This window comes from Schistocerca cancellata, chromosome 9, assembly GCF_023864275.1.
Source record: "Schistocerca cancellata isolate TAMUIC-IGC-003103 chromosome 9, iqSchCanc2.1, whole genome shotgun sequence".
NCBI lineage: Eukaryota > Metazoa > Arthropoda > Insecta > Orthoptera > Acrididae > Schistocerca > Schistocerca cancellata.
In genome coordinates, this window is record NC_064634.1 from 138,791,100 (window position 1) to 138,863,188 (window position 72,089).

Here is a 72,089-nt window from a genome sequence, read left to right on the forward strand (position 1 = left end):
CACACATCCATGCCCGCGGAAGGATTCGAACTGGCGGCGCAAGGAGCAGCACGGTCCGCGATATGACGCCGCTGAGCGCACGGCTAACCCGCGCTGGCAAGCTATCATGTGGTGTTGCTAAACAGTTTTTCGCTTCTGGTGAATGATTTTCTGCGCAATTCATATTTGATGTTACGGATGAGGAAGGACGCCTTATTCATTTCCCCTTGTCTTTATTCATGATTTTAGATTCTCAATCTGAGCATACGTACTAAACATAACCAGGCCCGCCCGATTGGCCGTGCGGTCTAACGCACGGCTTTCCGGGCGGGAAGGAGCGCCTGGTCCCCGGCACGAATCCGCCCGGCGGATTTATGTCAAGGTCCGGCGAACCGGTCAGTCTGTGGATGGTTTTTAGGCGGTTTTCCATCTGCCTCGGCGAATGCGGGCTGGTTCTCCTTATTCCGCCTCAGTTACACTATGTCGGCGATTGCTGCGCAAACAAGTTCTCCACGTACGCGTACACCACCATTACTCTACCACGCGAACATAGGGGTTACACTCGTCTGGTGTGAGACGTTCCCTTGGGGGATCCACACGGGGCCGAATCGCACAATAACCGTGGGTTCAGTGTGGGGCGGCGGAGGGGTGAAGTGGACTGCGGTAGTCGTCGTGGGGTTGTGGACCACTGCGGCTGCGGCGGGGATGGAGCCTCTCCGTCGTTTCTAGGTCCCCGGTTAACATACAACACAATACAATAAAATCCATAACCACACTTTAGATCCAAGTCATAGTCACAGATGATGATGATGATGATGAGTCCCATACTCCTTTACAGAGCGTAGGGGAGCTACGCGGGAGACCCGCGCTGCCTTACTAGCCAAGGTCCTAGTGGAGGTGGTTTGCCATTGCCTTCCTCCGACCGTAATGGGGATGAATGATGATGATGAAGACGACACAACAACACCCAGTCATCTCGAGGCAGGAAAAATCCATGACCCCGCCGGGAATCGAACCCGGGACCCCGTGCTCGGGAAGCGAGAACGCTGCCGCGAGACCACGAGTAGTTACAGATATGCGAATAAAACACATTGGCTTATACTCGAGGTATTTCGTTTCCCACGAAGTCGTGGCAGACGATGCTGTGGCGTCTTCGAAGCGCGAGTTTCTCCAGTGCTTACTATCTCAACACATGAGCTGAGGGAACTTGCATAGTATGTTGGTAGCACTTCGTCGCCTTGCCTGTTATGCTGTGTAGCAGATTTTAAAGCGGTGCGGATTAGCATAACGGAAAGGCGAGAGGTCTCGCTCGTTTTGTCCACGACTGTACATTGCCATTCTGTCATGTAGTGAAACATCTTGTAGTAGTACCGGTAGAACATTATTTAGGAAATCAGCATACATTGCACCATTTAGATTTCCATCGAAAAAAGGGGGCCAGTTATCCTTCCACCCATAATGCCGCACCATTCATTAACCCGCCAAGGTCGCTGATGTTCCACTTGTCGCAGCCATCGTGAATTTTCCGTTGCCCAATAGTGCATTTTATGCCGGTTTGCGTTACCGCTGTTGGTGAATGACGCTTCGTCGCTAAATAGAACGCGCGCAAAAAATCTGTCATCGTCCAGTAATTTCTCTTGTGCCCAGTGGCAGAACTGTACACGGCGTTCAAAGTCGTCGCCATGCAATTCCTGGTGCATAGAATTATGGTACGGGTGCAATCGATGTTGATGTAGCATTCTCAACACAGACGTTTTTGAGATTCCCGATTCTCGCGCAATTTGTCTGCTACTGAAGTGCGGATTAGCCGCGACAGCAGCTAAAACACTTACTTGGGCATCATTATTTGTTGCAGGTCGTGGTTGACGTTTCACATGTGGCTGAACACTTCCTGTTTCCTTAAATAACGTAACTATCCGGCGAACGGTTCGGACACTTGGTTGACGTCGTCCATGATACCGAGCAGCATACACAGCACACGCCTGTTGGGCATTTTGATCACAATCGCCATACATCAACACGATATCGACCTTTTCCGCAATTGGTAAACGGTCCATTTTAACACGGGTAATGTATCCGTCCGCACTGGCGGAATGTTACGTGATACCACGTACTTAAACGTTTGTGCCTATTACAGCGCCACCTATCACAAAGCGAAGAAAGTGGTCCAACTAAAACATTCATATTTCTTTACGTACTATACGAATATGTAATAAAAATGGGGGTTCCTATTACAAAAAAAAAAAAAACGCAGTTGATATCCGTTTGACCTATGGCAGCGCCATCTAGCGGGCCAACCATAGCGCCATCTGGTTTCCCCCTTCAAGCTAGACGAGTTTTGTTCTTTGTAGTTTTTTCGTTCGATGCTTATTTTGTGAGATATTTGGCCAGGTCACTATCAGTGGACCAGCCATACTGTTACTTCTTGTTAACAATATTAGCTTATTCCCAAGAATTAGCAGCTTTCACTCAATTAATACTCGGCAGAAATCAAATCTGCATGTGGATCGGACTTCCTTAATACTTGTGCAGAAAAGTGTGCGGTATACTGCTATATCCACTTTCAATAAGCTATCACTCGAATTCAAAAATCTTAGCAGTAATCCACGAGCTTTCAAATCGAAACTCCTCATCGGTCACTCCTATTCTGCCGAGGATTTCCTTGAAAAATTAAGCTGATTCTTGTTGTATTGTTCACTGCGTTTACTTAAACTTATGGATTAACTTTTTTCGGGTTCATAAACATTTTATTTTTATCCGTTATTACTTTTATGTTGTAATTTCATGTAATGACACGTTCCATGACCTTGGAGTTTGCTCCTCAATTTGATCCTTCGGAAGCTGACGCGTAAATAAAATAAAATAAAAGATTTTGCAGTCAGGGTTGCGTGGGATAACCACGAGAGAACGCCTGATGTCACACGAAATCTCAACCCACACCGTTACTCCAGGTGTAGTTCTAGTGTGTCTAACACGCTGACACGTTGGTTGCAGGACGTCAACTGTCCTCCCTCTAACCAACACACGGCCATCACTGACACCGAGGCAGAACCAGCTGTCATCAGAAAACACAACAGACTTCCCTCTTGCCCTCCAATGAGCTCTCGCTTGACAACACTGAAGTCGCGCATGGTGGTGGTTTGAGGTCAGCGGAATGCACTGTACAGGGCGTCTGGCTCTCAGCTATCCTTGTGGCACTGTGGTGCCAACTGCTGCTCAGACTGCTGCTGCAGAGGAATTACAATGTGCCACAGCCATACGTCGAACACGATGTGACACATGGAGCTCCGGAGCCCGGCTTTCTTGCGAACGTACATTCTCATGACCACTGCTTCTAGCAATAATGTACAGTGGTTACATTACTGCCAAGTCTTTCTGCAGTATCGGAGAAGGAACATCCAGCTTCTCGTAACCCTATTACACGACCCCGTCCAAATTCAGTGAGTTGCTGATGATGGTGTCTTTGTAGGCTTAAATACATTCTTGACTAACATCGACTCACCATGCCCAATCTCCACCAGCTACTAGCGCCACTATCATGCGACTGGCACCAAATTTGACTAGACGTCATCTGTCAGTCATACAAACACGCCTACCAACTTTCGTTCAGGTCACACAACTCCTTCTAGGTGTTGCAATTTTTTCTGTTAGTGCATTTAGCAATGTGTTGCAGATGCACAGAACGCGTCAGAAAACGATTCATAATGATACACGAATTAAATGTTTACATACATGTTTGTGACATTCATACCCCTCTCAAAACATTTATTTCGTGGAAATTCCTGAAGTGATTACAAATATGTTGTTACGAAATATCCAATTCTTTTCTGCAACAATTCCGGCTGGGATTTATTTTTCGCTGCATCACTTTTTATCGTTTGTTCATAAAAACACTAAAAATCGCATTCAAATCGATACAACGTTGTTTAAATGAGATATTATGCAAAATGAAAACCAAAAAGTGATTTACTCTGAACGTCATTTTTGCAACCTACATACATTTTATGAATAAGTATTCACAACTTTGTTAACTCATACCAATGTTTTGGTTTAAAATGTAAAAGTGCAGACAAAGATCGGAACTGCAATTTTAATTATCTGACGACTGCAGACTGTCAGTTTACGTCAGAATCTCTGGAGAGCTTATAAATAGCAGTACCAACAGGTATCGAGGTTCAGCTGGGTTCAGTTCAGTAGTGTCATAATCTAATACTATACAGTCACGACACTCTCTGGTGTGAAAGTTTGACAACTGGAGCGACACTACTGCTCCAAGCGGTGAGAAAGCGCAGTCACATGGGTCGTAAGAATGATGTTTGTTATGCATCCTTGTCATAAGTGATTTACGAAATATTTATTTTATTTTATTGCCTCAAAGAGTTTGTGTAATATCAGAAGACATGAATGATTGTGAAAGAAATGTAAAAGCAGCCAAATCTCACTGCTTGAGTGATATTAGCTACAATTTACTCCTGAAAAAATACTTTCGCATTTGCGTGTAATTGCAGCTTATTCTGCTGGAAGCACATATTTCATGCATGAGAAGAATATATTTGTGTTGTAGCCTGTTCTTATTAAAATAGATACTTTCCTTGACATGTAACAGTATTGTATATTGTCTAATAACTATCACATTCTTACACTTCACCCGACTTTCTAATACACAAATATTTCTTTGAGTGTAATTACTGTTGCTTTAAAAGCGAATGTGTTGAAGATTCTTGCAATTTGTGGCTCTGTTGTAACAAAATTGTGGAATTAATTTCTTCTGTGTTGGGGAACTGTTTCATTGCTTTTGAAGTTTTGTTATCACCTCTGTGTGGTTTTTTCTATCAGCTACAGCTGTGAAGGCCTATTTGGTACGTTACACAGTGTTGGTATTGCGTTCCATACAAGTTTCCTACGTTCCACATTCGCTGATTTTAGTGCAAGTGTAGTGAAGAAAACGTTACTTTGTTGAGTAGATGTACGACATCGTCCTGCAAAATATCGGATGTTCTGCTGTTTATTAGCAGTTTTTTCTCTTAAAACAAAAAGACATTATTCAGTAAATATCTTTAGGCATCAAGAGAATCGTAAATAAACTGTCCTATAATGTACCGTTTCATACCTGTCAGGGTCTTTAGAAAACCTAAAAAAGACAAATGTGATGTCTTCTTCTTGTTATTGCTGCAATTAATTGCGCTATAGACGCTCCGGTTAGTAAAAAAAAACATTCTACAAACTAATATATAAACAATTACTATCTGCTATCGCTTTCACAAACTCCTGGTGAATTCAACAGTATAATTTCCTGGCCACTTGGGGCGCTACTATCGCAGTAGGCAACAAAAACAACACGGAGTGTAGTGTCTATTACGTTAGATTTAGACTGTGATACTGTCTACAAATTGTCACAGCTGGTATATGCTAATATGTGATGGGGATCTGTCAAAGAAGTGGAGACTTTGTAAAAATGTTGTTTGGTGTACGTGAAAAAGTACATAGACAAGAAGGCAGAATGGTGTTTGCTTGGAGATAAAAAAAAAAAGGAGGTGGCACTTCAGTCTTACGCTGTACGTTGTTTTGAAGCCACAGTGGGCACCATTTTAATTAGCCAAAAACATTACCAGACTACTATTTGCGATTGCTTCTTGTTCATTATTTCTGTCGGGTGCTCGCAATAACTGTTTTAAATACTAAAATTTAAAGAGGTTACATGAATAATATTGTGTCAGGGAGGCAATTTAGAACGCGTTTCTGTTCTTGAATGCGTATTTGCTCTAGTAATACGACACAGTCAGAGTTATGTCACATGGAAGGGTCACCGTGGTGAACTACAGGGGTGTGAATGCGGTGAACCCAATGTTTTGGGCTAGTTAAGATGGCAGACATCGGCTTCAAGTTTGTGCGATATTTTCGACGTGACTGAAGTGGAATAAACTGTTCATTTCCTCAAATTAGGATCTGTATTACTTCACACTTTATTAAAAATCTGTAGACCTCAGATCAACGAAACAACGAGAAGCCAACTAAAACTTGCAAAAAAAGCTAAGTAAAATGTTATTTAATACTATTTTAGCAGTCTTTGCTTCACTTGTGTAGACTGTATGGTACATTTCGTGGCCTCAAATTCCAAAGGAACACTGAAACACCTTTTTTCTTTTTCTTTTATTCTTTTTCTTTTTAATTTCCAGCTGAGCAGTCAGTTCTAGTTTTAAAAATATATTTTTGATGAAATATTCCCATAAAACCTTTCAGCCCCTATTTTACCTCCTTAGGGATTGAATTTCCAAAAACACTGAAAGGGTGTACTTTTTAATTTGTAACCGAGAAGTCACATACCAATTTCCATAGATGTAGCTTTAAAAATGTTTTAGTAGTTCTTTAAAATGATTTATGTTAAAAATGCTTCCACCCTGTATTTTATTCCTGTAGGGATTTCGAAAAATGTTGAAACACAAATTTATTTATTTCTGATTGAGAAACCAAATTACAATTTTCGTAGTTCAAGCTTCAAAACTGTCTTAATAGCGTCATATTTAAAAGAAAACCTTTCATGAACTATTTCACCCACTTAGAAGGGGAATTTCGAAACGATGATGAATCAGTGAGTCAGGACGTTTCTTTTTTAACATACAGGGTACTTTTTTTCTTTAAGACAGGCAACAGCACAATCCGTTGCTCTTTAGCCAAGTGATACATTTAATAAAAAGATGAAAATGGGGCATATAAAAGGTGATAAAAAGAGCATAAGAACATAGTAAGGGGAGGCAGTGGGGGTTAAAATATACACATACACAGAAACGTTCATGTGTGACAGTTAAAACAGAAAGTCCACATAAAGTTAAAAAACACAGTTGTTAATTGGTGTAGCACAAAAAAGCACTTAAGTTACATGCACAAGTTAAAGGTTGGCCACAGTATTTAAATACACCAGAATGACTACATTTAAAAAGCACTGCATGAGACTGAGCACACACTATGAAGAACAAAACCTGCTGAGAGGAACCTGCCAAGCGAGGGGGGGCCTCAAAGGAGGGAAAAGAGGGGGCAGAGGAGGAGGGGATCTGGAGAGGGTGGGAGCAAAAGCAAGAGAGTCGGGGGTCACACCAAGGGGCAGGTGATGGGAGATGCAGAGGGAAGGCAAGTCAGGAGGGAGCACAGGGATGCAGAAGGGGTGCACTGGAAAGCGAGGTAGTGGAGGACGAAGGAAAGAACTGCTCTGGGGAAGGGAAGAGGAGGGGAGAGGGAACCCTGAGGAGGAGGAGGAGGGAAAGTGGGGTTATACTTGGTAGGATGGGTAGATATCAGTGTGAAGTTCACCATCTGGGAGAGGTAGGCGCTGGAAGTTGCTTTGGGAAAGGAGGTGGAGGGTGTGGAGATGGAGAGAGGGCAGGACACCATGGTAAAGGGGCAGCAACAGACTGGGGTAGAGAGGACAGAGGACACAAGGGGATAGGGGGATCGAACCTGTAGACAACATACAGGTTCTGAATGTGATTGAGGAAAAGTAGAAGATGTGGGAAGGGGATGAGGTCGTAGAGTGTCCATGTGGGGGACGGGAGGTGGATACGGAAGTCGAGGCAGAGTGCATGGCATTCAAGGATTTGGAGGGCTTTGTAGAATCTGGGTGGGGTGGAAATCCATGTGACACTGGCATAACAAAGGATGGTATGGATCAAGGATTTGTAGGTGTGAAGGATGGTGGAAAGATGCAGTCCCCATGTCCAGCTGGACAGGAGTTTCAGGAGGCAGAATCTATTTTGGACTTTGTGTTGAATTATAAGGAGATGGGAGTCTAGGTAGGGTGATGGTCAAGGGTGAGGCCAAGGTATTTCACGGTAGGAGTGAGGCAGATAGGATGATCATAAATGATGAGGTAAAAATCGTGGAGCTGGAAGGAGCGGGTGATATGACCTATGATGATTGCCTGGGTCTTAGAAGGGTTAATGCGAAGGAGTGACTGGTTGCACCAGGCAGTGAACTGGTTGAGGTGGATTTTTTGGGTAGAGGGGAACATGGATGGGAGGTTTTGGGCAATTGCACTATAAGGAGATAGAGGAGAGGGAAAAGGATGGAACGTTGAGGCACACAAGTGGTGGGGTAGAAAGTACAGGAGTTGGTATTGTGGATAGTGATATAGGAGGGACAACGGGAGATGAAGGAAGCAACGAGATAGATGAAATTGATGGACAGAGCATAGGTCTGGAGTTCGAAGAGATGCCTGGGATGCCAGACACGATTATAGGCGTTCTGTAGGCTGAGGAAAACAAAAATAACTGAGAGATAGGACTCAAGGTGGAGGGAAAGAAGATTGATAAGGTTAAGGAGCTGTTCGTCAGCTGAGAAGGAAGGCCGGAAGCCACACTGGGTAATGGGAAGGAGGTGGTGCCAGTTAAGGAGCTGATGAATATGGTGGGAGAGGATGGACTTGAAGACTTTATTGAATATGGAGGTGATGCATATGAGACAATAGGAAAGCGTCAGAGGGGGGTTTGTTGGGTTTATGGAACAGCAGGACATGGGAAGTCTTCCACACATCAGGGTAAAAGCTGGTGGAGAGGAGAAATATTATACAGGGTAGCAAGGATAGCCAGGAAGGAGGGTGGGATTACTTGAGGTGGCAGCAGGTGACACCGCCGTGACCAGGAGCAGTGTTGGATTTGAAGCGGAGTATGAGCTTGATATCATGTGTAGTAATGGGATTGTTAATGTCTGAGTTGGGTAACTGATCCAAGTACTGGAAGGTGAGGCGAGTGGCAGGACAGATGTATTGGATGGTTCAAGGACCTTGGGGAAGAGGGAGTAATCAGAATAAGGATTGTTGGGAATGGGGAAGAACTTGGGGAGATGGGAAGAAAAATGGTTAGCCTTACTGAAGTTGCCAGGGAAGGGGCATTTGTCATGGAGAAGGGGATAATCCGGGGTGCGATGGCTACCAGTAAGGCAGTGGAAGGCAGACCAGTACCTGGAGGTTGACAGAGGTTGGTGGTGGAGGAGTGCATCCTGGTCATAGGTGCAGAGGAAGGAGTGGTAGAGCCAATGGAATTCATGGAGAAGAAGGGCAGCCTGTGGAGGAAGAGATGGGTGGTGTGATGGGGCTAAGTCTGGTAGGAACTTGGGTGTCCACAGCATCTGTGTTGGTCTTCTGGAGGAAGGAAAGGCATTGGTGATGTCAGCAGGATAGCGAAAAGTAAGCGGGTGGCTTTCAACCAATGAAGCAATCGATTCCTGGTAGGCATTCTAGTTGGTGCAGCAGTAGTCATGGACAGACTTTGGAGGGGCACCAGGGTGGGGGCAGGAGGGGGGCGATGGGCAGAGGAGATAGTGAGAAGGACTGGGAGGTGGTTGCTACCAATGGCTCAAGGACGACCATGGTGATATGACCTAGGAAGTTGGGGGAAGTGAGGATGACATTGGGGATGGAGTTATTTTGGGGACAGGTGTGCTATGGGAGGGGAACAAGGACACCAAGGAGGGTGGTGAGGAACTGATTCCACCACCAAAGGGTGGCTGTGGATGTTGAGGTCTGCAGCAATCACATAGGTGGAGAAGGTGTGGTCAACATGAGAGATGAAGTCATAGGGGAGATGAGCTGTGGGACGGACATAGATAGTGACACAGGTGATGGCGAGGGAGGAAAAAAAGACACTGAAGATGAGGTATTCAGTTGGGTCACTGAGCAGGGGTTGTGGCTAGACAGAGATATGTTTCAGGTGGCCAATAGTGACCCCCCCCCCTTGTGCATGGAGCAGGGGATTGTTGGTGTGGTGAACGAGGTAGGGAGAGGTGTGGGTAACATGGTGAGGTTAGGGGAAGGTTTCGTTAAGGATGAAGGAGTCAACAGTGCTGGGATAAGTTATCCATGAAGAGGTACTTGTTGGCAGGGAGGGAGGGAATGTTTAGGTATAGGAAATGATTCTGTTGGCTCACAAGGGGGTGCGGGGGAGAGGGCAAGGAGTGGAGAGAGGAGGAGAGTGGCTTAGACAAGGGTGCATAGGCGGGTGAAGGTTAAGTGGGCCTGGTTGTGGGAGTATGTGACGTAGGCATTCAAATGTAAGACAGCGGACAGCAAGGGAGATCTTTTGGAGGGTTTGGAGGCATTGTAAGGGGTTGATATTCTGGCAGGAACTGGTTGATGTCTTCAGCCATATGGAGAGGGCGGAGGGAATTGTTGGGATGGATGGGCTGATCAGTGGGGTGACTGGGAACAGTCAGCCTGGAATTGGTGGGAGGGGGTTTGGCCTTGCATTTGTAGGAGTAGATGGGGTGGGGTTCATTGAAGGTGTTGCAGGAAGGAGGAGAGGCGAGGTTAGGACACTGTTTGAGGAAGTGGGAGGCTTTACAGTGAGGGCAGGTGGTTTTTTTTTTTTACTGTTTTGGGTGAGGTGGTTGTTGTAGAGACAGCATTCGCAGCACCAGGACTGAGGAAGGGAATAGGTGGGTTCAATGGGTGGCGACAGTTGAAAATCAGGGCTCCCTGAGTGAGAAGTTGATCTATGGGGGAGGCAGTCTCTGTAAACACATGGATCAGGAAGATTGGGCCAGAGTTGTTATAGATATGTTGGGTCAAGTGGATTTCCAGGGCTGAGTTTTGTGATCATGGCAGTGAGGGTTAGGATTGGCAGAAAATGGGGGGGGGGGATGATGGGGAGAGGAGGAAGTAAGGAAAGGTGTGAGAGATACATGTGGGCCAAAGGTGATGCGGGGAACTGTTCAAAATAGATCAGTGTGCAAAGAGGGAGAGAGGAGACTGTGTGGGGGATAAGTTGAGCAGTGAGAATACTGGCTATAAACTTGCAGATTTCGAGGGTGTGGGTGTGGACATTGAGGAATTTTGGATCAGGGCTGGAAGGATGAATGTATGCAGGGCAGGGGCTGGGGATGTGGGATGGAGGTGGTGTCTATAGGGGGATCTGAAAGAAGAGGGGCTGGTGGTGGTTTCTTGGAGGAGGGGGTGGAGGTGATGTTGTCACTCAGGCATTTGGGTTTTTTTTGACGGGGGTGGCTTGGGAGGAGGGGTGAGAGACTGGTTGTATTGGGAGGTGGCCGAGACAAGCCCCTCGTGTGAGGTGAAGACACTTTGAAGGGAAGGTGGGTGGTCTATGGTGGCAACTGTGGTGTGGCAGGCAGTGACACGGGTGATGGAAGCAGTGGTGGTTGTACCTGAGCGAGTGGGGAGTGGGAGAAAATCATCCCTACAGATGGTAGCGGTTGGGGGGGGGGGGGAAGGAGCAGGAGCAGGGAGAAGAGGAGGAGGAACAGGTGCAGAATCAGTATACACTTGGGGTCACAGGTGTAGGGAGGAGATAGAGGAGAGGAGACTGTGAGAAGGACAGCTGGAGTAGACAGGGGAATCCTTGAGGAAGCGCTCCAGGAGGTAATGTTGGCTGCGGGGAACGGGAGGTGTATATGATTGTGGTGGTGGGGGAGTCCATGGTGGACTGTGTAGTCTACTAGCGGATGTCACCGAAGTGGGGAAAGAGGACAAAGATTGGGTGGTGGCAGCAAGCACCGGGTGGCGGGTGGTGGTGGCAAGCATCAGGCAGCAGACAGACAGATAGACTGATGGACAGAAGCAGCAGCAGATGGTGATGGGGCGGTCTTCCAAAACTTCGATTTCGCCCTGAGTGTAGCCCAGGCGGAAGAATCTTCCAATTTTGAAGGTGTGGGACTCCAACCCACAGGATGTACAGGATATTCGGAAATTCCCATAACAAACGACTAGGACTTGTAGAGGGAAGTGAGTACACCATGCTTTGAACAGGAACCTACGTACCGTTTCCGTGCTACAGCCATTTAAAAACACATTTGCTAGATAGGTGTGCAACAGGGTAGTCATGGTGGAGGGTGTTTATGTCAGATCGACTGATATCATTTGTCGACTATCCTACCTCTCTGACCAGGTTCGTGCCTCATTCACGTGTCTGTGAGTGTTAGAGCAACATGGTTGAGTATACGTTTGCAGAAGACATCGGCATGATCCTTCTGAATGGCGAAACATACGGTAATAGAAGAGCAGCTCATCACCTTTATCAAGATCGTTCTCCACAACGTCCGACTCCATCGCATACTCTTTTTGCCACAATTACCCAGATATGCTGCACACCAATTTGGAAGGGGCCATACTGCTTCAGGCCGCACTGTATCATATTGAACAGAATCCGTCAATGAGTACACGATCAATTTCATTGGCTATTAATGAGTGGAACTGTAAAACAAGTGATGTACTGTGTCATGCCTAATCAGCTACTTGTAATTGTGGTCACGGTACCAAACTGTTCTCAAATGCTTATAGCATGGAAACAGGATATTTCTGAACATGGGTTCCAAGTCAAAATATTACCTATTCACTCCCTTCTACAAGTCATAGAAATTTGTAATGGGACTTTCCAATATGCCATATAGGTTGAAATAGAGGTACGTCCACTTATTGCTGACATGTACTATGTGTCTGACAATGACATATGTAGAGTTTATATATCGTGGTTTTGAATATCAGTTAACCAAATACACCGATGAAGGGACCCTCTTCAACTGGTCAGCCTTAATGGAGTTTTTAGGTGGTTTCTGAAACTCGTTTAGGCAAATGCTGGGCAGGTCCCCATCTCTCACCTCAGAAAATACGATTCAAAAACAGTTGAAATATAATCACACATAGGACGAAGTTTGCTCAATTCACAGAGAGGTGGCGCACGCGACTTCTCTCCCAGGCAACTTCCCTTCCAGGTACTGGCGACTGCGTCATCAGGAAGAGCGACCGGCTGCAAAGGTAAAAGGAAGTAAATTACCCAGACGTGACTACAGCGGAGCCCATTCTAGATCGGATTAACGCTAACTAAAGAAGAACTGCCAAAACAGAGAGATAGATCTGCCTAGGAGAGGCGCTACAAAAGAAATTTGGGGAGGCTGCCCATAGGAATCTGAAAGTGGTTCTTGCATCTACGTCTACGTATTCATCTACATGGTTACTCTGTAAATCACACATAAGTTCGTGGCAGAGAGTTCATCGAACCACCTTCACAATAATTCTCTATTATTCCACTCTCGAATAGCGCGAGGAAGAAACGAACACCTATCACTTTCCGTGCGAGCTCTGATTTCTCTTATTTTATTATGATGATCGTTTCTCCTTATGTAGGTCGACGTGAATAAAATAGTTTTGCATTCAGAGGAGAAAGTTGGTGACTGAAAGTTCGTGGGAATATTCCGCTGCAACGAGACAAGCCTTTGTTTTAATGATGTCCACCCCAAGTCCTCCCTCACGTCCGTGACACTCTCTCCCCTATTTCTCGATAATACTGAACATTCTCGATGTACTCCATTAACCCTGTTTGGTAAGCATCCCACACCGTGCAGCAGTAATCCAAAAGAAGATGGACAAGTGTAGTGTGGGCAGTCTCTTTAGTAGATCTGTTGCATCTCCCAAGTGTTCTGTCAGTGAATCGCACAGTCTTTGTTTCGCCTTTCTCACATTTTCTATGTGTTCTTTCCAATTTCAGTTGTTCGTAATTGTAATTCCTCGATGTTTAGTTGAATTTGTGGCTTTTAGATTTGATTGATTTATCGTGGATTACTTTTAGCACTCATGAAGATGACCTCACACTTCCTTCTGCGATCTGTTCTGGAAATGGTATTAGGAAAGCGGCAGGACAACGAAGCGGTCATAGGAGTAGTGACGTATGCCGAAGACATGATGATTCTTGTGAAGCGAAGCTCCTGAAGTAATCTGGAAGAAGGATGTGAGACGATAATTCTTGAATTACACTAGTGGTGGCAAGGAGCTTTATTGTCTGTTGCACTTGAAAAGACCACGTTTTTGTTATTAAAAGGGAAACTTTTAAGAGACCCGATCATGAAACAGTGCAACAGGTTCATAGAGAAAAAGTCTATCACAAGATAAATGAGCATCTTTTTAGACGAGCAACAGACTTATAGGTCACAATTGGAAGAAACGAGCAAGAGAGGCAAGAACATAATGGACAAAATTATTACCCTAACCAGATCATAAACAACCACTGAAAACAATAAGAACGTACGATAACACTATCCAAGCTTCTATTATTGACTACTATGCGAGACACCAACAGGTGTTGTCAGCAGGGTGCAGTGCAGACGGTTTCGTCGGCTGACGAAAGATTTTGATACAGTGACAGTTGAACTGCTGCTCGTGATACTTGGGATGTGTCAAATTGATCTCCAAATACGAAAAAAAAACGGCTATGTATTGGCTGAGGAACGGAGAACTCCTCCAAGTGCACAATTTAACAGGAATATGGGCCATAAGCAAGCAGCAGATTCACAATCAGATCCTCCTCTTGTGGCAGAAACGATGATATGACATCCATATGTATCTAAAGTTTTCTCCCATACGTAAGACAGAGACTGGGAATGAGGCACCTGAATCGCTCAAGAGGCCTGACAGCTTCTTGAGAGGTCATGGGCCTTATGCCACCATTGACGTAGAACTGGCCGAAGATAAGCCTCTGATATACGTGTGCTGTAGAAGGCACGGCAGAATGTACTATCTGGGGATATCTTTTACAAAACCACCATTTGTGTGTGTGTGTGTGTGTGTGTGTGTGTGTGTGTGTGTGTGTGTGTGTGTATAAACTTGCAATGACATCCGACCATGTCTTCTGAGTGCTTTACTTTTTTTGCCATGCAGTGTATCTTTTCAGCACACAGCGGTCATGGATGCTGTCAAGATATGCTGATACTTCTTTTGCGTTATTATTTTAAACAGGTTTTTGGATGTGAGGCAAATCCACAAGTGTCGATAATAGATTCCGAACAGTTCTTGCGCATCTGCTGTGTGATGATGATGATGATATCAACGATGATAATCGTGATAATGATGATGATGATCGTGCTAAGGATGATTATAATGATGATGCTGTCGTGGTCTTCCCATAAGACAGGTCCATCACTGCATGTGGAGTGTTCTCCAGTCATTCCAGCTTTCCATCATCCTTTTGGTAGCTGTATATGATGCGTTTATCTTGATCTCGTTAGTTAGTTGGTCTCTTGTTCTTTCTCTAGTTCTCTTCTCAGTCACTATTCCTCCCAGTGCATCCTCTGTTATACTTCTAATCCAGCGTCTAGCCAATCTCTCTTTCTCCACTTAATTTTCTTTTACAATATTTCTCTTTTCTCGTTAATCATGTGCAGTACAACCGCATTCCTTAGTTTATCTGTACATTTCACAGTTTCCACACTTTTTGATATTCCAGCAAGTCTTGGTGAGGTGGTTCTACCGTCTGAGTTTCACAGGATCGTGGCAGGAACATTGGCCTGCATTATCCTTTGGAGGCTGATCTCTTATTTGTTGTTCCTTCAGATGCTTTGAATCGTCCATATTAGCAACTTTTCCGTTAATTTTCTTCTTTAGTCTTCTGTGATTGATCTGAAACACATGTAAAAATATTAAATAGTATGCTGGAAGAAAGTAGTTTAGTCTCTCATAGGTGTTGCGACCTGATTCTGTCACGCCAATGCATCCTGGTGCCCGCATTTTGAATACGCTCTAGTTTTCTTGTAGAAGTCACCAGTCAGTCACATGGAACAGAATTAAAGTATCCGGAATATGTGATGGAGATCTGCCATTTGAAATTCCTGAGGTAGGAGCAAAGCAAGTTCAAGAGCTTGTTTTTTCCCACTCTGTAGGATGTACATATATCAGCTACTTTACTTCAAACCACTGCTGCATACTCAAGGACGGGCTGCAGTGGTGCCTTATACAGGGTTCCATTGGGATTCTGTAGGAGTGTCCACGTCAGCTTCAGCAGCATTTAGAGCTCCTCAAGTTAGGTGCTTGTCTAGAATTATGCCCGAGCTTATCACTACACAGCACTACACAGATGACTATCTGCCACAGGGATCAGTTGTTCTGTCACAACGTGTACTTGGTTCTTCTCTGCATTGATGGCCGGCCTCTGTTAGTCTACCACATAGCCACTCTATTGCAGGCAGTCTGCAGTCCATGCTATATATGCTAATTACACAGGATATCCATGAATCATGACATCGTCCACGTGCAGAGCAAAATCCACGCATTGCTAGGTTGCCATATCTGCTTGTGCAAAAGGATGAAGGGACCAAGCATGGAACCTTATGGAACTCTCTCCAGTCTCCAGTGCTCTGGCCATCCTGTGACCTACCGTGAAAATTTGAATGAATGCTTGATTTAAAGAGATGCACGTACAGCCCTGGTATTCCCCACACAAAGAGTTTGTACAGTACATTTTTTAGTCACATGGCATAGAAAGTTTTGAGTCGTCGAGGAGCACTAAATATTCGAACCTCAGTCACTTCTATCTCTTCTTCAACAAGTCTCCAAAGCTGATGAGTTTGCCGCATCGTTTTCTGAAACCAAATTGCACTTCAAGGAGCAGACACTCCACTTCTACGTATCTCAGCTTGTGCCTGTGATGTAGCCAGTCACGATGACTACATATGGCTTGATTCATAACTGAATTAGATATATAGCAGGTTAACTTTTGATAGGAGACTCACTGACTGGTAACGATTCAGTGACCAAAGATAATGGGTATGGCTGGTACCTCAGAGTGCGTACACGCTGCTAGGAAGGTTTCAGTGATGATGATGATGATGATGATGCTGTTGGAGGTGTATATTGTAGGAACGGGATTATTACCAGATCAAGGCATGCCACGTTCCTGGTGTTTAGTTTCTGAAGATGCGACTTCACTTCTCGGTTGAAGAGGAATCGATTCATTCAGCGTCATCCTGAGCAGCCAGGAATATCAAAGTAAGTGACTGTGGGATTGAAAATCAACGAGAACTGTTCAACAGAATGAAGGCAACTGGACCTGATGGAATACGTATACAAAGGGAGTTGCTACTCTTTTGGCAGCAGTCTGCCTGAAGTCGCCAAAGGAACATATTGTTTCAGGTGACTAGAAAAATGCGCAGGTCAGTCCCATTTTCGAGAAGGGTCATTGAACAGATACATTGAGCCATAAACCCATAACGCTGTCGTCAGTCCGGTGTAGAATTTTGTAAGATCTTTTGAGTTGGCATATTACTTACTTCCTGGACACCAAAAACCTCATTTGTAGCAATCGTTATGGATTCCATAAAAAACAATCCTGTGAAATCCAGCTCGTTCTATTCATCTACAAGACCCAGAAGGCACTAGTAGTAGGTCCCCAATGGGAGTTTTTGCACAGTCAGCACTGTTCCCAGATTTCCTACCTGCCCCTTTCTCAGACACAATGACATAATGCAATATTGTCGTCTTTCAGGTGGAAGCAGTCAAATATGAAGGAAATGAGTCGTTTGTCCTATGTAATATTTCAGTATGGTCAGTACACAGAGTAGGAGCTGTGATTCAAGCAATCATCCATAGGGACTGACGAACAAGGAGAGGGAGGGAGTGGGGGAGGGGGGAGAGAGAGAGAGAGAGAGAGAGAGAGCAGCAGTTTTAGTACTTATAACTTTCGAAATATAGGTGGAACAAATATTGCCACATCCACCTCCTTCATACATTATGAAATTCATCTCACTGTGTTACTATGAAAGCTGCATTTCACACTTTGTTTATATGTATTAAATAACTGAACCTGTAAACTCTGGTTAGGGGCAATGTTTGCAAATAAGAACACAGAGAAAATGTAATAAATATTTTCATTTGCTGGGTTCAATATCAATAATAAGATACACTGATGACACTGGTATTGACAGTGGAAGTGAAGAAGATTAAAGGAGATGCTGAATGGAATATGGAATGAACAGTCTAATGAGTAGAAAGTAGGGGTTGAGAATAAAGTAAACTAATATGTAAGTAATGAGGAGTATCAGAAATGAGATTACTGATAAAATTTAACATCAAAATTGGAGACCATGAAGTAGATGACATGAAAGGAATTCTGTTTCTTTGGAAGTAAAAATAACACCTGATGGACAAAGCAAGGACAACATAATAAACAATTTAGAACAGGTAAAGTGGACATTCCAGGCCAAAAAGAAGTCTGTTAGTATCAAACATCAACCTTCATTTAAGAAAGAACTTTCTGAGAATTTATGTTTTGAGCATAGCACTGTATGAAAGTGAGTCATGGTTTGTAGAAAAACCATGAAAGAAGACAACCAAAACATTTTAGATCTGATACTATAGGAGAATGTTGAAAGTAAGGTGGACTTATAAGATAAGGATCATCTGCAGAATCAGTGACGAAAAGAACACATGGAAAACACTGCCAAGAAGAAGGAACAGGATGATAGGATACATGTTAATATATCAGGATGAGATATACGTAGGCCTTCTGGGAGCAGTAGAGGGTAAAAATTATAGGGGAAAACAGAGGTTGGAAAACAGCAAATAGATTACTGAGAGTGAAGGTTGCAAGAGCTATGAGAAAGAAAGAAAGAAAGAGATGAAGGATGTGCTGGGGCTGTGGTCATTGTTAGTCTGTTTGTATATTTATACACTCACATGTTGCAGACAGTTGATATTTTGTAGAAGGTACTCGTTTTCCGTCATGAGTGTTTAGGTTATACAATCACAAGAGCAGAAAAATGACATTTTAATCAATACATTGCATTTTAAACAACACATTCTTTCACCATCACCATCATTGCCATCATCATTATTTCTTCATAAAAGTGTGGCTATTCTTGTCAGTAATATTTTCCCCTCATATCCATAATTGTGAATATATACACCTAATTTAATAAATAAATAAATAAATAAACCATTGCAGATTCATCACTATTGTGTAACCAAACAGACAGAAACACTTATATGTTATACATACACACACATACAAAGTAAAAAATGAATCATGATCAGTTGCTGCAGCAGAGAAAGAATCTTAACATAAATACACTAAAAACAGATCCAGGTGGTGCCCCCTCTTTTTTTCTTTTTCTTTTTCTTTTTTTTTTTTTTTTTTTTATAGAGAGATGCTATATATGTTACTACAAGAGTGGTTTGAAAACTTCTCAGAATCCCTACGAGAGGTCAGCATTAGCGCAACAAGTTGTTCATGTGATTTTCATTGGACTCATGCCACGTTGGAGCTCTTGGAAGAGAGCTGTGTCAGAGATGTGGCTCTGTTGTTGTTCCCGCATAGCAATTTGCGAAGATGGAAAAAATCAAGATTCGAGCAGTGATTAAGAACTTCGTAAAGAAGGTATGAAAGCAAAGGACATTCATGCCAATTTCCTGAATACACTAGGGGACTCTGCTCCTTCATATTCAACTATTGTCAAGTGGAGAAATTAATTTAAATTTGATCAGGAGAGCTTAGATTAGGTTCTATGCGGTGGTCGGCCAAGATGTGTCACCACTCCAGAAATCATTGCAAAAGTGCACAAAATGGTCATGGAGGATCACCGATTGAAAGTGTGTGAAATTGATCATGCTTGCGAGATGTCATCTGAAAGGGTATATCGTATTGTAACTGAAGAATTAGAAATGAAAAAATTTTCTGCAAGATGGGGGCCTCGACTCTTGACACTGGATCAAAAAGGCATGCCGTCGCCATGGCAGAATTACATGAACTAAGGTAGGAATTGTTGCCGCACCCACCTTATTCCTCTGATATGGCTCTGTCAGACTTCCTGAATAAATGTTCTGTAAATCAGAAATGCTTATGAGAATTTGTAAATGGCCCTTCAGAACACCAGCTCCAAAATTATTAGCAGCTCCTAATTTTGTGGGAACAGAATTACCAGGCAATTACATGTCTGTTATCAAACAACCTTACTTGCTGCTTCTTCCAGGTCAACACACTTGACACCAAGCAACTGACACCAACACACAGCTAATATTCTGCTAGGCATATCTAATACTGATCACTCCATCATGTTTACCACTACAGCCTTACTCACACCACACAAAAATATACATCTCAAGATCATTAAATATATCTCTCTTCATATGTTAAATAGCCCTTTTAGTGGATTTAGCTGGTGCAGTGACCTTTATTATTATGTACATATCCTCAGAAATTAACAAAAGGGTAATTAGCAGGAAAAATATGTTCCATAAAACACATTCAGTTATAAATTCATCTCCACATAATAGGGCTGGAACCTTAAGGCTGGTAAGAAACAAGAATTCACTTTGTATCTAGTCAAGATACAACATAATCTTATTGCATCTAACATAGTCAACATTTACATTATGATCCTCTACCATCACAAAATACATTAATTGGTTAATATACCATAGCCTTTCATTATTTATTTAATATTATTTAGAGATTTATTCATCAAAAATTACTTAGTAGTGTAATTAAAGCTTATCTAACTACATCCTCTAGAACAACAAAAATAATAAATCAGAAACTGATTATCACTCATTTATGGCAATGATATTGTACCAATCAGTACAGCATCCAAAGCATTTATTGATCAATGTATTTAATAGATTAAAAAAAATTCATTTGGGTTGAGTGCACTCTTTTCTTTATATATACAAGTTATTCTTCTGGCCAGGAATCAGACAGTTTATGTCTACCTGCTTCACTGTTTCTAAAGTCATGTCCTTCTGTCTACAACTCATTCTATTATCCATACAAGATTTAGTACTGATTTCTACATTGACAATATTTTTCACATCATATGTCATTAATCAAACATAAAGCATCATTTAAGGTGGCTCAATGTCTAATTGATTTTGTGTGTGACAGCACATTATTTGCTTTTAACAAATGAACAGCAGTGAAGAACAATCAATAATTTTTAATTTTTTGTTACAGTAATTGTAATTATCAAATTTTTCATGTGGGCTTGATTCCCAAATTCATAAGCAGTGCAGGTAATCTGTAAAAGAGATTTCATATATGAGTCAGAAAACATTACTTAAAACTATAAATTCACTGTGTGGGAGTCACCAGAAGAACATCTGTGAATGCACAGTGAAGCGCAGCACAATTTTATGGTGACGAGCTCATGGAAAATCTTCTTTACTCTTTGTTTTTCATTACTATTCTTTGTATTGACTTAGATTTTTCTGTTCATTATGTTTGAGCTTCAAAATAAAAACCTATTGTCTAACTACTTCGCTGAATGTCTTTAGTGAATAGAAATAAGCTGTAGTTGGCTGAAACTCTTAATTCCTGAAAAGAAAAATTTCATCTTTGCACAGGTATGGCATGTATCTTCTTCACCACACTATTTATCTAGGTCATCTTTTATTTTATCCTTTTTGTGGTTTTCTGTTCCCGTGCTTCCAAATCATGTATCAAAAATCTCTGCTGAACCCATACCTAGAGCTGAAACAAACAACTATCAGTTTAAAAGTATTCAATAATTAAAAATATGATCAACTCTTTATCTGTTTTATTTCCAGTTAATTATACTGTCTATAGTAATTTATCATCATATAATTTCATTATCACATCTTCTCATTTTATTGTAATACCATTATTTCAGATTATCATTATATTTAAAAATCATATCACATCAGGCCAACATCATGTCATGTCACCATCCTTTTACATCAATTCTGTATCATTATCCAATTATTAGTTTCCCAAAGGGAAGTACTGTCTTGTGCTTGAACAGCTCTATATTGCCTGTGTGTTGAATCCCATGACTGTCTTTGCTTTTTAAGGTCTCAACTGCGAACACATTTTGGTGTTGTAGACACTTTACTCCATATGTACCAAGGTGCACTGGGAAAATTTTATTTATTAAAAAATGTTATTTACTGGATAACTTGTGGGACTACATTAATACCTTTTGTCCAACTGCAACTGCCTTCTCAGTCCACCTGTTTGCCATACTTCTTATGCCATTCTGTGGCATTCCCAATATTTGCCAAGTGCTAATTGCACCATTTCACTATGTTACATTTTATTAATTGGAGGAAATCGTATTGTTTTCCTAATCTTACCACCCAAAAGGTTGATTCTGGGATAGTAGTATTGATGGTAAGGGCGTTGAGTCATATCTCATTTCAAAGGGTTAGTTGTTGGATAATAAAGTGAAATGGAGATTGGTTTAATTTTATATCATGTCAGAGCATGCTTCTATGTAACTGACCAAAATTAAGGAACATTATCTGAAAAGACCTTGTCTATATGTTCAGCCTAAACTATAAAATAATAAACAAAGCCTGTTCTATGGCTTTACTAGTGGCTTTCCTCTGCAGAGTGAGTGAAACAAATTTAGATATTAACTCTATTGCAACAATAATGTAAATGTTGCCTCTATTCGTTTTTGGTAACAGACCAAATAAATCAACTGTTGCAGGTTCTTTTCATTGAGAGGGTTTAATGGGAAACAGAGGGGCAAAACAGCAGAACTGTTGGTGGTTTAGATTTCTGACTAAGTTTACATGTCCCCAAAATCTTATGAATATGTTTGTTCATATTAAAAGAAATAGGATGTCTCATGTAGTTTGTGGAAACTCATCCTTGACCAATAATGAGCCTAACTTAAATGACTACACCAAATTCATTTGTTAAATAATTCATCTGGAGTGCGTACCATCCATTGAGTGCAATCTCCACCTTTTGTTTTGAACAAAATATTGTCTTTAACAAGGTATGGGAATGGGATTGGTAATGGGGATATAGAAAACTTAATTCCCATATATGTTGTAGCTCATATATTTACACTTGACACTGCGTCCATACAGAATGAAGTATAACAAAGAACTGACTAAAGTAAAATTAAGGTGGAGGCTCGACAGAGCACTTAGATTTCACAGATATTATGTTTCATGGTTGATATGAACTATCGATGCCACACAGCCCTCCCCCCCCCCCCCCCCCTCCCACTCCCTCGCAGTATGCAGTATTACAGATGTCCAAGGGTGAGCGCGTGCGGGTGTCGACGCCGGTGGAAATCGTGCAGGCAGGCAGGCGCACCACAGGTACTTCCATCTCGAATGAGGTTGGTTGTACAGGTGGAGCGGTGAGAGGCAGGTCCACTTCGTAGTCAGTCAGCCACCATGGCGAGATGAGATGGCGGCCGGCCCGGGAGTAAGCGGGCAGTCTACTGGCACCAGAAATCCATCGTCTTGTTTTTTGTTTTGATTAACAGGAAACCTTGAATAACTTGATTCATCTCTGGACTGCACAAAATCCCTTTTGCTGTAATTATATGCTTAAGAGATTTCACTTATTTTCTCTCAAATTCTGACTTGGTTAGGCTAATTCTTACTCCATGTTCCTAAAAATGCCTAAAAGTCCATTCAGAACTTCGTTGTGATCTTCTCAACTTTCTTCTGTAATTGGAACATTACCAACATATGAGGGGCATTCAATAAGTAACACAATATACTTTTTCTGAGAGCAGATTGATTTTGTTCAGGATTCCAGTACACCATATTATACCCCATTTTTTGGCTACAAAATCCTATTTTTCAATGCAATCTCTGTTCAAACGACATACTTATCTCACCTTACTGGGAGGGCCCACATGCCTGTATGTGTACCACTCTACTGGCCAATGTTGGAACCAGCATATTGCTGCATCAATAACCTCTACATCATCCTTGTTCTGCTTCTCATGGAGTGCATCCTTCTTTGGACCAAACAGATGGAAGTCAGAAGATGTGAGTTCTGGCTTATAGGGTCAATGAGGAAGAGCAGTCCAATGAAGTTTTGTGAGCTGCTCCCAGATATACTGCCTCATGTGAAGCCTTGTGTTGCCATGGAGAAGGAGAAGTTCATTTGCATGTTTGTGATGATGAGCACACTGAAGTCATTTCTTCAATTTCCTAAGGGTAGCAAAATGATTTGCACAATGAGGGAAGATGTCAAACAGAATGAACCCTTAAGAGTCTCAGATGACCATCACCATAACTTTACTGGCTGAGGGTGTGGCTTTGAACTTTTTCTTTGGAGGAGAGGTAGTGTGGCATCACTCCATAGATTTCTGTTTTTTTGCTGGTTCAACGTGATAGATGTTTCATCATTCTTGTTACAAGCAAGCAATTCTGCAGACGATCCATTGTTATTCTTTATGGTTTTCTGTTAGGCAGTGAGAAACCCAGTGGGCAAACACCTTTGAGTACCCCAACAGTTGGATGAGTGTGTCAGCTCTACTAACAGAGATGTCCAGCTGAGCTGTGAGGTGTTTGATTGTCATCTGTTGATCACCTCAGTTGAGAATGTCTGCATGTTCCAACTTTGCCAGAGTCACAGCTGTGTCCAGCTGGCTGGCACAAGTGAGATCAGCTGAGTTTGCACAACCTTGTTGTGATGATGACAGATGCCTTGCCCAATGCCTCACTGTGCTTTTCTTTACTGCCAGCACCTGTGAATATCCGTGGTGCCCTGGTTTTCTACCAAAAGAAACTCAATTACAGATTTCTGCTTGGAATGCACCCATCATTACAAATGTCACTTTGAAGGGTATGTACACTCCTGGAAATTGAAATAAGAACACCGTGAATTCATTGTCCCAGGAAGGGGTCAGATACATCACATGATCACACTGACAGAACCACAGGCACATAGACACAGGCAACAGAGCATGCACAATGTCGGCACTAGTACAGTGTATATCCACCTTTCGCAGCAATGCAGGCTGCTATTCTCCCATGGAGACGATCGTAGAGATGCTGGATGTAGTCCTGTGGAACGGCTTGCCATGCCATTTCCACCTGGCACCTCAGTTGGACCAGCATTCGTGCTGGACGTGCAGACCGCGTGAGACGACACTTCATCCAGTCCCAAACATGCTCAATGGGGGACAGATCCGGAGATCTTGCTGGCCAGGGTAGTTGACTTACACCTTCTAGAGCACGTTGGGTGGCACGGGATACATGCGGACGTGCATTGTCCTGTTGGAACAGCAAGTTCCCTTGCCGGTCTAGGAATGGTAGAACGATGGGTTCGATGACGGTTTGGATGTACCGTGCACTATTCAGTGTCCCCTCGACGATCACCAGTGGTGTACGGCCAGTGTAGGAGATCGCTCCCCACACCATGATGCCGGGTGTTGGCCCTGTGTGCCTCGGTCGTATGCAGTCCTGATTGTGGCGCTCACCTGCACGGCGCCAAACACGCATACGACTATCATTGGCACCAAGGCAGAAGCGACTCTCATCGCTGAAGACGACACGTCTCCATTCGTCCCTCCATTCACGCCTGTCGCGACACCACTGGAGGCGGGCTGCACGATGTTGGGCGTGAGCGGAAGACGGCCTAACGGTGTGCGGGACCGTAGCCCAGCTTCATGGAGACGGTTGCGAATGGTCCTTGCCGATACCCCAGGAGCAACAGTGTCCCTAATTTGCTGGGAAGTGGCGGTGCGGTCCCCTATGGCAGTGCGTAGGATCCTACGGTCTTGGCGGGCATCCGTGCGTCGCTGCGGTCCGGTCCCAGGTCGATGGGCACGTGCACCTTCCGCCGACCACTGGCGACAACATCGATGTACTGTGGAGACCTCACGCCCCACGTGTTGAGCAATTCGGCGGTACGTCCACCCGGCCTCCCGCATGCCCACTATATGCCCTCGCTCAAAGTCCGTCAACTGCACATACGGTTCACGTCCAAGCTGTCGCGGCATGCTACCAGTGTTAAAGACTGCGATGGAGCTCCGTATGCCACGGCAAACTGGCTGACACTGTCGGCGGCGGTGCACAACTGCTGCGCAGCTAGCGCCATTCGATGGCCAACACCGCGGTTCCTGGTGTGTCTGCTGTGCCGTGCGTGTGATCATTGCTTGTACAGCCCTCTCGCAGTGTCCGGAGCAAGTATGGTGGGTCTGACACACCGGTGTCAATGTGTTCTTTTTTCCATTTCCAAGAGTGTATAATGCCACCACCCATCAGAACTACACAAAAACTATTGGGGCTGAAGCAAAAATATTCTACAGTGTCCCACAAAAAATTCCATTTTCTTCAATCGAAATTGACTGGGGAAAACAATGTGTTTCAATACTTGTTGAACACCCCTTACATGTTAATAATCTTTTCTTGATGTCCTTAGAAATGATGTCATTAATCCTCCCAATTAATCTGGCTGAACTTATATTTATGCTGAAGGGTAATCAACAGAACTGATAACAACAGCCAAAACACAAGAATGTTGTATATTTCCCTCATAAGGGGTGTAATTTAAATTACCAGTAACTGTTTTTTAAATCTATCTACAAAATTTTTACAGCTGTTCATTCAGTGTTGCTGGTTTATCAGTCTCAGGGATAATTATGATACTGATCTGTCCAGAGTCCAGTACTAAGCAAATATCACAATTCTTTCCTTGTACAAGTAATGGAATGTTGTAAGTATTAGCTGCTGGTTCTATTACTCCTTGTTGTAACATTTTTTCTGTTTCAGCTTCCACTTTTCTTTGTATACAACAGGTGTTGAATATGGTTTAAGAAAAAACTTTATATGTTCATTAAGCTTGAATTGATACAAAAAGTCTTTAATAGTCTCAGGGCAGTCATAAAATGGTATCGAACGGTGGCATAAAATCTCTTATAATTTTTTTTTATAGCATCAGTACATTCTACGGAACTGATCTTATTCCAAATTTCTTCTGTAATGATATAATCCTTACAACTTTCCTGCAACAGAATGGAAGTCAACAGATACTCTTCTACCGTGTACTTACACTCAAGTGATGTTCTTAACATAGCTAGAGATTTAAGACTATCAGATATATTATTTTCTCCTATAGCATGTTCATCAAATGACAACTTGGAAACTGACCCTTTATAAGCCAAAATTACTTCCTTATCACCAAAGCCCATCATTGCCTATTGCTTAGATAAGAAGCACACTCCCAAGATGCAATCTACTATGAAGTTCAGAATTATCACAATGCTTGCCAACAACTGTTAACCCTGAAATCAGAATTAATACATCTTTGTTTTCTTACTGTGTCATTTATTCCTGGAAGAGCTGTCCTGATTTTTGTTCATTGCAAAGTAGGAATTGGCTATGAACCTTCTCTAATTCACTTACTTTGCACTGTTTCATCCATTACTGGCACTGTACACATGTTGTAATAACACCATTTACTTCTAAGTGAAGCACAGGGCTTATGAATGTAATCACTATGTTAGTCCTTTCATAAAGTAAAATCTCTCTCATATCTTCATAACCTATCACCTTAATTACAACATAAGGATCCATCATAGGATTGGCAGCACTCAATGCAGCTGCAGGATTTTAAGTGTCAGTCTTGTGGAGGGGGAGTTCTTATCTCATTATTATTCCTGGGATCAGAAGATCTAACATCTATGATATCTGGTTCTGAGGTGTAGTGTCTCCAGGGTCATGATCTATTTTCAGTGCCTGAACCTGGGTTGCAGAGATGCCTCCTGCCCCAATTATTCCTATTTTTCTAATTACCATGTGCCAACAAAAGTTTAAAAATATGAAATGCCATCACAAAGGTGGAATTTGACATGAGGGTTCATACAACTGATAAGAAAGAAGAAACTGATTTTAAGGAATGAAAGTATTTAAATTTAAGTGGTACACCAATTCCACTATCCGAGGGACAACAAAAATTAAATGCCAGCAACAGATGAAATTTGAAAAGCCTGAAAAAATAGTAAGAAAGAATGTGACATCTCAAATGTCAGCTATATTTGATGTGAGATATGAAGACAAACCAAAAATGGAAAAACATGCTATACGTGGACTGATGCTGACAAAGAAAGAGAAATGAAAAGTCAAATAGTGTAGGTTAATAAACTAAGGAAAAGAAAGAGAAATAATGGCATAAAAATAAAATAGGGGAAGAAAATAAAAATAAACAAGTAAGGAAATATTAAGAGGTGGAGACAAATGTGGAAATATAGCAATGAAAAGGGGTATGAAACAATAGGACATATTACATCAATGTTAACACAAATCAATCTAATGGGTCGGTAATCCAGTTAGTACCTGTATCCTGAGGAAATTTGCAACAATTTAAAATTTTTCAATAAATTTACTAATTCACTTACCTCTTTATGCAGTATATTAGCTTAACTTTCCATCCTCCCTATTTATGAATAAGTATATGTTTGGCACCAATAAATTATACAGGGATTTGTAGACATTACTCTAAAGATACTGTTTTTCAGCATTTTTATTTTTCCCCGTACGTTTCTAGAATTTGTAGACTTAGAGAAAGCTTTTGACAATGCTGAGTGGAATACTCTCTTTCAAAATCTGAAGGTGGCAGGGGTAAAATACAGGGAGTGACAGGCTATTTACAATTTGTACAGAAACCAGATGGCAGTTACAAGAATCGAGGGACATGAAAGGGAAGCAGTGGTTGGGAAGGGAGTGAGACAGGGTTGGAGCCTATCCCCGATGTTATTCAATCTGTATATTGACCAAGCAGTGAAGGAAACAAAAGAAAAATTTGGAGTAGGTATTAAAATCCATGGAGAAGAAATAAAAACTTTGAGGTTTGCCGATGACATTGTAATTCTGTCAGAGACAGCAAAGGACTTGGAAGAGCAGTTGAACGGAATGGACAGTGTCTTGAAAGGAGGATATGAGATGAACATCAACAAAAGCAAAATGAGGATAATGGAATGTAGTCGAATTAAGTCGGGTGATGCTGAGGGTATTAGATTAGGAAATGAGACACTTAAAGTAGTAAAGGAGTTTTGCTATTTGGGGAGCAAAATAACTAATGATGGTCAAAGTAGAGAGGATATCAAATATAGACTGGCAATGGCAAGGAAAGCATTTCTGAAGAAGAGAAATTTGTCAACATCAAGTATAGATTTAAATGTCAGGAAGTCGTTTCTGAAAGTATTTGTATGGAGCATAGCCATGTATGGAAGTGAAACATGGACGATAACTAGTTTGGACAAGAAGAGAATAGAAGCTTTTGAAATGTGGTGCTACAGAAGAATGCTGAAGATTAGACGGGTAGATCATATAACTAATGAGGAGGTATTGAATAGGCTTGGGGAGAAGAGAAGTTTGTGGCACAACTTGACTAGAAGAAGGGACTGGTTGGTAAAACATGTTCTGAGGCATCAAGGGATCACTAATTTAGTATTGGAGGGCAGTGTGGAGGGTAAAAATCGTAGAGGCAGACCAAGAGATGAATACACTAAACAGATTCAGAAGGATGTAGGCTGCAGTAGGTACTGGGAGATGAAGAAGCTTGCACAGGATAGAGTAGCATGGAGAGCTGCATCAAACCAGTCTCAGGACTGAATACTACAACAACAACAACATTTTTCCCCAAAGTGGACAAAATATTCGTAAGTCATAGGGAATGGTAGGCTACTGATTTAAAATCACTTGTCAGCATAAAATACTAAATGCTTCATTTATAGGTAAAGTGTTTTACTGTGAAATTTTTTTTTCTCATTTTTACAAATTAGAGAACTTCACTCAGGTATGAAATCTTTCGAAACACTCAGGAAGATAAAGGCCTGTGTTACATGGCCTATAGCAGTAGCTGATCTCTTTCCACACTACCTTTCCTGCAGATTTCTCTTGTTCCCAGCAGACCTTGCATCTTCTAGCTAGGTTTGTTTTCTTTTATGTTAGTGGCAGTTTCTCAGGAAAATGACATGCTGTGAGTCTGTTTGCACATGCATCTCCAGATGCTGAATGTATGTCTTTATTTAGTTCCACTACTCCTTTTTGAATCAATTGCTTTGCTAATTTACTGATAAAATCTGCTAATGCACACTTTTTTGATATTGTGAATAGTGTTGGCATTAACAACTGCCCTCATAAAAATATAAAAGAAAATCTTTGTCCACCATTTTACAGTCTTTCACTGGAAGGGATAGTAACTCATCAGCTGGTTTCCTCTGTCAACACCTGTTCTGGACACGTTGTAGTCCAGTACAATGTCTGGCTGTAACTACTTCAACATATCCACTCTTGGATGTTACACCAACATGTGAAGCAGACGTGTTATGCTGTGTTGACAACATGTTTACATCATGTTTGTCTTTCCATTTCAAGCCGAAAAGGTGTCCTGTGCAACGAAATGTCATTTCTCCTTTTTTAGTTTTTGATTTATTAGGTTTCTAGGCAAATCTATTCTGTTCTCCATCACAGTTCCAACTTCCAATGTATTTCTTTCCTACAGTTCTTCAAGGACTGCAGGACTTGTATAAAATCTGTCCATATACCAAATGTTCTTTTCCCAAGTAAGAGGAACATAGCCTCAGCAGCAGGGATTTGACAGAATTGTTAACATTTCCCTTTCCTCCAGTATAAACTTCAGCATTGCACATGTAACCTGTTTGAGCACCACATACAACATACAGTTTTATCCCATATTTCTCTGGTGTGTCTTTCACATAAACACGGAATCCAGTTCTTCCTCAAAAAGGACATATTGATTCATCCACAGTCAGATTTCATGATGGATAAAGGACTTTTCTGCATCTTTCTGTGAAAAAGTCCCAAACGGCTCCTATTTTTATGCAGAGGGTCATGGCTTGGTTCTTACTGAGGTATCCATAATGCATTATTGTTCATATGCAGCATCCTGAATACGGCAAAAAATCTGTCTCGTGACATTAGCTGAGAAGCAAATGGTGAAGCAAGCACAGGGTCTTCAGACTAATAATCCCTAAGTTTAGGTTTCTTTACAACACACATATGCAAAACAACTGCAAAAAGTTGATATACTTCGTGTGTCCTCATGGCTCTCCATTTATTCCATAAAGATTTTGGTTTGATTTTGTTCTGATGGTGAAGTTCAGAAATAGTATCAGTAGCATGTATATTTGTCTCTGATGTCCACCTACTTAGCTGGGCGGTAATGTGCTCGCCTCCCATGCCAGAGGGCCCAGATTCAATTCCTGGCCATATTGAAGGCTTTCTCTGCTTGAGGACTGGGTGTTGTGTTGTTCTCATCATCATTTCATCCTCATCACTGGCTCACAAGTCACCCAGTGTGGCGTCAACTGAAATAAGACTTGCACTTGGTGGCCATACTACCCCAGACATGGCCTCCTGGCCAGCAATGTCATACATGCATTTCATTTCTTTTGTCTCTGACTTTACTTTTAGAAACATGCTGTGATCAAAAAATTGCAACAGTTTAGTTCTGTTGATAATGTATTGACAGGAACCTGAATTCCACTTGTTTCTTCAAACAGAGGTAATTCAGGGAGTGCATCAAAATGACCCCATTCATTATGAAGGGCAGGCTATTAAACTGAGTGACAAACCTGACTAACAGATACTTGTGCATTAGCTTCTTCAGACTCACTACCATTGTTTCTGTCAGCAACACAGGTTTCACTCTCCAGCTCGCGTGAGTCATCGTTATCTTCTGAAAAATCGCTAATGTCATGCAAAAGATCATCAATTCAGGGCCATTGTTCAACTACATCTACACGGATACTCTGCAAGTCAAAATTTAAGTGCCTGGCAGAGGGTTCATGGAGCCACCTTCACAATTCTCTACTATTCCAATCTCATATAACGTGCGTAAAGAATGAACACCTATAGCTTTCCATACAAGCTCTGATTTCCCTTATTTTATCGTGGTGATTATTCCTCCCTATGTATGTTGGTCTCAACAAAATATTTTTGCATTCGGAGGAGAAAGTTGGTGATTGGAATTTCATGAGACGATTGCATCGCAACGAAAAACGCCTTTCTGTTAATGATTTCCAACCCAAATCCTGTATCATTTCTGTGACACTTTCTCCCATATTTGGTGATAATACAAAATGTGCTGCCTTTCTTTGAACTTTTTTGATGTAGTCCATCAGTCCTATCTGGTAAGGATCCCACACCGCACAGCAGTATTCTAAAAGAGGACGGACAAGTGTAGTGTAGGCAGATCAAGAGTTCTTCAATCTCTAAGTTTGACAAGTGATGTCTTAGCCATATTCACTAATTATATGTTTTTACACATGGGAATGATGCACACAATAGTCCAACATGGCAGCTGACATAGAACAAAAAGACCTTCAACAATATTCTGAGCACGCGCGCAGTTCACGTAACACTGGTACCATTCATGAGAGACTGGCGCGTGCTAGCCATCAACAGTGCATTTACAACAAACCAAACAATTTGTCTCGCCACTTAAAATGTAAAACACACATTTAAATCACAAATGAATAAGTCAGAAGTGAAGACCATATGACATACGTCTGTCAGATTTTATAGTTAAAACATAGTGAATGTATCTAGTAGATCTGCCAGCTCCAATGTGTTAATTGTGTAATGGAAACATTAAAATACTAGCTGTTTTTTTCTGAGTAGAACCTGTTAGCTAATGTCTCAGTTTGGTTTTGTGTAGAGTTATCCACATAAAATGCCATGTTAGGCTTCACAAAATAATGTGTATTTCATTCTGTGATCTTACTAAGACCTCACTATATGAGCAACTGAATTCTACTAGGTAGCCAAACTGTAATCATAGTAATAGGATTATTCTTGCATGGCTGGAGTCTCTTCCTCATAACAGAAAGTGGAAGGTCACAATAACAATTTATAAGGGGGATCATAAAATATGGAGTCACATAGAGATGAGTATTGTGTCCACTCCTGTTTTTAACTAACATAAAAGACTTTAAGGATAATTTAAAGTATTGTTCAAAACTATGCTGTATACTGATGACTTGACCATACTAATCAAGGGTTCAAACTAACCTATATAACATAAAACACAGATTATAACTGAACAGGCCTGCATGTAGTCTACAGCAAACAATTTAAGTCTCAGGAGAAAAAAAAAACTGGTGAGGAAGACTGCATCAAATGTTGCTACTGAATGATTGTTGTTACAGTGTGTACAGGAGTGGTGATTGCTGTTAGTCTCATTAAATTTTGGTTTTAAAAGATGTCTCTTTGTTTTATGATGATATTTACAGAATGTAATAAATTGAAGGAGATAATGAAAGAAATTTCTGAGTTATCTGAACTATGAATGAACAACTCTATCATAGAGCACAGCAAATAATTTATTAAGCATCAAAACACTTGTGAGGAGCACAGATACATATACACTCAATGCACACTGAGAAACTATGAATACATCTTAGAGAAGTTTGTACACAGTCATTTCACTGGAGCTGATCGATTAGTCAATATTGTCGTCATCCCATAAGCTCCCTTCATTAAAAAGTTATAGAGACTACAGCTTGGATCGGTGGCATGTTGTACTTCATCTGACTTCTGTCCTTCCTGAGAACTTTGGGGGTGGTGACCAACTCATGCCTGTGGCAGGCCACCTGGATGGAGACATAGCTGACCCATTTCTCGAAAGAGGTGGAAATAGCAGGAGTCATAGTGAGCACCTGTTCATAAGTTGGCACAGAGGGAGGCAGTGCTGTTAGAGTTTCAGAGAGCAAAGCCATCTCAACCCCCTCCTTTACTGTGCACAGGATAACCTGGTGCACCAGGAGTCTCTAGAAATTAGCATTTTATTTGTCTGCCAGTGTGAGTGAGTAGTAGTGTAGGAGGTGGTGGGGCAGAGGTGTCTGCATCTCCTGACGAGGCTGCCACTTGAGATGAAGTGGAGAGGGGTGTAGCCACAGGGACATGTGGCACAGGTGTCAGCACAGCTGGGGTGTATGGTAGTTCATCTTGGGTAGAAGAAATGAAGGCCAGTTTGAGTCTTTCTATTGGTACTGTCTCAGTTCCTATAATGCTTGTGGATGATGAAAGTGTTAGGCCCCTTCAAGAGCACTTTTTATGGACCAGTGTATGTTGTTGTTGTTGTTGTGGTCTTCAGTCCTGAGACTGGTTTGATGCAGCTCTCCATGCTACTCTATCCTGTGCAAGCCTCTTCATCTCCCAGTACCTACAGCAACCTACATCCTTCTGAATCTGCTTAGTGTATTGATCTCTTGGTCTCCCTCTACGATTTTTACCCTCCACGCTGCCCTCCAATGCTAAATTTGTGATCCCTTGATGCCTCAAAACATGTCCTACCAACTGATCCCTTCTTCTAGTCAAGTTGTGCCACAAACTTCTCTTCTCCCCAATCCTATTCAATACCTCCTCATTAGTTACGTGATCTACCCACCTTATCTTCAGCATTCTTCTGTAGCACCACATTTCGAAAGCTTCTATTCTCTTCTTGTCCAAACTGGTTATCGTCCATGTTTCACTTCCATACATGGCTACACTCCATACAAATACTTTCAGAAACGACTTCCTGACACTTAAATCTATACTCGATGTTAACAAATTTCTCTTCTTCAGAAACGCTTTCCTTGCCATTGCCAGTCTACATTTTATATCCTCTCTACTTTGACCATCATCAGTTATTTTACTCCCTAAATAGCAAAACTCCTTTACTACTTTAAGTGTCTCATTTCCTAATCTAATCCTCTCAGCATCACCCGATTTAATTTGACTACATTCCGTTATCCTCGTTTTGCTTTTGTTGATGTTCATCTTATATCCTCCTTTCAAGACACTGTCCATTCCGTTCAACTGCTCTTCCAAGTCCTTTGCTGTCTCTGACAGAATTACAATGTCATCGGCGAACCTCAAAGTTTTTACTTCTTCTCCATGAATTTTAATACCTACTCCGAATTTTTCTTTTGTTTCCTTTACTGCTTGCTCAATATACAGATTGAATAACATCGGGGAGAGGCTACAACCCTGTCTCACTCCTTTCCCAACAACTGCTTCCCTTTCATGACCCTCGACTCTTATAACTGCCATCTGGTTTCTGTACAAATTGTAAATAGCCTTTCGCTCCCTGTATTTTACCCCTGCCACCTTCAGAATTTGAAAGAGAGTATTCCAGTTAACATTGTCAAAAGCTTTCTCTAAGTCTACAAATGCTAGAAACGTAGGTTTGCCTTTTCTTAATCTTTCTTCTAAGATAAGTCTTAAGGTTAGTATTGCCTCACGTGTTCCAATATTTCTACAGAATCCAAACTGATCTTCCCCGAGGTCCGCTTCTACCAGTTTTTCCATTCGTCTGTAAAGAATTCTCGTTAGTATTTTCCAGCTGTGACTTATTAAACTGATAGTTCGGTAATTTTCACATCTGTCAACACCTGCTTTCTTTGGGATTGGAATTATTATATTCTTCTTGAAGTCTGTGGCTATTCCGCCTGTCTCATACATCTTCCTCACCAGATGGTAGAGTTTTGTCATGACTGGCTCTCCCAAGGCCATCAGTAGTTCTAATGGAATGTTGTCTACTCCCGGGGCCTTGTTTCGACTCAGGTCTTTCAGTGCTCTGTCAAACTCTTCACGCAGTATCTTATCTCCCATTTCATCTTCATCTACATCCTCTTCCATTTCCATAATATTGTCCTCAAGTACATCGCCCTTGTATAAACCCTCTATATACTCCTTCCACCTTTCTGCCTTCCCTTCTTTGCTTAGAACTGGGTTTCCATCTGAGCTCTTGATATTCATACAAGTGGTTCTCTTATCTCCAAAGGTCTCTTTAATTTTCCTGTAGGCAATATCTATCTTACCCCTAGTGAGATAACCCTCTACATCCTTACATTTGTCCTCTAGCCATCCCTGCTTAGCCATTTTGCACTTCCTGACGATCTCATTTTTGAGACTTTTGTATTCCTTTTTGCCTGCTTCATTTACTGCATTTTTATATTTTCTCCTTTCATCAATTAAATTCAATATTTATTCTGTTGCCCAAGGATTTCTATTAGCCCTCGTCTTTTTACCTACTTGACCTTCTGCTGCCTTCACTACTTCATCCCTCAGAGCTACCCATTCTTCTTCTACTGTATTTCTTTCCCCCATTTCTGTCAATTGTCCCCTTATGCTCTCCCTGAAACTCTGTACAACCTCTGGTTCTTTCAGTTTATCCAGGTCCCATCTCCTTAAATTCCCACCTTTTTGCAGTTTCTTCAGTTTCAATCTGCAGTTCATAACCAATAGATTGTGGTCAGAGTCCACATCTGCCCCTGGAAATGTCTTACAATTTAAAACCTGGTTCCTAAATCTCTGTCTTACCATTATATAATCTATCTGATACCTTTTAGTATCTCCAGGATTCTTCCAGGTATACAACCTTCTTTTATGATTCTTGAACCAAGTGTTAGCTATGATTAAGTTATGCTCTGTGCAAAATTCTACAAGGCGGCTTCCTCTTTCATTTCTTTCCCCCAATCCATACTCACCTACTACGTTTCCTTCTCTCTCTTTTCCTACTGACGAATTCCAGTCACCCATGACTATTAAATTTTCGTCTCCCTTCACTACCTGAATAATTTCTTTTATCTCGTCATACATTTCATCAATTTCTTCATCATCTGCAGAGCTAGTTGGCATATAAACTTGTACTACTGTAGTAGGCATGGGCTTTGTGTCTATCTTGGCCACAATAATGCGTTCACTATGCTGTTTGTAGTAGCTAACCCGCACTCCTATTTTTTTATTCATTATTAAACCTACTCCTGCATTACCCCTATTTGATTTTGTATTTATAACCCTGTATTCACCTGACCAAAAGTCTTGTTCCTCCTGCCACCGAACTTCACTAATTCCCACTATATCTAACTTTAACCTATCCATTTCCCTTTTTAAATTTTCTAACCTACCTGCCCGATTAAGGGATCTGACATTCCACGCTCCGATCCGTAGAACGCCAGTTTTCTTTCTCCTGATAACGACGTCCTCTTGAGTAGTCCCCGCCCGGAGATCTGAATGGGGGACTATTTTACCTCCGGAATATTTTACCCAAGAGGACGCCATCATCATTTAATCATACAGTAAAGCTGCATGTCCTCGGGAAAAATTACGGCTGTAGTTTCCCCTTGCTTTCAGCCTTTCACAGAACCAGCACAGCAAGGCCGTTTTGGTTAATGTTACAAGGCCAGTTCAGTCAATCATCCAGACTGTTGCCCCTGCAACTACTGAAAAGGCTGCTGCCCCTCTTCAGGAACCACATGTTTGTCTGGCCTCTCAACAGATACCCCTCCGTTGTGGTTGCACCTACGGTACAGCCATCTGTATCGCTGAGGCACGCAAGCCTCCCCACCAACGGCAAGGTCCATGGTTCATGGGGGACCAGTGTATGGGGGAGTGACAATTGGCTGAACTGTGTTGTCATACAGCCAGACGTGTTGATGTGTGTAGTTCTTTGAAGACAAACTGATCATATTGACCATGGCATTGTGGGTTGTGTGGCCATAGATGACTGATATGTTGCTCCAGTTTTTGAAGAAATTTCACCTCATAGCCAAGAATTTGTGCTGGTGAAGTTGTTCAATAAGAACTAATTGTGCTGGAGTTCAGGACAAATCCTCTTTTAATGCTGTCTGGAGGTCAAGCAGCATCCAGTATCAGTCCATGACTCTTTGTGGCATGATAATAAATTTGAGTGACTGACGCATGTGTCAAACCATGCCATTGCTAGCAGGGTGGTACAAATGTGATGGGTACCACACAAGTTGAGTAGGTTGTTGAATAGTGATGCTTCAAATTGATGGTCACAGCCAGTTGTGATGGTGAGAGGAATCCAATGGTGAGAAAACCATATGTTGATCAGTACTGTGACACTTGATTCAGTGGTGATGTTGGCAAGATGTGTGGCCTCAGGTCACCTTGTGTACTGATGAATAATGGTTATAAAGTGATGAAAGGGACTTCAGAGTTATTTCAGCTATGAATAAACAACTGTGTCATAGAGCACAGCAAATAATTTATCACACATCAAAACAATTGTGGGGAGCACAGATACATGTACATTCAACACATATTGAAGAAACCATGAATACATTTGAAAATGAGTTTGCACACAGCTATTTCTACATCTACATCTACATCTACATGTATACTCTGCAAATCACATTTAAGTGCCTGGCAGAGGGTTCACTGAACCACCTTCACAATTCTCTATTATTACAATCTCATATAGTGCACAGAAATAATGAACACCTATATCTTTCCGTACAAGTTCTGATTTTTGTTATTTTATCATGGTGATCATTCCTCCCTATGTAGGTTGGTGTAGGTTGCTGTCAACAAAATATTTTTGCAATTGGAGGAGAAAGTTGTTGACTGGAATTTTGTGAGAAGTTTCCATCACAAGAAGAAACACCTGTGTTTTAATGATGTCCTTCCCAAACCCTGTGTCATTTCAGTGGCACTCTCTCTCATATTTCGAGATAATACAAAACATGCTGCCCTTCTTTGAACTTTTTTGATGTATTCCGTCAATCCTATCTGGTAAGGATCCCACACCATGTAGCAGTATGCTTAAGGAGGATGGACAAGTGTAGTGTAGGCAGTCTCCTTAGTAGATGTGTTACACTTTCTAAGTGTCCTGCCAATAAAACCCAGTCTTTGGTTAGCCTCCTCCACAACAGTTTCTATGTGTTCCTTCCTATTTAAGTAGTTTGTAACTGTAATTCCTAGGTATTTAGTTGGATTTACTGGAGTTAATCAATTAGTTGATATTGTGGTCACCACAAAATTAATGAATAAAACATATCAATGAAAATAATCAATTTTTTAAAATGTATTTGGATACATAGCAAGGTTCCGACTGTGAAGTTCTGATGTGTGGGCAAAGCAAGCTCCAAGATCATGGTATTTACCATAAATATCTCAATTTAGAAAGTATTAATGATAGCAGATACATTGTTATCTATGGATTTTGAGTGGGCATGAAATTATTGTTGTGGTTACAGCCGTTTCTCTCTGATAAAATATCTTTTTAGAAGAAACAACAATATTAAGAGTGGATAGTTTCCCATTCACTGTAAATATGACCCAATGATTGCGGATAGGCACAAAAAAAATACTGTTACAAATGTAGCTGTCAGCCAAAGCCGTCCTCAGCAAAGAAAATATACACAAATTCACACAGGCAAGCACATCTCAAGCACACTCAGCTGTCACAATTGGCAACTCTGACTGGAATTCCAACCTGGAGTTTCCACTGTTTGTTATAAGAAACCATTGTCATGTCTCTTACAAGCATAATAGGAAATACACACATTAATATGGCCAACAGATAATTCCACAACATTAATTAGTTTAAATTTTGTCTGATTCAGTGAATTATCATAATGGATAGCTGGATAAGTATGTTATGACTTCATAACATTTACAGTAACTATGTAAGGCGATAGCACTAGTCATTTACAGTAAGCAGTTGCATCATATTAACATGTTTAAAGTGAACTGTTGGGGTAGCAGCTTTCTATTTGGGAGAATATATGTACATAGCATATTAACATACAACATTGAAACTAATTGTGTGTGTGTCATCATCCTCATTCTCATCCTCATCCTCATTCTCATCCTCATCCTCATCCTCATCCTCATCCTCATCCTCATCCTCATCATTATTATCATTATCACCACCACCACCACCACCACCACCACCACCACCACCACCACCAGTACCAGCAACAGCTGAAGCAACAATGAAAACAGCCATTTGCCATTAACTGCTGGATAAGAACTTCCTGTATCCATCAGTTGTTATAGTTGTGATGTTCAGTTCAAAAACTGGTTTGGTGCTATTGTGTACTCTATTGTGCTCTGTGTAAGTTTCTACAACCCATATCCACTTGAACCTGTATACTGTAGGCATACTGTATGAGACATGGAGTATCAGAATTACATCCAATGTATTACCCCTACAGACAAGAATATTATAATTTTAGTGGTTAAATGCTGAAGCATTCATAATAATGTGCCAGAGTTTGTAACACTCCTCAAAAGCAGTGCAGCTCACATCATGTTAGGCACAGAAAGCTGGATAAAGTCTGAAACTGATAGCACTTAGATTTGAAAATTTAAGTGTATAGCAAATAGATAGTGTAGTGGGAAATGGAGGTGATGTATTTATCAAAGTAGACAAAGGAACCCAAATCCTCCCAGATAGTAATTGCAGCTGCATGCAAGAATCTTTGGGCAAGAGTCAGTATCAATGGTGCACAAAAGCATATGATCAGATCCTTTGGTCAACCATCACACTAACCTCCAAATGTAACTGAAAACTTTAGAGAAAAACTAAATTCCCTAGTATGTGAGTTCAACAATCATACTGTCAACAGAGGAAACTTTAATCATCGAAAATCAATAGAGAAAATTACAGTTTGCTCTGCAAACTTCCTTGGACAGATATCTTGGAAGCCCATTCATGATGGAAATATATTGTACTGAATCTAATGGCAACAAATTGACCTGACCTCTTTGAGGATGTCCACTTTGAAACTGGCATTGGTGCCTATGAGGCAGTTGTAGCAACAAAAATTACTTTAGTACAAAGGGCAACTATCACAGTAAAAGGGTTGCTATGTTTTCTGTAGGCAGTAATGCCATATCTCAATAAGGAACTCAAAACATTTAGCTCTGGAGAGGAACATGTAGAAGAACTGTGATTGAGGTTTAAAAGAGTAGTTGACCATGCACTTGATAAATATAAACCTGGTAGAACAACTCATGATGGAAAGAGCTTTCCATTGTATACAGGCACTGGAAAGAGACTTAGGTGCAAAACAAAGTGTAGAGCTATAAACAGAGTGAAGCTGAATGAAATACATTTGGCCATCAAGAGGACAATGCATGAAGCTTTCAAGAACTATGGTAGCATATTATCATCAAAATATATCTCAGAAAACATTATAATTGCATGTAAATACGCAGACACTCATGAATGAGACTGAAACTAAAATTTAAGGCAGTATTGAGAAAGCAGAAATGTTCCTTTACAAAGAAAAGTACTGGTGTATAACCTCAATTTAATTCTCACACCATTGTAAAGAAGAGTGATATAAATATTAGTGTCAGTAGTGTTAAGAAACATCTGAAATCATTAAAACTGAACATACTTCTAGGGCCTGGTCAAATCCCTATCAGATTTAATACCCTATTTGTGGATGAGTAAGCCTCTCTTTTAACTATAATCTACCATACATCCCTCAGTCAAAAAATGTCACCCAGTAGCTGGAAGAAACCACAGGTATCACTCGCTTACAAGAATGGTGGCAGAAGTGATGCACAAAATTACCATTCACTATCCTTGACATCCATTTGTTGTAGAATCTTAGAACATATTCTGAGCTCATATGCAGTGAATAATCTTGAACAAAATGACCTCCCTCAGAGCCAAGCACTATGGATTTTGAGAACATTGATCATGTAAAACCCAACTCACACTTTTATCACATGACATCCTGAAAGCCATGGATCAAGGCAGTCAGGCAGATGCTGTATTTCTTGATTTTTGAAAAGAATTTGACTCAATACTACACCTACATGGATTACTGAAAGTACAACCATATGGGTTATCAGACAAAATTTGAGAATATATTGAGGATTTCTTGGTAGAGAGAACACAGCATGTATGGAGAGTCATCAATAGATATAGAAATAACCTCAGGTGTGCCCCAGGAAAGTTTACTGGTTCACTTGTTGTTCATCTTGTATAACAACAATCTTGCAGACAGTATTAATAGCAATGTCTTGTCATATTGTAGAAAATGCAGTTAACATTAATGAAATGCTGTTTGAAGAAAGTTGTGTAGATTTCCAATCAGGGTTTGATGACATTTCAAAGAGATACAGATATTAAATGTTCAGAAATGTAAAATTCTGCACTTAAGAAAAAGTCTGTAGTATCCTAGTGGATGACTGCAATATCAATATGTCACAGTTGGAATCAGTCTACTTATTCAAATACCTGAGTGTAACAATTTGCAGGAATATGAAATGCAATAATCACACAAGTGCAGTTAAAGGTAAAATGAACGGCAGACTTCAGTTGATTGCTAGAATATTATGAAAATGCAGTCAGTCTTCAAGAGAGACTGTTTAGAAAACAGTCATGTGATATATAGTGGAATAGGGCTCAAGTGTGTGGAACCCATACCAAAAAGGACTAACGGTGGATATTAAACATATACAAGGAAGGGAACCATAAATGTTCACAGTTTTGCTTGACCCATGGGAGAGTGACACAGAGATAATGAAGAAACTGAAGTAGCAGATACTTGACAACATAAGCAAACTATCCTAAGCAAGCCTACTTAATACATTTGAAGAACCAGAATTAAATAATGAATATAGCAATATACCACAACTTCCATACATATTTCTCCCACATGGATTGAGAGGACAAAATCAGACTATTTACAGCATGCACAGAGGTATTTACATAATCATTCTTCCTGCACTCTATATGTGAATAGAATGGGACAAAGCCCTAGCAAGTGGTGCAAAGGGAAGTACAGATGTGGTTGTAAATTTAGATGTAGACTGCAATGTAATCAAGCCTAATACATACAATAAACACTCTGATACTGCTGGGTATTCATATTTTCATTTTTAGCATGAGAAGCTCATCAAAAACTTTGTAGACCAAATTCCATATTTCTTTTTTTGATTTATTGATCTATTTGCATCTACAGCTGCACAATGTGCAAGAGATATTTGGATTTTTTTGTTAATATTTACAGTTTTACATATAATATACCTTTGTACATAATAACACACATTAATATATCAATTAATGATGAATACTTAAATAAATGTTGTTACATTATATACAGAGAGATAAAATACAAATGTTCTTCTGAAAGAGACTACATTGGGTAACACACAAAAATTTAGTTTTGTAGGTATTCATTTACTGTGTAAAAGCAGTGATCAACCAAGTATGACTTCAGTTTAGATTTGAAGTGACCAATGTTTTATATGTGTTTAATGGTATCTGGTAAGGCATTGTATAGTTTGGTACTAGGATGGATAGGGCTGTTTTGAAATAACTTTGTGTTGGCGCTTTGAACATGTACAGCCAATTTTTGTCTTGTATCATAGCTGTGTATTGTGTGATTTTGAGTGATGAGTGGTCTTTTTGTATGTAAGTTTTGCTTTAAATACATTATATTTTCAAGTATATATATGCAAGGAAGTGGCAGGATCATCCTTTTTTGAAACAATGGTCTACATGATTTGCGATTATATACCCTTTCCATTATTCGTATAATTTTTTTTTTTAATTTTGAATGTTTTGATGGCATCTCCAGAATTTCCCCAGAACATTATCCTATACCGGAGGTGAGAGTGTACAACTGCATAATACACATTGCTGTTTATATTTTATATGATTAAGATAATTTTGAAGTTTTAACATGAAGACATGTAAATCTATTTTGCACTATGCTTTATTAAATAATTTCTTTGTCTGTGATGTGATTTAAGCTTTTTGACTGTTCTCTCACATTGGGCAGGAAGAGTTGTAAGAAGCAGTTACATTCCTGTTGTCATAGGTATCAGTTAGCTATCTGTCATTTTAAAGAGTGGACATGTTTAATTGGTATTTGTAGTCCAGGCAAGTGAGTGGATGCTATGGTACTGCCTACCAGATCCAGGAAATGTTGAGAATACAAAAAAATTAAAAATATGAACATTTTTATTATTGTAGTTTTTGGTACATCAGACATTTACAATCCTGAGAAGTTTCATATTTCTTCATAGAGGAAAATCTGATGCCAACAATTATATTTCAAAGACAAAGAAGCTATGGCAGGTTACAAGATGTAGATGCCTTTGTCTCTCTCTCTCTCTCTACAATTTTGTCCTTCACCCATCCACTACGCTGCCCTTCATTACCAATTAACTATTCCTAATGCCTTAGAATGTGTCATATCAATGTATTACTTCTTTTAGTCATGTTGTGCTGTGAGTTATTTTTCCCTGGTTTAATTTGGTACCTATTCATTACACATATGATGTACTCATTTAATATTTAGCATACCTATGTTTTACAACATTTCAAAAACTTGTCTGAACTGTCTACCATTCACATTTCACTTCCACATAAGGCTACATTCTTAGCGAATACTTTGAGAAAAGAATTGCCTTATGTTTGACATTAACATATTTCTCTTTCTCAGAAAAGCTTCCATTGCTATTTTAACACTCGAGCAGGTGCACTATTTTTTATAACATGGCTGGGCATGTAGCAATATTGGTACACATGTCGAGAATAGTTGTCTTTATGTTACTAAGGATAAAATGTGTGAGTAATATCACAATTCAACCTCAGCATAATTTTAAAAAATGGTAAAATGAACTTACATTATATGAGCTAGATCTCTGTTTAAGAACACAATAATAAAAAAAAAACTTTTGTTATATCAATCTATTGTCACTTTTTAATGTTATCTCATAGTAATGAGCCACCTGAAGCATTAAACAGCACACTCGCTAAAGATCCCAGCCAACTGCTTATTCTACTGTTAATTACCTTGTAGACAATTGCCTATTTGCAGGTTTGTCATGCTAGCTTCAGATCTTGGTAACTTTCTTGCAAGGATTGTAAATCTTTTCTCACCTAGTTTGCTGATTATTTTATGTTAGTACTGCTTCCTTGGATGTATGATAACACTACTTATCACAATGTTAGTTGAAGCAATAATGAAGGAATAGACTTGGGTTTGCAATTGTAAAACAACGATGGAAAGATACAAGACAAAGTTATTTATGGCTGGCACACTTCATACACTGGCACACCCATTTGAGGGTTAAATCTGCTTTTTATATATCCTATTTACTACAGTCATTTTTTTGCCATATAATATAATCTCTCTTATTATTTTGTGTCTTATTTCCTAAAGTTATTCCATCAACATCATCTATTTTAATTCACGTACACTATTAACCTGGTATTACTTTTGTTGAAGTCCATATTGTAACCTTTTCCCAAGAAAACTATTCACTTCATTCAATTGTTTTCCCAAGTCCTGTACCATCTCTGAAAGAATTATAACCTTGAAATTTTTATTTCTTCTCCACAGACCACAAATGCTTTCCCAAATTTCTCCTTGGTTTCTTTTACTGCATACACTATGTACAATTGAGTGACAAGAGGATAGACTACCACAATATCTCACTCTCAGCTCCATTACAGCCCAGCCCCTTCTCCATATCCTTAAACTCATATAACTGTAGTCTGGTACCTGTTCAGGTTATAGGTAATTTTTGTATTACTTCAGATTGTATATTCACTTCAGAATTTTAAGAGTGTATCCCACTTAACAAAGTCAAACCCTTTTTCTGAATCTACAAATGCTATAAATTCAGCTTTGCCTTCCTTCATTCTATCCTCTATGGTAAATCATTGTGTCAAAATGTTCCTAAATCTTTCCAGAACCCAAATCATTCATCCTCCTATTCAGCTACTACCGGTTACTCCATTCTTCTGAGTGTAATCCATGTTAATATTTTGTAGCCATGACTTATTGCTGCATATCTGCATGATATGGAAGACACAACAAGACCACTCAGGCCCCTTCTTGAATTGGTTACACTAACTGAGAATGGGAATAGTAAATTAGAACATACGGTACCTAAATGAAGTTACCCCTGGTGGTGGCAAAAAACCTATTGGAAAACACTGCAATATTCATAGACTATTACCTGTTTTATTTTGCACCTTTATTTTAATATTATTGTCTTCCTACTGATTCATGCCTTTAATTGTAAACCATTTTGTGTATCAAACAAATTTCTCACGATCCTCAGAATCTTTGTATCCTATTCATTTTTTGACAGTTTTTTCCTACTTCACATACTTTTTAATTTCATGGTTGCTTATTCCTTACTTCATCTTTGATTAGCATTTCACCATCCTATTCTTTTGCTACATGGAAAACTTTATTATGCAATAGATACTAATTTATAACTGTGCTGGTTTATGCACATTCCAGTGGGTGGGTGGCTGCCTCATTTTAAAGGTAGTGTACAGGTATGCACAACAGCTGATTGGTGTAACTATGTTTATTTTTCAGTTGAAACTGGTAATCAGAATTGTATCTAGTGATCAAAACAAAGCTTATTAAATATTATGGCATTAAAAGCACTGGTACTGCAGAGAGTATTCACTGAGTTACAGAATGCATGCACTTACTTCATCTGTATTACTAAATGACTAACCTAGTTCACAGTTCATGTACTCAGTCCTTGTTGTAGGATGCCTAGCTAGCAGCTTCCAGGGCAACAAAAGATCGTTTTCAATATTTAATATAATTATTGATCAAATTTAAAATGCTGTCATAATCTACTCATCAAGAGGTATAATCTTATGTTAAAGGTTTAACAAGTGAGACAAATATTACAATTACATATGGTATATGCCTGTAGGCACTTTAACTCAGACTACATTCACTAATTATTTGAGAATGAGAGCATTTTGTCAACAAACTTTACACATAATTTCAAACATTTACAAAACTTTTTCTCATTGGAACCTCCTGCAAAATGTTGGAAGGATAAAAGTTTGTCACTTAGTGCATTTTCACTGTCTGTGCAGTAAAACTGCTGATCACACATGACATTTTAATTTATTACTTCTTTACTATTATATTCATAACATATTTTACAGTCAAGTATCCACATACACTACTGAAGGTACCTGCAAAAGTATATTATTTATGAGATAATTCAGGTGATGGGATGTCATTAATATTGAGATGCATAAAAAATAGATTTGCTTAAAATCTACAGCAAAGTACCCAGACTATACTCATTAAGTGTTTGATAGTAAGAGCACTTGGCAATTTTCAACAAACTTTAAGTGTGATTTCAAACATTTTCTAAATTTTCTCTTGCTTATATGCTCAACATGTATGATAGACCACAGAATGGGGTAACACCTAATGTAACATCTCCTTAGAGTTAGTACTCAGTCCCATACTCTTGGTAACTAACTTAAATGAGTTGTCAAATATATTAAAAAGTCTGTCAATGCTGTCAACTGTGGCATATAAATACAGTACAATTAATTTACATGTGGTAAATAAATACAGTACAATTAATTTATATCCTAGTATCAGGCATTGTTGCAAAATCAGTTTGTTGGTTAAAAATTATCAGTTGTTGTACCAAGTTCAAAGTGCTATCATTCTTTCTTCCAGCATATGCAGGAATGTGGACTGAATTATTTAGATTTTTATGAGGCAGGAGAGCAACATATTTACAAATATGAATTCGTGTTGAAGATTATTCATACTTGGTTCCTACTAGATGCCCTTATTGTGTGTCAAGGAAAATGAAAACACTCACTACCCATCAGTATCCTTCATTCACGGTATGCCAAAACATCAGGGTCAAAATTATATGGATGGTAGGTCCTAAATTCAGTATTTTTGGATCAGAAAACAGTGGTTCACACTGAACATTTGAAGTGGTAAGGAGTCTTGAATGAGCAGTATTTGTTACACACTGTTGGTAGACAGTTTATGGTTCATAACATGCAACTCCCTGCCATGTTGTCAATGGAATCAGTACCAAGGAAAACAATAATTAATCATCAGTGCTGTGTCATGAAGAAGTTTACTCTATTTACAGCTATTTACAGCTCATGACTGTTTTTCAAAGATGACGCATTACCATTTGAAAGTCAGGCATTCCAACTTTCCTGTGGTGTATCTTCAATTACCAAAAACTAATTACCTTCTGAAATAATTAATAACCTGCAAAGTCACTACCACTGGACTTGTGTGACATTACCATCTGACATATCAGCATTAATTAAGTAACTCACCAATTAATAATTTCATGTAATTTACCATTATTTACAATATAGTGCTTATTTACATAAACAAGGGGATTCTCATTTGTGTAAAGATAATAGTTCCAAGTATTTTTCAAAATTTGTAGGCAGCAACATTTTCTATAATCATAAATTCTATTGGTTCCTACAGTCCATCAAAAATAATAAATTCCAAACTAGCCAAATTTCAAAGTATTATTTAGTTTCCAAAATAACAGTTTATTCTTATATCTGTCTGATAGTAGTCGGACATCACCCAAAATAGTTGGTCTGCAATTTGAGAGCTAGCAAGTAGCACCAATGCTGGATGTGCCCATGTTGCTTCACTCACATTTCTATTATGCACATTCTGCACATGTGAAAACACACTCTGGTCACTACAAAAATCATGAACTTTAATTAATTCTGAGTGCCTTCAGAACATCAAATTAATGAGTATTCTGCTTGAACTGTGTTGTGATCAACAAGATATGTGAATAGTTATCATCATCAGAGGGAGCTATAGGTAAACTTAGTAATTCATATGAAGGACTTGTGGTGACTATCGATAGTCCATCAAGTATCTATGATAACAAACACTAAGATCCTTTTACTTTAGTCTGTGACATTCTTTTGTGATGTACACTTGTGCTCTCATGTATACAGTTTATTCTGACAGTAAAGTTCATGTTGGTTTTATAGTTGGATTACTTCTCTTACCTCTGATGAATATAAGGGCAGATACCCACACTGGTGAGCCTGGATTCATTTTTGTTTGTGACTATTTCCATGTGTTAATGGTATTCATTGTCAGCCTATGAAGCTAATGGAAAACATTGGACTTCACACTTCCTGCCTACACACCATCATCAGTGCAAATATTAGTTTTGGGCACTAATGTATATTCCTTTGATATCAGTCCACATGCGAGTAACCTAACCATGACTGCGATGTTATAGCAGACACTTCACACAATGCTGGAATTGCACACTACAATGTACATGCACTGCCAAGCTCTGTATGCCAATACTAATCCAGGTCTACATCATTTGAGGCAAGAAGTGACCTTGCAGCCTCTCCCTTCTAAGCATCCACCACCTTCATCAGTTTATCACCAACAGGCAGTGCCCACTTATTACATGAAAGTGCAGAAGTGTTCTGTTTGGCTGCCTGAGCAATTCCCCATAAATTTCTGTCTCGCCTTCTGATGACCATAGTTGTCCCATCCATGTTGATCAGTTTCACTTCCATACCTGCCATGCTATGCAGCACATGTGGTCCATGCTTTGCCTGTCCCCACCCCCACCCTCATGGGGACCTTGGGCAACACACCACACTCACCTCCTTCCTATCATCAAGTTCTCAACCAAGATTTCACACTTGTTGCTATGGAGAGACCATCTCAACCAGCTACATTGCTGCCCCTCTTCCATTGTACAATGAGCCAGCCAACTTCTATGCAACATGTCCCAGTGAGAAAATTCCTCAAGTTATTACAGCTCCAGAAGGAAAATTCAAAGATGTAATTCACCCTAGTGGATAACATTTTTGATATACACGGCATCATAAACAATGATGCTCACTTCATGTGCTTGGTGAGCCACCTTCATGACCATACCAGCCTCATTACAGATCTGAATTTGAGCCCTCCTGCACAACCTACACCTGCTACCATGAATTTGATCATCACTGAACGTCTGTCGCATCCCCCCCACACGAACAATTCATCATATCATCCATGTGAAGCAACTCGATGACAGATTGCCTTCACAGCTGTGAAGAGACAGGTTGGCCCCGAGGTCATGGCAAACATTGTCCTATGGACATTATGGCTTGTCAAGCTAGTACATGATCTAGAACTTCAGCTGCTCTTGCACTCAACAGACCCCTTATGGACTAAACTCTGGCTGGCAGATCAGGCACACAGAATCATCTGTCATCAGCCTACTTCCAACTGGGGGATGCCATGCAGCCCAGATGGCATGGTTGGTAATAGTGTTTACACCCTCCCCTCCCCCAAAAGTGCTCTGTCGGAAGAGGTTGTATGAGAGCTCACATGATGCATTAGAATACCCGCTGCCACATGGGTGGCCAGTCACTAACACTACCTGCACCAGTTCCCCTTCCACCAACACCATCTACCAACCCTTGTAATGGATCTGGGAGACGTTATTTTTTTACCGTATTTGTTGATACCGAATTTAAATGTTTTCTTATATTTTTTGTCAGGATTTATTATAATTTGTCTTATTATATGTTAATTTACTTCTGTTTTTGAGAGTAAAAGCATATTGATTACTATTAGAAAATGTATCGAAGATTAGCAGAGAGACTGATTACAACTGGAAGATTGTGTGTGGTGTAAATTATCTTTGACGTTGGAGTCATCTTTGACTGTAGTAAGTCGGCAGCTAACTCTTGGTGTGTGTTGACCATGGTGTTGTCGGAAGAACAATTTGAAGTATGTTTCTATTATTTTTTGTATTAACTAAAAGGAAGAAATTACATTTGAAGAAACTGTATTTGAAACACCAAAATGAAACACGTTGAACCACGTCAATTCTGCAACCAACAAAGATGCATTGTGGAATCATTCTCAGACAACTGAAGCCAAGACTATATCGCCGTATAAACGTCTAATGGAAAAGGTACTGTCACGAAATATGGCAAATTTAAGTAAATAAGAAATAATAGTGATCATATTTTTCAACTTGTGTCATTGCCGTATTTCAACTGGGGGCTCAGCAGCCGGGATATCGTGTTCACGAGATTTTCAACAGTGCTACGAGGAAGAAAATTTTTGTGTGTTAATACCAGTTTCTTCAGAATGTGTGTTACAGTGTTTGTGTTCATCGGGAAGTAAAAGTTTTGGAGAAGAAATGTTTCGGCGAAAAATATAATTTTCGACAGAAGAAAATATTTCAAGAATTTTGGTCAACAATCACATGGATGGAAAACGTGGTTTTGCAACAGTAGAAGAGTGTTCCAGATAAGTCACGAAACCATCGTATTTTGTTAAAAACAATATTTTTATCTTGTTCTGTATTGTTGTGTATAAATTTTTGTTCTTCACAATGACTTATGATATTTTCGATAGTATTGTGCCTAAAGTAGAAAGTAGTAATTTAATAGACTTCGAAAATCAGGACATGTCAAATGAAACAGAAAGAACCGATAAATTTGATTTAAAAAGTTTTCTTGTAAATTTCACGAAAGAAATTAAACAAACACTTGACGACAATAAGACTTACTGGGATGAAAAAATTGATAACATTTTGTTGCAAGTGCAAGCAGTCAATACCCAAGTGGGTGATCTTTCGAACAGAGTTGACAATGCTGAGGAAAAAATTGAATCTGTGGAAGCAAAAGTAAATGAAATTGATGCTAAATTGAGCGGTGAAATTAATACTGTAAAAAATGAGTTACTGGCAGATAGGGAAATAAATTTAATTGATTTTAATGACATTAAAGGGGAAATTAAAAATTTGGATGAGAATACAAAAGTTTTAGTAAAAAATGTAGAACAAAAAACTGACAATCGTTTGGTTACTTTAGAAGAAAAAGTAGAATGCAATGATTTAGAAAACAAAAAATCTGTCAAAGAACTTAGCGAAAAAATTGAAAGTTTTAACATTGAATTTCAAAGCAAAAATTACAATTTCAACACATGTAATCTTGTATCTAATATTCCAGTGAAGCACTTTTCGGTAGATGGACCCTTACATCCCGTTGATTTTATGCAGTATTGTAAGGATTGCTTTTTACCTCACTCACCAGATGAAATAAAAATTAAATTTGTGAAAAAATTCTTGGAAGGGGAAGCTTTGACTTGGGCAAACCAGATTGTAACTATGGGGATGACATTTTCAGAATTTGAATCAAAATTTCTGGAAAATTTTTGGGATGATCTTAAACAAACTAGAATCAAAAGTGAATTTTTGAATGGGAGAAACTATAGAGAATCAGATGGGAGCATGAAACAATTTTGCAAAAGTGAACTTCAAAAACTTATTCATTTAACAAAACCTTTGGATGACTTGATCAAAATTGATACCTTAAAGAGAAGATTGCCATCAGCAATGCAGTTGAATTTAGTTCAATGTCCTGATAGTAATGTAGAGCAGTTTCTCAATTATATTGAAAAGTTGGATAGGGTAACAACAACAACACACAGTGGGTTTACTCAGAAAGGTAACGGTCAAAATTGGGGAAATGATAACTTTCAAAAAAGGGAACAAAACAATTATCATGGTGTTAGTCAAAATTCAGGGGGATATAACAATTTTCAGAAGAAGGACCATAATTTTTATCCAAAACAAGAACATGATTTTCGCGGTAATAATCAACAAAGTAGAGAACACTTTAGGGATCAAAATCACAGAAATTTTGATAGAGATCAGTACAATAGAAACTATCGACAATCAGGTAATGTTTGGCAAAGGAATGGGAACAGAAATGTGGATCAGAGGCATTGGCAGAACCACAATCAGCAGTTCAAACAGGAACAAGTTGTAATTCAGGAAACAAAAAACGAGTAGACGCCCCCTTGAAGGTCCGCAAGGTTGAGGCAGAAGGTGAGCATGATGAAAGGACCAATGGATGTGACTATCATAAACCCAAACATAACAGTTCCAAACCTAAGCTATCACATGAGGTTATTAATTGTTACTTATTGAAAAAATGTCAAGAGGAAAAGAATATTGATAAAAATAAAATTTTCAGTACACAAGAACATACAGTAGATAAAAGTAATTGTGATCCATTTAATTTAACAGAATTTTACACTTGGGCAGAAAAGAACAACACTTTGTCAGATGATGTAATTTGTAGTAGTTCAGAGATGTGTGTGAATGAAAGAGAGAATGCATGCTGTGAGAATGAAAATATTGGTGAAAGGGATCTGGTACCTTTAGAAAGGGGAAATAATATTTTGGGGGATAATTTGAATGTGTATGACTTGAATATGTATAATGATAATGATGTTGTTGATAAAGTTGATAATGATGGTAATGGTATTGATGATGATGTTGTGGAAAGGTATTTCATTAGTTTAAATAGGGAGTTGGGTATACACATGGTTGAAAATGGATTAAATAGTGAGAATATTATAGAAATTCCCAGGGATGTTACCAGGATGAATAAAGCTCACAAGATGGATGTATGTGAAAGTGTGAATTTTGATGTTGTTGGTAAAGAATCTGACTACACAAATAACGGTGCCACATGTATAATTTCTAGCCTAAGTGAAACTTTTACAGATACTAATGATACACACACATTTCTTATGAATATATGGCTGAACAGTGAAACTATTTCTTTTGACAAGAACTTTAGAAAGATGCTTATTAATGTATGTGAAACTGTATGTCCTGAGTGGTGGAAAAAGATGAGATATTTTATTTTTGAAAAGCTGAAGGATAAGTACTTCAATAGTATACAATGTGATTTGGATGAAAATTCTTGGCTATTTGAGATAATAGAGAGTACTAATGATAATTTTGTGTCTTGTGCAAATTTTATAACTGTGACAAATAATACATGTAATGATATACCATATGATTCTGATAAGTATAAGTTTGGGGAAATTGAAAGTGATTTGTTACATGAGGATACAGGTTCTGAGAAAAGTGATCAATTTTGCAGTCCTTATATAAAAGTTCAAATTGGGTCATGGATTGGTAAATGTTTAATTGATACAGGAAGTGAGATCTCAGGAATATCTGAAAGGTTAAGCAAGAAATTGAAAGTGGGGAAGGATTATGTTGAAATGCCAGTTGTTGGGGTAAAGATAAAAGGTGCTACTGGGAAGAGCAGTAAATTGATAAAAAGCCAGGCTTTAGTGACATTTTTAATTGAAGGCAAGTTGTTCACACATGGATGTTTTGTAATTCAGGAATTTAATGAGGATTTTCTTTTGGGTATGAATTGGATAGTAAAAGTAAATGCAGCATTTAATTGGGTTGGAAGAAAACTTTTGATAGAAACTAGTGAAAGGGAATACATTCAGACAAATTTTGTGAACACACTTGATGATCAGAGTAATGGAAATTTTGACAGTATCAATTTACTAAAAGAAAATAGATTGGAGAATATTGAAACTCATAGATTTGATACTGATGAAGTTGAATTTGGGAATTTAGTAAATTTGAAAATTTCAGAAACACAAAATTTATCTGGGGAGCAAAAACAACAGTTAGAAAATCTGCTGTGGGAATACAGTGATGTTTTCAGTGACATACCTGGTAGGGTAAAGGGTTATCAGTGTGAGCTTCAGGTAAAATCTCATGAACCATTTTTCATAAAACCATACAGTATTGCAATATCAAAAAGACCTGCTGTTGAGAAAGAGCTGAAAAAGATGGAAGGATGTAATATAATAGAAAGGAGTATCAGTGCATATAATAATCCTCTAGTAGTAGTTTCGAAAAAAGATGGTGGAGTAAGATTGGTTTTGGACTCTAGACACTTAAACAAAATTTTGTTCAGACAGACAGACCATCCCGAAAACATTGATGAGTTACTCTATAAATTTACAAATATAAAATATATGTCAAGTTTGGATCTAACTTCGGGTTTTCATCAGGTACCACTTTCGGTTAATTCTAGGAAATATACTGCTTTCTTGTACAATGGTAAGAGTTACCAATATTGTGTTGTGCCATTTGGGTTAAATTCTTCTGTTTCTGAATTTATAAGAGCTTTGGATCATGTACTGGGGCAAGAACTTGCATCTAAACTGATAATTTATGTGGATGACATTTTGGTTACAGGGCAAAATTGGGAGGAACATTTTTTGATTTTGAAGTCAGTTTGTGAAAAACTTAGAAAAGGGGGGATGACATTGAAGTTAGAAAAATGTAAATTTGCAGTTTCTGAATTAAAATTTTTGGGTCATGTTGTCACAGATAAGGGAATTTTGCCAGATCCAGAAAAAATTAAAGCAATTTCAGAAATTCCTATTCCTAAGACTAAAAAACAATTAAAGTCGTTCTTTGGGTTATGCGATTATTACCGAAAACATATAAGTGATCAGAGTCTGAATGCACCATGTTTAAGTCAATTACTTAAGAAAAACACTGTTTGGGTTTGGGATAAAAGTTGTCAGGAAGAGTTTGATAAAATTAAGCAAGAGTTGAGGAAGCAACACTTATTACACAGGCCTGATTTTAATTTACCATTTTGTTTGAACACTGATAGCAGTAATTATGGGCTTGGAGCAGAGTTATTTCAAGAAAGAGTAGAGAATGGGGTTAAGATACATTGTACCATAGCATTTGCAAGCAGAATGTTGCTCAAGCATGAGAAAAATTATACAGTCACAGAGAAGGAACTTTTGGCAATTCATTGGGCTTTTACAAAATTTAGAATTTACCTTGTTGGACATAAAACCATAGTATTTTCGGATCACAAAGCTTTGAGTTACTTACAAGAGTGCAAATTATACCACAGTAGATTGACCAGATGGGCAATTTTTCTGCAACAGTTTGACTTTGAAATCAAACACATAAAAGGTTTTGAGAATGTAGTAGCTGATTCACTTTCAAGGTTACCAATTGGGGGAGAAAAGGAGATTTTTGAACAAGAGGAGGAAAAGCAATTTAAAATTAGATACTTGAAAGGGGTGGAAAATGAAAAAACAATTAGAGCTATGTGTAACAAAATTAGAAAAAATCAAAATTTAGATCAGAGTTGGAAATTAATCAAGGAATGTTTAGGCAAGAAGGGGTATGAGAAACTTGATAAATTTTACAAATTACATAAGGGGATTTTATTTCGGAGAACAGATGTAGATTCTGATAATTGGAAACTGTGTTGGCCAGAGGCAGATGCTGATAAGCTGATCATTTACATACATGAAAGTTTTGGTCATTGTGGGATACAGAAGTGTATTCAAAAGATACAAGAAAATGTTTATTTTTACAATATTGGAAAGAAGGTAAGAAAAGAATTGGCAACCTGTGACAAATGTCAGAGAGTTAAAGTGAGCAATAAAAGATTTGGTGGAGAGATGCAAAACATTATTCCGGAAAAACCTTTAGATCTTATCGCAGTGGACTTATATGGAATGTTACCAAAGAGTAAAGGTGGTCACTGTTACATATTTGTTATGGTAGATGTATTTTCAAAATTAATTAAACTATATCCAGTGAAAAAAGCTACTAGCCATGAAATTACAATAAAAATTGAAAGAGATTATTTCGCACAGGTGGGTAAACCAAAAGCAATATTATCAGATAATGGTTCACAGTTCACCTCTAAAATTTGGAAAAAGTTTATTGAAAGATCAAAATTGAAGCATATACTTATATCTGTTTATTCTCCGTCCACCAATCCTGCAGAAAGATATATGAGGGAAATTGGGAGACTTTGTAGAACCTATTGCAGCCATAAACATCCAACCTGGTTTGAGCACATTCGAAATTTTGAAGATATTATGAATAGCCTACAACATAGTTCCACAGGATTTTCACCGTATGAGATTATGTTTAATATTAGACCTCCAAATCTTATATCAGAACTTATTGAATTTCCTAAATGTACACCTTTAACTATGCAAGAGAGAGAAGATATTGTCAGGGAAACTATGAGGAAACAAGGGGAAAAGAGGAATAAAAGACATAACAATAGGGTAAGATTAACCACTTTTAAAATTGGGGATCTTGTTCTGGTCAAATCTCATGAAAAATCAAAAATGTTAACTTCAGAAATTAAAAAATTCTTTGATATCTATATTGGGCCTTTTGAAGTCATAGAAAATCCACACCCTAATGCTTATCGTTTGGTGTATCCTAAGTCAAAGAAATTATTTGGTCTCAGGAATGTTGTCTCTTTAAAACTGTATAAACAGAAATCATAATTTCAGAATTTAAATAACCTATTATCATCTAAAACAAAAGTCCTCCACTGGAATACGCTTGTTAGAACAAAACTGCCTGTACAACCAAGTATGTATATTTGCATGTATAAAGTAATAATTTGAAGTCACATGTTAATTGAAACTGATGAAAAAACACTGTTGTAACAAAAAAAAATGAGAGAAAGATTTATTTTTACTTTTTTTACAAAAAAAAAAGTCTCCATAGTGAGCATTTCTGAATTTTTCTAATTTTTGGAAGCTAAGTCTTCCCTGTGGGTGAAGGCATGCATGTGAGGACATGCATGCAAAGGTATAAGTTTCAAAACCAATTTTAGATAAAGCCTCATGATATATGAGCAGTTTATTGTTGTTTATACTGATGTTGTGGGGAGCAAAAGTACTCTTCACAAGAATGTGATTTGTAGTAATATTGTAGTAGAGAGGCAAGTGTACATAAATGATTGCAAAAAAAAAAAAAAAAAAAAAAAAAAAAAATAGATAGTACTGATGTATCTTTAGCTGTACTAAAAGAAGAAAATCATATGAAAAAAAAAATACAAAAAAAAAAAAACATGAGTAAAAAAAAATTAAAAAGAAAATCATAAGCAAAAGAAAAATATACAAAAAACAAAAACAAAACATGACTAAAAAAAAATATAAAAAATAAAAAAAAATCAGAAGTTAAAAAATATATATATATATATAAAAGGCAAATATAGAGAAAAACACATTACACTATATATGTCCAGTATCATTTTTACTGTACAATATGTAAGAATAATGAAACTAACATTAATATTTATAAAAAAAAAAATTTAAATCTTATTCTGGGAAATGAGTTTTGCCTTTCTATTATTTTCAATCTGTATGCTGTATGTTAGAATATTTCTCATGTATGTTTTATACCATGTATATTTGTCATGTCAAATAATTTCTTTACTTGAATTTTTGTGTATGAGATTGATGGGGAAGTATCATTGCAACAACAGCCAGTAACAAGTCCACAGATTCAAAGAGTCTAAATTTGGTAGAGGTTGTCAGACTGCAACATTAATGTACTAATTGTGTAATACAGATCCATTACTGAGTGTGGTCGGGATTTTGTTGTATATGTCCATAACAACAAAAGCCCTGGGGAGCAGTTGTAATGGATCTGGGAGACGTTATTTTTTTACCGTATTTGTTGATACCGAATTTAAATGTTTTCTTATATTTTTTGTCAGGATTTATTATAATTTGTCTTATTATATGTTAATTTACTTCTGTTTTTGAGAGTAAAAGCATATTGATTACTATTAGAAAATGTATCGAAGATTAGCAGAGAGACTGATTACAACTGGAAGATTGTGTGTGGTGTAAATTATCTTTGACGTTGGAGTCATCTTTGACTGTAGTAAGTCGGCAGCTAACTCTTGGTGTGTGTTGACCATGGTGTTGTCGGAAGAACAATTTGAAGTATGTTTCTATTATTTTTTGTATTAACTAAAAGGAAGAAATTACATTTGAAGAAACTGTATTTGAAACACCAAAATGAAACACGTTGAACCACGTCAATTCTGCAACCAACAAAGATGCATTGTGGAATCATTCTCAGACAACTGAAGCCAAGACTATATCGCCGTATAAACGTCTAATGGAAAAGGTACTGTCACGAAATATGGCAAATTTAAGTAAATAAGAAATAATAGTGATCATATTTTTCAACTTGTGTCATTGCCGTATTTCAACTGGGGGCTCAGCAGCCGGGATATCGTGTTCACGAGATTTTCAACAGTGCTACGAGGAAGAAAATTTTTGTGTGTTAATACCAGTTTCTTCAGAATGTGTGTTACAGTGTTTGTGTTCATCGGGAAGTAAAAGTTTTGGAGAAGAAATGTTTCGGCGAAAAATATAATTTTCGACAGAAGAAAATATTTCAAGAATTTTGGTCAACAATCACATGGATGGAAAACGTGGTTTTGCAACAGTAGAAGAGTGTTCCAGATAAGTCACGAAACCATCGTATTTTGTTAAAAACAATATTTTTATCTTGTTCTGTATTGTTGTGTATAAATTTTTGTTCTTCACAATGACTTATGATATTTTCGATAGTATTGTGCCTAAAGTAGAAAGTAGTAATTTAATAGACTTCGAAAATCAGGACATGTCAAATGAAACAGAAAGAACCGATAAATTTGATTTAAAAAGTTTTCTTGTAAATTTCACGAAAGAAATTAAACAAACACTTGACGACAATAAGACTTACTGGGATGAAAAAATTGATAACATTTTGTTGCAAGTGCAAGCAGTCAATACCCAAGTGGGTGATCTTTCGAACAGAGTTGACAATGCTGAGGAAAAAATTGAATCTGTGGAAGCAAAAGTAAATGAAATTGATGCTAAATTGAGCGGTGAAATTAATACTGTAAAAAATGAGTTACTGGCAGATAGGGAAATAAATTTAATTGATTTTAATGACATTAAAGGGGAAATTAAAAATTTGGATGAGAATACAAAAGTTTTAGTAAAAAATGTAGAACAAAAAACTGACAATCGTTTGGTTACTTTAGAAGAAAAAGTAGAATGCAATGATTTAGAAAACAAAAAATCTGTCAAAGAACTTAGCGAAAAAATTGAAAGTTTTAACATTGAATTTCAAAGCAAAAATTACAATTTCAACACATGTAATCTTGTATCTAATATTCCAGTGAAGCACTTTTCGGTAGATGGACCCTTACATCCCGTTGATTTTATGCAGTATTGTAAGGATTGCTTTTTACCTCACTCACCAGATGAAATAAAAATTAAATTTGTGAAAAAATTCTTGGAAGGGGAAGCTTTGACTTGGGCAAACCAGATTGTAACTATGGGGATGACATTTTCAGAATTTGAATCAAAATTTCTGGAAAATTTTTGGGATGATCTTAAACAAACTAGAATCAAAAGTGAATTTTTGAATGGGAGAAACTATAGAGAATCAGATGGGAGCATGAAACAATTTTGCAAAAGTGAACTTCAAAAACTTATTCATTTAACAAAACCTTTGGATGACTTGATCAAAATTGATACCTTAAAGAGAAGATTGCCATCAGCAATGCAGTTGAATTTAGTTCAATGTCCTGATAGTAATGTAGAGCAGTTTCTCAATTATATTGAAAAGTTGGATAGGGTAACAACAACAACACACAGTGGGTTTACTCAGAAAGGTAACGGTCAAAATTGGGGAAATGATAACTTTCAAAAAAGGGAACAAAACAATTATCATGGTGTTAGTCAAAATTCAGGGGGATATAACAATTTTCAGAAGAAGGACCATAATTTTTATCCAAAACAAGAACATGATTTTCGCGGTAATAATCAACAAAGTAGAGAACACTTTAGGGATCAAAATCACAGAAATTTTGATAGAGATCAGTACAATAGAAACTATCGACAATCAGGTAATGTTTGGCAAAGGAATGGGAACAGAAATGTGGATCAGAGGCATTGGCAGAACCACAATCAGCAGTTCAAACAGGAACAAGTTGTAATTCAGGAAACAAAAAACGAGTAGACGCCCCCTTGAAGGTCCGCAAGGTTGAGGCAGAAGGTGAGCATGATGAAAGGACCAATGGATGTGACTATCATAAACCCAAACATAACAGTTCCAAACCTAAGCTATCACATGAGGTTATTAATTGTTACTTATTGAAAAAATGTCAAGAGGAAAACAATATTGATAAAAATAAAATTTTCAGTACACAAGAACATACAGTAGATAAAAGTAATTGTGATCCATTTAATTTAACAGAATTTTACACTTGGGCAGAAAAGAACAACACTTTGTCAGATGATGTAATTTGTAGTAGTTCAGAGATGTGTGTGAATGAAAGAGAGAATGCATGCTGTGAGAATGAAAATATTGGTGAAAGGGATCTGGTACCTTTAGAAAGGGGAAATAATATTTTGGGGGATAATTTGAATGTGTATGACTTGAATATGTATAATGATAATGATGTTGTTGATAAAGTTGATAATGATGGTAATGGTATTGATGATGATGTTGTGGAAAGGTATTTCATTAGTTTAAATAGGGAGTTGGGTATACACATGGTTGAAAATGGATTAAATAGTGAGAATATTATAGAAATTCCCAGGGATGTTACCAGGATGAATAAAGCTCACAAGATGGATGTATGTGAAAGTGTGAATTTTGATGTTGTTGGTAAAGAATCTGACTACACAAATAACGGTGCCACATGTATAATTTCTAGCCTAAGTGAAACTTTTACAGATACTAATGATACACACACATTTCTTATGAATATATGGCTGAACAGTGAAACTATTTCTTTTGACAAGAACTTTAGAAAGATGCTTATTAATGTATGTGAAACTGTATGTCCTGAGTGGTGGAAAAAGATGAGATATTTTATTTTTGAAAAGCTGAAGGATAAGTACTTCAATAGTATACAATGTGATTTGGATGAAAATTCTTGGCTATTTGAGATAATAGAGAGTACTAATGATAATTTTGTGTCTTGTGCAAATTTTATAACTGTGACAAATAATACATGTAATGATATACCATATGATTCTGATAAGTATAAGTTTGGGGAAATTGAAAGTGATTTGTTACATGAGGATACAGGTTCTGAGAAAAGTGATCAATTTTGCAGTCCTTATATAAAAGTTCAAATTGGGTCATGGATTGGTAAATGTTTAATTGATACAGGAAGTGAGATCTCAGGAATATCTGAAAGGTTAAGCAAGAAATTGAAAGTGGGGAAGGATTATGTTGAAATGCCAGTTGTTGGGGTAAAGATAAAAGGTGCTACTGGGAAGAGCAGTAAATTGATAAAAAGCCAGGCTTTAGTGACATTTTTAATTGAAGGCAAGTTGTTCACACATGGATGTTTTGTAATTCAGGAATTTAATGAGGATTTTCTTTTGGGTATGAATTGGATAGTAAAAGTAAATGCAGCATTTAATTGGGTTGGAAGAAAACTTTTGATAGAAACTAGTGAAAGGGAATACATTCAGACAAATTTTGTGAACACACTTGATGATCAGAGTAATGGAAATTTTGACAGTATCAATTTACTAAAAGAAAATAGATTGGAGAATATTGAAACTCATAGATTTGATACTGATGAAGTTGAATTTGGGAATTTAGTAAATTTGAAAATTTCAGAAACACAAAATTTATCTGGGGAGCAAAAACAACAGTTAGAAAATCTGCTGTGGGAATACAGTGATGTTTTCAGTGACATACCTGGTAGGGTAAAGGGTTATCAGTGTGAGCTTCAGGTAAAATCTCATGAACCATTTTTCATAAAACCATACAGTATTGCAATATCAAAAAGACCTGCTGTTGAGAAAGAGCTGAAAAAGATGGAAGGATGTAATATAATAGAAAGGAGTATCAGTGCATATAATAATCCTCTAGTAGTAGTTTCGAAAAAAGATGGTGGAGTAAGATTGGTTTTGGACTCTAGACACTTAAACAAAATTTTGTTCAGACAGACAGACCATCCCGAAAACATTGATGAGTTACTCTATAAATTTACAAATATAAAATATATGTCAAGTTTGGATCTAACTTCGGGTTTTCATCAGGTACCACTTTCGGTTAATTCTAGGAAATATACTGCTTTCTTGTACAATGGTAAGAGTTACCAATATTGTGTTGTGCCATTTGGGTTAAATTCTTCTGTTTCTGAATTTATAAGAGCTTTGGATCATGTACTGGGGCAAGAACTTGCATCTAAACTGATAATTTATGTGGATGACATTTTGGTTACAGGGCAAAATTGGGAGGAACATTTTTTGATTTTGAAGTCAGTTTGTGAAAAACTTAGAAAAGGGGGGATGACATTGAAGTTAGAAAAATGTAAATTTGCAGTTTCTGAATTAAAATTTTTGGGTCATGTTGTCACAGATAAGGGAATTTTGCCAGATCCAGAAAAAATTAAAGCAATTTCAGAAATTCCTATTCCTAAGACTAAAAAACAATTAAAGTCGTTCTTTGGGTTATGCGGTTATTACCGAAAACATATAAGTGATCAGAGTCTGAATGCACCATGTTTAAGTCAATTACTTAAGAAAAACACTGTTTGGGTTTGGGATAAAAGTTGTCAGGAAGAGTTTGATAAAATTAAGCAAGAGTTGAGGAAGCAACACTTATTACACAGGCCTGATTTTAATTTACCATTTTGTTTGAACACTGATAGCAGTAATTATGGGCTTGGAGCAGAGTTATTTCAAGAAAGAGTAGAGAATGGGGTTAAGATACATTGTACCATAGCATTTGCAAGCAGAATGTTGCTCAAGCATGAGAAAAATTATACAGTCACAGAGAAGGAACTTTTGGCAATTCATTGGGCTTTTACAAAATTTAGAATTTACCTTGTTGGACATAAAACCATAGTATTTTCGGATCACAAAGCTTTGAGTTACTTACAAGAGTGCAAATTATACCACAGTAGATTGACCAGATGGGCAATTTTTCTGCAACAGTTTGACTTTGAAATCAAACACATAAAAGGTTTTGAGAATGTAGTAGCTGATTCACTTTCAAGGTTACCAATTGGGGGAGAAAAGGAGATTTTTGAACAAGAGGAGGAAAAGCAATTTAAAATTAGATACTTGAAAGGGGTGGAAAATGAAAAAACAATTAGAGCTATGTGTAACAAAATTAGAAAAAATCAAAATTTAGATCAGAGTTGGAAATTAATCAAGGAATGTTTAGGCAAGAAGGGGTATGAGAAACTTGATAAATTTTACAAATTACATAAGGGGATTTTATTTCGGAGAACAGATGTAGATTCTGATAATTGGAAACTGTGTTGGCCAGAGGCAGATGCTGATAAGCTGATCATTTACATACATGAAAGTTTTGGTCATTGTGGGATACAGAAGTGTATTCAAAAGATACAAGAAAATGTTTATTTTTACAATATTGGAAAGAAGGTAAGAAAAGAATTGGCAACCTGTGACAAATGTCAGAGAGTTAAAGTGAGCAATAAAAGATTTGGTGGAGAGATGCAAAACATTATTCCGGAAAAACCTTTAGATCTTATCGCAGTGGACTTATATGGAATGTTACCAAAGAGTAAAGGTGGTCACTGTTACATATTTGTTATGGTAGATGTATTTTCAAAATTAATTAAACTATATCCAGTGAAAAAAGCTACTAGCCATGAAATTACAATAAAAATTGAAAGAGATTATTTCGCACAGGTGGGTAAACCAAAAGCAATATTATCAGATAATGGTTCACAGTTCACCTCTAAAATTTGGAAAAAGTTTATTGAAAGATCAAAATTGAAGCATATACTTATATCTGTTTATTCTCCGTCCACCAATCCTGCAGAAAGATATATGAGGGAAATTGGGAGACTTTGTAGAACCTATTGCAGCCATAAACATCCAACCTGGTTTGAGCACATTCGAAATTTTGAAGATATTATGAATAGCCTACAACATAGTTCCACAGGATTTTCACCGTATGAGATTATGTTTAATATTAGACCTCCAAATCTTATATCAGAACTTATTGAATTTCCTAAATGTACACCTTTAACTATGCAAGAGAGAGAAGATATTGTCAGGGAAACTATGAGGAAACAAGGGGAAAAGAGGAATAAAAGACATAACAATAGGGTAAGATTAACCACTTTTAAAATTGGGGATCTTGTTCTGGTCAAATCTCATGAAAAATCAAAAATGTTAACTTCAGAAATTAAAAAATTCTTTGATATCTATATTGGGCCTTTTGAAGTCATAGAAAATCCACACCCTAATGCTTATCGTTTGGTGTATCCTAAGTCAAAGAAATTATTTGGTCTCAGGAATGTTGTCTCTTTAAAACTGTATAAACAGAAATCATAATTTCAGAATTTAAATAACCTATTATCATCTAAAACAAAAGTCCTCCACTGGAATACGCTTGTTAGAACAAAACTGCCTGTACAACCAAGTATGTATATTTGCATGTATAAAGTAATAATTTGAAGTCACATGTTAATTGAAACTGATGAAAAAACACTGTTGTAACAAAAAAAAAATGAGAGAAAGATTTATTTTTACTTTTTTTACAAAAAAAAAAGTCTCCATAGTGAGCATTTCTGAATTTTTCTAATTTTTGGAAGCTAAGTCTTCCCTGTGGGTGAAGGCATGCATGTGAGGACATGCATGCAAAGGTATAAGTTTCAAAACCAATTTTAGATAAAGCCTCATGATATATGAGCAGTTTATTGTTGTTTATACTGATGTTGTGGGGAGCAAAAGTACTCTTCACAAGAATGTGATTTGTAGTAATATTGTAGTAGAGAGGCAAGTGTACATAAATGATTGCAAAAAAAAAAAAAAAAAAAAAAAATAGATAGTACTGATGTATCTTTAGCTGTACTAAAAGAAGAAAATCATATGAAAAAAAAATACAAAAAAAAAAAACATGAGTAAAAAAAAATTAAAAAGAAAATCATAAGCAAAAGAAAAATATACAAAAAACAAAAACAAAACATGACTAAAAAAAAATATAAAAAATAAAAAAAAAATCAGAAGTTAAAAAATATATATATATATATAAAAGGCAAATATAGAGAAAAACACATTACACTATATATGTCCAGTATCATTTTTACTGTACAATATGTAAGAATAATGAAACTAACATTAATATTTATAAAAAAAAAAAATTTAAATCTTATTCTGGGAAATGAGTTTTGCCTTTCTATTATTTTCAATCTGTATGCTGTATGTTAGAATATTTCTCATGTATGTTTTATACCATGTATATTTGTCATGTCAAATAATTTCTTTACTTGAATTTTTGTGTATGAGATTGATGGGGAAGTATCATTGCAACAACAGCCAGTAACAAGTCCACAGATTCAAAGAGTCTAAATTTGGTAGAGGTTGTCAGACTGCAACATTAATGTACTAATTGTGTAATACAGATCCATTACTGAGTGTGGTCGGGATTTTGTTGTATATGTCCATAACAACAAAAGCCCTGGGGAGCAGTTGTAATGGATCTGGGAGACGTTATTTTTTTACCGTATTTGTTGATACCGAATTTAAATGTTTTCTTATATTTTTTGTCAGGATTTATTATAATTTGTCTTATTATATGTTAATTTACTTCTGTTTTTGAGAGTAAAAGCATATTGATTACTATTAGAAAATGTATCGAAGATTAGCAGAGAGACTGATTACAACTGGAAGATTGTGTGTGGTGTAAATTATCTTTGACGTTGGAGTCATCTTTGACTGTAGTAAGTCGGCAGCTAACTCTTGGTGTGTGTTGACCATGGTGTTGTCGGAAGAACAATTTGAAGTATGTTTCTATTATTTTTTGTATTAACTAAAAGGAAGAAATTACATTTGAAGAAACTGTATTTGAAACACCAAAATGAAACACGTTGAACCACGTCAATTCTGCAACCAACAAAGATGCATTGTGGAATCATTCTCAGACAACTGAAGCCAAGACTATATCGCCGTATAAACGTCTAATGGAAAAGGTACTGTCACGAAATATGGCAAATTTAAGTAAATAAGAAATAATAGTGATCATATTTTTCAACTTGTGTCATTGCCGTATTTCAACTGGGGGCTCAGCAGCCGGGATATCGTGTTCACGAGATTTTCAACAGTGCTACGAGGAAGAAAATTTTTGTGTGTTAATACCAGTTTCTTCAGAATGTGTGTTACAGTGTTTGTGTTCATCGGGAAGTAAAAGTTTTGGAGAAGAAATGTTTCGGCGAAAAATATAATTTTCGACAGAAGAAAATATTTCAAGAATTTTGGTCAACAATCACATGGATGGAAAACGTGGTTTTGCAACAGTAGAAGAGTGTTCCAGATAAGTCACGAAACCATCGTATTTTGTTAAAAACAATATTTTTATCTTGTTCTGTATTGTTGTGTATAAATTTTTGTTCTTCACAATGACTTATGATATTTTCGATAGTATTGTGCCTAAAGTAGAAAGTAGTAATTTAATAGACTTCGAAAATCAGGACATGTCAAATGAAACAGAAAGAACCGATAAATTTGATTTAAAAAGTTTTCTTGTAAATTTCACGAAAGAAATTAAACAAACACTTGACGACAATAAGACTTACTGGGATGAAAAAATTGATAACATTTTGTTGCAAGTGCAAGCAGTCAATACCCAAGTGGGTGATCTTTCGAACAGAGTTGACAATGCTGAGGAAAAAATTGAATCTGTGGAAGCAAAAGTAAATGAAATTGATGCTAAATTGAGCGGTGAAATTAATACTGTAAAAAATGAGTTACTGGCAGATAGGGAAATAAATTTAATTGATTTTAATGACATTAAAGGGGAAATTAAAAATTTGGATGAGAATACAAAAGTTTTAGTAAAAAATGTAGAACAAAAAACTGACAATCGTTTGGTTACTTTAGAAGAAAAAGTAGAATGCAATGATTTAGAAAACAAAAAATCTGTCAAAGAACTTAGCGAAAAAATTGAAAGTTTTAACATTGAATTTCAAAGCAAAAATTACAATTTCAACACATGTAATCTTGTATCTAATATTCCAGTGAAGCACTTTTCGGTAGATGGACCCTTACATCCCGTTGATTTTATGCAGTATTGTAAGGATTGCTTTTTACCTCACTCACCAGATGAAATAAAAATTAAATTTGTGAAAAAATTCTTGGAAGGGGAAGCTTTGACTTGGGCAAACCAGATTGTAACTATGGGGATGACATTTTCAGAATTTGAATCAAAATTTCTGGAAAATTTTTGGGATGATCTTAAACAAACTAGAATCAAAAGTGAATTTTTGAATGGGAGAAACTATAGAGAATCAGATGGGAGCATGAAACAATTTTGCAAAAGTGAACTTCAAAAACTTATTCATTTAACAAAACCTTTGGATGACTTGATCAAAATTGATACCTTAAAGAGAAGATTGCCATCAGCAATGCAGTTGAATTTAGTTCAATGTCCTGATAGTAATGTAGAGCAGTTTCTCAATTATATTGAAAAGTTGGATAGGGTAACAACAACAACACACAGTGGGTTTACTCAGAAAGGTAACGGTCAAAATTGGGGAAATGATAACTTTCAAAAAAGGGAACAAAACAATTATCATGGTGTTAGTCAAAATTCAGGGGGATATAACAATTTTCAGAAGAAGGACCATAATTTTTATCCAAAACAAGAACATGATTTTCGCGGTAATAATCAACAAAGTAGAGAACACTTTAGGGATCAAAATCACAGAAATTTTGATAGAGATCAGTACAATAGAAACTATCGACAATCAGGTAATGTTTGGCAAAGGAATGGGAACAGAAATGTGGATCAGAGGCATTGGCAGAACCACAATCAGCAGTTCAAACAGGAACAAGTTGTAATTCAGGAAACAAAAAACGAGTAGACGCCCCCTTGAAGGTCCGCAAGGTTGAGGCAGAAGGTGAGCATGATGAAAGGACCAATGGATGTGACTATCATAAACCCAAACATAACAGTTCCAAACCTAAGCTATCACATGAGGTTATTAATTGTTACTTATTGAAAAAATGTCAAGAGGAAAAGAATATTGATAAAAATAAAATTTTCAGTACACAAGAACATACAGTAGATAAAAGTAATTGTGATCCATTTAATTTAACAGAATTTTACACTTGGGCAGAAAAGAACAACACTTTGTCAGATGATGTAATTTGTAGTAGTTCAGAGATGTGTGTGAATGAAAGAGAGAATGCATGCTGTGAGAATGAAAATATTGGTGAAAGGGATCTGGTACCTTTAGAAAGGGGAAATAATATTTTGGGGGATAATTTGAATGTGTATGACTTGAATATGTATAATGATAATGATGTTGTTGATAAAGTTGATAATGATGGTAATGGTATTGATGATGATGTTGTGGAAAGGTATTTCATTAGTTTAAATAGGGAGTTGGGTATACACATGGTTGAAAATGGATTAAATAGTGAGAATATTATAGAAATTCCCAGGGATGTTACCAGGATGAATAAAGCTCACAAGATGGATGTATGTGAAAGTGTGAATTTTGATGTTGTTGGTAAAGAATCTGACTACACAAATAACGGTGCCACATGTATAATTTCTAGCCTAAGTGAAACTTTTACAGATACTAATGATACACACACATTTCTTATGAATATATGGCTGAACAGTGAAACTATTTCTTTTGACAAGAACTTTAGAAAGATGCTTATTAATGTATGTGAAACTGTATGTCCTGAGTGGTGGAAAAAGATGAGATATTTTATTTTTGAAAAGCTGAAGGATAAGTACTTCAATAGTATACAATGTGATTTGGATGAAAATTCTTGGCTATTTGAGATAATAGAGAGTACTAATGATAATTTTGTGTCTTGTGCAAATTTTATAACTGTGACAAATAATACATGTAATGATATACCATATGATTCTGATAAGTATAAGTTTGGGGAAATTGAAAGTGATTTGTTACATGAGGATACAGGTTCTGAGAAAAGTGATCAATTTTGCAGTCCTTATATAAAAGTTCAAATTGGGTCATGGATTGGTAAATGTTTAATTGATACAGGAAGTGAGATCTCAGGAATATCTGAAAGGTTAAGCAAGAAATTGAAAGTGGGGAAGGATTATGTTGAAATGCCAGTTGTTGGGGTAAAGATAAAAGGTGCTACTGGGAAGAGCAGTAAATTGATAAAAAGCCAGGCTTTAGTGACATTTTTAATTGAAGGCAAGTTGTTCACACATGGATGTTTTGTAATTCAGGAATTTAATGAGGATTTTCTTTTGGGTATGAATTGGATAGTAAAAGTAAATGCAGCATTTAATTGGGTTGGAAGAAAACTTTTGATAGAAACTAGTGAAAGGGAATACATTCAGACAAATTTTGTGAACACACTTGATGATCAGAGTAATGGAAATTTTGACAGTATCAATTTACTAAAAGAAAATAGATTGGAGAATATTGAAACTCATAGATTTGATACTGATGAAGTTGAATTTGGGAATTTAGTAAATTTGAAAATTTCAGAAACACAAAATTTATCTGGGGAGCAAAAACAACAGTTAGAAAATCTGCTGTGGGAATACAGTGATGTTTTCAGTGACATACCTGGTAGGGTAAAGGGTTATCAGTGTGAGCTTCAGGTAAAATCTCATGAACCATTTTTCATAAAACCATACAGTATTGCAATATCAAAAAGACCTGCTGTTGAGAAAGAGCTGAAAAAGATGGAAGGATGTAATATAATAGAAAGGAGTATCAGTGCATATAATAATCCTCTAGTAGTAGTTTCGAAAAAAGATGGTGGAGTAAGATTGGTTTTGGACTCTAGACACTTAAACAAAATTTTGTTCAGACAGACAGACCATCCCGAAAACATTGATGAGTTACTCTATAAATTTACAAATATAAAATATATGTCAAGTTTGGATCTAACTTCGGGTTTTCATCAGGTACCACTTTCGGTTAATTCTAGGAAATATACTGCTTTCTTGTACAATGGTAAGAGTTACCAATATTGTGTTGTGCCATTTGGGTTAAATTCTTCTGTTTCTGAATTTATAAGAGCTTTGGATCATGTACTGGGGCAAGAACTTGCATCTAAACTGATAATTTATGTGGATGACATTTTGGTTACAGGGCAAAATTGGGAGGAACATTTTTTGATTTTGAAGTCAGTTTGTGAAAAACTTAGAAAAGGGGGGATGACATTGAAGTTAGAAAAATGTAAATTTGCAGTTTCTGAATTAAAATTTTTGGGTCATGTTGTCACAGATAAGGGAATTTTGCCAGATCCAGAAAAAATTAAAGCAATTTCAGAAATTCCTATTCCTAAGACTAAAAAACAATTAAAGTCGTTCTTTGGGTTATGCGGTTATTACCGAAAACATATAAGTGATCAGAGTCTGAATGCACCATGTTTAAGTCAATTACTTAAGAAAAACACTGTTTGGGTTTGGGATAAAAGTTGTCAGGAAGAGTTTGATAAAATTAAGCAAGAGTTGAGGAAGCAACACTTATTACACAGGCCTGATTTTAATTTACCATTTTGTTTGAACACTGATAGCAGTAATTATGGGCTTGGAGCAGAGTTATTTCAAGAAAGAGTAGAGAATGGGGTTAAGATACATTGTACCATAGCATTTGCAAGCAGAATGTTGCTCAAGCATGAGAAAAATTATACAGTCACAGAGAAGGAACTTTTGGCAATTCATTGGGCTTTTACAAAATTTAGAATTTACCTTGTTGGACATAAAACCATAGTATTTTCGGATCACAAAGCTTTGAGTTACTTACAAGAGTGCAAATTATACCACAGTAGATTGACCAGATGGGCAATTTTTCTGCAACAGTTTGACTTTGAAATCAAACACATAAAAGGTTTTGAGAATGTAGTAGCTGATTCACTTTCAAGGTTACCAATTGGGGGAGAAAAGGAGATTTTTGAACAAGAGGAGGAAAAGCAATTTAAAATTAGATACTTGAAAGGGGTGGAAAATGAAAAAACAATTAGAGCTATGTGTAACAAAATTAGAAAAAATCAAAATTTAGATCAGAGTTGGAAATTAATCAAGGAATGTTTAGGCAAGAAGGGGTATGAGAAACTTGATAAATTTTACAAATTACATAAGGGGATTTTATTTCGGAGAACAGATGTAGATTCTGATAATTGGAAACTGTGTTGGCCAGAGGCAGATGCTGATAAGCTGATCATTTACATACATGAAAGTTTTGGTCATTGTGGGATACAGAAGTGTATTCAAAAGATACAAGAAAATGTTTATTTTTACAATATTGGAAAGAAGGTAAGAAAAGAATTGGCAACCTGTGACAAATGTCAGAGAGTTAAAGTGAGCAATAAAAGATTTGGTGGAGAGATGCAAAACATTATTCCGGAAAAACCTTTAGATCTTATCGCAGTGGACTTATATGGAATGTTACCAAAGAGTAAAGGTGGTCACTGTTACATATTTGTTATGGTAGATGTATTTTCAAAATTAATTAAACTATATCCAGTGAAAAAAGCTACTAGCCATGAAATTACAATAAAAATTGAAAGAGATTATTTCGCACAGGTGGGTAAACCAAAAGCAATATTATCAGATAATGGTTCACAGTTCACCTCTAAAATTTGGAAAAAGTTTATTGAAAGATCAAAATTGAAGCATATACTTATATCTGTTTATTCTCCGTCCACCAATCCTGCAGAAAGATATATGAGGGAAATTGGGAGACTTTGTAGAACCTATTGCAGCCATAAACATCCAACCTGGTTTGAGCACATTCGAAATTTTGAAGATATTATGAATAGCCTACAACATAGTTCCACAGGATTTTCACCGTATGAGATTATGTTTAATATTAGACCTCCAAATCTTATATCAGAACTTATTGAATTTCCTAAATGTACACCTTTAACTATGCAAGAGAGAGAAGATATTGTCAGGGAAACTATGAGGAAACAAGGGGAAAAGAGGAATAAAAGACATAACAATAGGGTAAGATTAACCACTTTTAAAATTGGGGATCTTGTTCTGGTCAAATCTCATGAAAAATCAAAAATGTTAACTTCAGAAATTAAAAAATTCTTTGATATCTATATTGGGCCTTTTGAAGTCATAGAAAATCCACACCCTAATGCTTATCGTTTGGTGTATCCTAAGTCAAAGAAATTATTTGGTCTCAGGAATGTTGTCTCTTTAAAACTGTATAAACAGAAATCATAATTTCAGAATTTAAATAACCTATTATCATCTAAAACAAAAGTCCTCCACTGGAATACGCTTGTTAGAACAAAACTGCCTGTACAACCAAGTATGTATATTTGCATGTATAAAGTAATAATTTGAAGTCACATGTTAATTGAAACTGATGAAAAAACACTGTTGTAACAAAAAAAAAATGAGAGAAAGATTTATTTTTATTTTTTTT